The sequence below is a fragment of the Ceratotherium simum genome, chromosome 23 (assembly GCF_057802395.1).
Source record: "Ceratotherium simum simum isolate JZ-2026a chromosome 23, ASM5780239v1, whole genome shotgun sequence".
Taxonomy (NCBI): Eukaryota; Metazoa; Chordata; class Mammalia; order Perissodactyla; family Rhinocerotidae; genus Ceratotherium; species Ceratotherium simum.
In genome coordinates this window covers 2195408-2249382 of record NC_141922.1, presented here as the reverse complement: position 1 = coordinate 2249382, position 53975 = coordinate 2195408, and the positions used below count along the sequence as shown (strand labels likewise).

Below are 53975 nucleotides of genomic sequence, written 5' to 3'. Positions count from 1 at the left end.
ATAGTTGTATGTCACAGTTGCACATCCTTCTAGTTGCTGTATGTGGGACGCGGCCTCGGCATGGCCGGAGAAGCGGTGCGTCGGTGCGCGCCTGGGATCCGAACCCAGGCCGCCAGTAGCAGAGCACGAGCACTTAACCGCTAAGCCACGGGGCCGGCCGTTTGTTTTAATAACGCCTGCCTAATTAAATAACGAGCTGCAAGGAGAGAGGGTGGCCTCATTTTGGAGCCGCAAACGAGAAAGATTCATGGGTGTCCTCGTTAGAGCAGCCGGCGACAGGCACGTCCCTGAGCTGAGAGGAACCCTTGCGCTCAGGGAAAAGCCCCTTGTTAAAGTTTATTGCCCCATAAAACAGCAAAATGACCTATTCAGAGCGGGAAGATGCAGCTGTGGCGGGCCTGGCGGAGGAGCAGGCGGTGAACACGGGGCTGGTGGGCAGAGGCAGCCTGGGGACCAGCCACCTCCCACACCTGTCCCGGCTCTCACCTGCCCTGGTCAGGTCCTCTTTCACGGGAGGATGACCTGGGCTCAGTTCTGGTGCCGCCTCCCACCTGCCACGTGTCCTTGGTGGCCTGGAACAGGCAGGGGACCCCAGCTGTCACAGCCTTGGGCCAGGCCCTGGGGCAGCAGGCTCCCCTCCCCAGGCGCAGAGTCCTGCTGGGGAGGCCAGAGCTTCAGAGAGGCTGCGCGTCTCACCACCTTTGTCTCCCCCAGTGCCCGGCCTGGGCCTGGCACCCCTAAAGCCCAGGACCCCCACCCTTACCATCTGCGGCAGCAGATCTCTGGCCTCTGGGACCTACCTGGAGGGAGAGACAGCTGGCAGAGAGTGGGAAGGCAAAAAGGAAAGTGCCAGCCAACGATGACTAAGGTGAGAGCAGGGCTGGTCCAGGGTGGGGAGAAGGGGCGTCCCATCACAGGGTTCAGGCTGGGAACCCAGAAAGGAAGAGCCAGAGAGGGCGAAGGGAGGGGGGCCCAGTGGGAGCAGACAGGAGGAGCTAACTCCTCTGGGGAGATCCTCCATGGGTGGTGCCCACGCTGCTGGACTCCAGGCCCCCCTCTGCCCTGCACGCTGGGGGCCGGTCCCACTGTCCCTGTCTCTGCTGACCTCAAGCCCAGGCCCAACCCAGAACTGTCTGGGCGACCATAAGGCTGCATGAGGATGGGGGTGGCCCTCCTGTGCAGGCCAATCAGGGCCCTGATGCCCAAGCCATAGAGGGGTGCCCAGCAGAGCTCCCCTCCTCGGGGCACAGGCTGGCCCTCACTCAAGAACCACCACAGGCTCCGGCCCCTCCCGCTCCAGGGTGTCCAGCTGCCCATCGGGGACCTGAGGCCTGGCTCAGTACACATCTGTTAGTGGGAGGACATGCAGGCTGGTGGGAGGACCGACAGGCCACTGGAGCCTCTGCCTCTGCAAGGTCCTATTAATTGGAGTAAAAACCCAATAAACTGCAAGACCTGCAGGGGGCAGCTAGGGGAGGGCAGTGCTTCACAGCCCAGCCTGGAGGCCCTAGAGCCATCATGGGACAGGCCGTGTCCCTGGGACAGCAGGTCAAGGGTCCCTTCATACACACTCACCTCCCACAGCTGCTCCAACCCCACAGCACAGGCGCCCCCATCCCACCCTGGGGTACCCCTTCAGGGCGAGAGCGAGTCTGGACGCACGGGGACCAGGACACAGATGGAGAGACCCAGACAGCGCCCCTCCCACTCCCTGACCCCTCCCTCCCGGCACCTGCTTCTCTCCAGCCTGATCCAGAATCTCCTGCTCCTCATCCCCTGCCGGAGGCTGGACCCTGGGGAGCGAATCACCACCTCGTGGGCCTCTCCTCTCCCAAGGGCCGCACCTGTCCCCGAGGCGGCCTTGAGGGTGTCCCCCTGGCTCAGCCTCACGCAGGGGCTTCCCTGAGTGTTTCCCATCACAGCCGAGGCACTGGGGCAGCTGGGGGTGGGCAGCTGGCCCCACACGCTCACCTCCAGGCTGGACTTGCCTCCTGCCCAGCTGCAGGTTCCCCGCCTTTGTGTGTCGCTTGAAACAGGTCACTACTTTCATCAGCTTCCCCTCCCCAACCACGGCTGCTCCGGCAGCAACTCCCCCACCAGCCTGGGGGCACGGAGGCCCTGGCGCCTCTCACTGGTGGGGGCCCACACTGACTTCAGGGGTCACACCCTGGAAGGTCCTCTGCAGCCACCCTGATGGTGTCTCCCGGCCACTGTGCCCTTCCTGACCCCCTCGCTGTGAACGGTGCTGGCCTCCAGTGCAGCTGATGCCCCCACGGCGACTACGCGCCAGGCTCTCCCAACCCAGCGAGCCCACAGCCAACATTTCACAGTGGATCTCCTGAAGATGGTTCCCAACACACAGGCAGGGCCGAGTGTGGCATCAGATGGCCCCTCTGCTCGACTGGGCGTGGGCATCACGTGAAGTGGGCCTAGCATGGTGACCCGTGGGATGTGCTGTCCAAATCCAGACCCCTGAGAGTGAAGAAGTGCTATCTACGATTGTACCCGGACAACAGGTGCCCACCGAGACTGCCCCAGGCAAACCAGGACGGGGGTCCCCAAGCCAAAGGGCCCAGGCAGACCCAGCAGAGCCAGATGTCCCCAAGGGCGAGAAGAACGGCTCGAGCTGCTGAGACCAGCCAAGCAGTGGGCAGGCCCTGACCTGACAGCTCTGGCCAGACACAGCCACGTCTGGGACAGGCCCCGATTCAGTGGCAGGGAACCGGCCTCAGCCAAAGAGTCTGTTCACAAATTACAACAGGCCACTGCCCCTTCACTTCTTCCCTTTAGCCCCCAGCCTATGACCTGTCCCTACTGGAGGCGTCTGGCAGGCCCGAGCCTCCTCTTCTTAGTTCTGAAAAAGGCTAAGGGCCAGAGAAGGCCACGGAGTCCCAGGCCCCACAGCTCCTGTGGCAGAGCAGGTGCTGAGCCCACTGGTCGAGTCCAGGCTGCAGGCCCCACTGTGGGACTTCCTAGGGTGGGCAGCCTGGCGACCTCTGTGCTCGGGTGGCCGGCCCCAGCAGGTCACATCCACATGGGGGCCCTGCATCAATAGGTGTGAGATCGCCGTGGCTAGTCCCGTGGTCAGAATCCCTGAGGCCCTGGCTCTCTCCTGCCCAGGCCCCCTCTTGTCCATAAAACCCATCCAACTCAGGTCCCCAAGGCAACAGGATATCCAAAATCGCCCCAAAATTCTGCCTCATTGGAGGTTCTCGTTCCTGGTGTCTCCACTTGAAACAGGTGGAGAATAGGCATCGCCCGCTTCCTGGATGGAGCCGCAGCAGCTCCGCAGGGGCCCCCACAACCGCCACGCCATGGGGGGAGGCTGCAAGGAGCCCAGACACCAGGGCAGCCACAGGGGCAGCCCTGAAAACACCCCCACATGCCACCACGACTGCCCCTGGGGGCCCTGAGTGTCCCTTGCCCGTCCCACAGGGCGGCCGCCCTGCCCTGCCCCAGCCTCTCCACAGTCTTCCATCTGCCCAGAAAGCCCTGCCAGAGTTCCCAGTCGGGGAACTCCTACTCATCCTCCCAGCCCCAGCTCCAAAATCACCACCTCCATGAAGCCCTCCCAGTTTTCCAGGTTGCTCTGCCACAGAGCTCTGCACAGGCCTCTCCTGCAGCCATGATCCCTCCACTCAGTGGCTTCAGGGTTACTTGTCTCTTGCCACAGAGGGCTGAGACCTCATCCTGGTCACCTCTGTCCCACCAGCCAGAGAGCCCCCAGGACCTGGAGGCCTTGATAAAGGCCTGATAGATAGATGCCCCCACATCCACAACCACAGGCCCTGAATGGAGCTGGGAGTGTCACTTCAAGCACATGGCACTGTCCTGGGCTTCCACTGGCTCCCAAGTCAGGGCGGCTCAGGCAGGGTGAGGCTGTCCCTGCTTCTCTGACGAGCTCTACCTGGGGCCGTAACTTGCTTCAACTCTTCACTGCGCCCTCAGCGGCCGCTCCTTGGAGCCGGCTCCCTCTCCCTCCTGCCTCCCAAGGCTCCCTGGGACTGAAGGGCTGGGATGACAGCCTTGGCCCCTCTTGGGCGCGCAGAGCCTAGAGGACTGGGTAGCCAGTGCTATGTCCCCATTCCGTGCCGCCCACCCACTGAGGCCCGGCACCTGGGTTTAGCAGATCCTTTTTCCGTTGTAGGAACTGCTGCCCTCACCCTTGCCTTCGGAACATTCCTCTGTGCCCACCCAACGCAGGGCCCAAGCACCCAGAAAGGAAAAGCCCGTCCTGACCTCCCAGAGGGCCCGAGTCCAGATGCACGGTCAGAGGTGTGGACACCAGGGTCCCGGGACTGGGGGGGGGGGTCGTCAGCAAGGGCTGGGGGTGGGGAGGAGGCAAGCCCTCTCTTGGGGTCCTGGAACATCGTGGAGAGCCACTACCCCCACCCGTTAGATGAGGCCCATCGCCTCTGAAGCTCCCTTGCCCCCTGCCGGGGTTCTCCTGAGGACCTGGGGGCCACAGCCTCGTACTTCGCTCCACCTGCCTGGCCACTGGGAGACAGCTGGGGTGGGAAAGCACGCGGGGCGCAGTGCCCCGGGTGGTGTGGGGCCAGCGCCTGGACCTGGGCATAAAGATGGGGTGCTGGGAGCCTGGACGCCCTCTGGGCCCCCCGCTGGCAGAGGGGACGTGAAGAGTGCGTGCTGCCCTTTGTGGGGGCCGCAGGATTGCTGCCTGTTCCGTGCCATCACAGGAAATGTGCTTGAACACCAACACACATAACACGTTCTTCTAAAGCAAGATTACTGAAGAAGGCCGATTTTACAAGAATCAGCATGCCTGAAGGTCCCACACAGCCCAAGATCTCCGCAGCAAGCGCGGGCGTCCGCAGAGGGGCCGGTGCCACCATCCTTCCCAGGCTCCTCAGTCAACCCCAAGCACCGGCTGGCAGCCAGAAGGCGGTGGCTACCAGGAACTTAGCAGGGCTGCACTGTGCACGGATGCCTTAAACTGAGGAGAGGTGACAAGCACAGCGTAAGAACCCGAAGGAGGCCGGAGGATTACGTACTCAGGTGTCCGCTCGACAGACTCAAACTGGGCCCTATTTCTGCAGAGGGCGCTGCGGACCCGTGGGGGCTGCAGCAGGACCTTGGGCTGCGGAGTAAAACAGCTCAGGGACTCTGCAGACGCCCTGCCTCCCTGGGCCTCAATCCCTCATCTGTACAACAGGACGTTTGCCCCACCTCAGCATGGGTCACGGAGGTCAGACAGGGCCCCCGGGGCGTGGCCACCACAGGCCCTCGTGGGTCCTGTCTCGGGTCTTTTTGCTCCTCTACTCCTCGCCTGCTGCTCTCTTTCACATTGTCTTCTAACTAAGTGTCTTCTAACTTAGCATTTCAATTGTTTGGCTACGATCAGGGATGGGGAGCTCCCGGGCCAGAGGCTGCCTGTCTCATCAGACTCTGGCCTCCCTTCCCTGGACCCCAGCGCTGCAGGCGGCGCCCAGGAAACAACGCCCCTCATTCACTGAACAGGCAGCAGCTACAGCACCAGGGACACCTTGACTGCTCAAGCTGTGGGGAAGAGAGGCCGAGCTCCTGCCCTGGCACTGCTGAGGACACCGTGTGGCGTGGGCAGCTTCCTCTCAGCTCTGGGTCTGCCGACTCATTCTGACCACTGAGAAGGGGGAGGGTAAAGGTGGGCAGAGACCTAGGAAGGGGCCCGTTGTGTCCTGAAAGGGGACAACTCTGGGGTCCTGTACAGGTGCTGCTGCTGGGGAGGAAGGCAGGCGTGTGGCACATGTGTCCCCCCTCCCCCGGATGATGGCCACTGAGGGTCACTCACCTGGTGACTGGCCACAGGAGCACACTAGAGGCCCCCAGTGCCCGGGACGTGTGGCCCTCCTCACTCCACAAGGTGAGCGCAGGCAGGGGTGGGAAGAGGCTCTGCTAGCGGGACGGAGAAGCCACTGAGATACCGGTACCCCAGCAGCAGTGACCCCACCAGTGGAAGCGGGGAGGAGACGGAGGGGCTCCGGGCTGGGCCCTCACGGGGGACGGGGAGGTGTTCCTGCGCTCCACTCTGGGGTGCCCCGGGGCTTCCGGAGAGGGGCCTCAGCAGCCACTGGAGAGAGGGAGGGTGGGGACGTGGTCACACCTGGCTCTGATATCCCGGCCAGTCCAGCGGGGCTCCACCTAAGACTCTTTGGGAAAAGATTCTGAAGCTAAAACATTCTGGTCACCTGAGCCTCTCAGAAACCTGACGTAAGAGAAGAGCAGAGCACCCAGGGACGGACGCTGGGGGGACGGACACAGAGGTCTCCGTGAGGATCCCAGGTGGCAGGATGGAGGCCGAGGTGCTCACAGGCACCCGAGCCTCCGTGAGCACTCGCACCTCACCTTGCACCTGAGTTTGCACAAGAACCCCCACTCTGCCTGGGATCAGCAGCGGCATACCCACCTGAGGCGGCCATGCTGGCTCGTGAGGGGAGGAGGAGGCCAGGAAGGCCGAGTTCTGCTCCACCAAAATCCTCCCGAGGAGCCGGAGCCAGGCTCCGCAGCCGGTTCTGGAACAGGAGCACCCTGAGGACAGACACCCTCAGCCGGCCGTGGACAAGCGTTTATTGATCGGCCACAATACAGCCAGGACAGGAGCAGGTCGTGAGGACATGGCAAGTCTGGCCTGGGGTCTACAGTCTGATGGGGACAAACCGTCCACAAGGGACCTGGGAGAGGCAGCCAGGAACCCCTCCCCCAGCTCCACCCACCAGCAAAGTCCTGCTGCTCGAAAGCCGCTGGGCCAGCCGAGGGGCTGACGGTGGGGGGAGAGCTCCTCAGCACGTCCGCCCATCTCTCCACGCTGCCACCACCAAGGGTGGCCTCCCCCGTGACTCCGACATCTCACCTCCTGTGACACCTCCAGCAGCTGCAATTCAACAGCACAGGGAGGCACGAGTCCAGAAGTGGCACAAAAGTACAGGGTGAGAGGTGTCACCCACTGACGGAGACGGATGTGACGGCAGCACAGCACAGACACTACCTGCCCGAAGGATTGGTAACAAGACTTATAAACCAACCCGCGCCTCTTCCACGATCCGCACACGCACACTGACAGCAGGAACACAGCACCCCATGTTGCAGTGCCACGGCAGCCATGACTGTCACCCCAGTGTTTGGAAAGGTGTGGAAACACAAGAGAACCCGGGCTGCAAACCAAACCCAAGTCCCCTCGGCTCTCGCGGGAACAAAGGTCTCTCGGCAGAATAACAGCAAACAGAGAACAAAACTACCACCCATCCAGCTGCCGTGACGTGAACTCAAGGGGGTGGAATTCAAGGTCAAAGCGGTGAAAAGAACAAAGAAAAATACACCCACCTCCGGTATGTTCAGGGAGGGTGACCACACCGACAGGGCTTCCTGTGGTCACAGCTCTAGGTGGAGCGAGAAAGCATCGCGTCTTCCTACAGCCGGCTTTACAACCCCACCAGGACAGCCAGCTTCTCCCTGCAAGTCTCACTAGGGTGTCAACAGCTGCAAACGCAAGTTCAAATACTGCTAGAAATGTAACGGCTTGTTTTCCTGTTTTCACTGTGTATGTGCAAACCTAAGACTAATTTCCAAACGAACGCCTGATTAAGATTTGTTCGTGTCAAGGCAGTAAATGTGAAACTCCAGGGAATGTGAGGAGTGGACTGCACACCGGACTCTGAGCCAAGACTCTGTACATCCTGGCGGTGCCACCCCTGCAGGCTTCACGGGAGGCAATTCTACCACGTCATGCCAGCGTGTGGCCCACCACATCCTGGGGTCCGAGCCTGAAGGGTGGGACCTGCTGGCAACATGGAGAAACCTCCCAGAGAGACTCGTGCTGCTAAGTGAGGTCATGCCTGACGTGGGGATACGTGAACAGATGACAGGTTGCCTGTAAAGCCACGAGCAGGGAGCTACGCTGACTTGAGGTCATAAACTGAGTCCCAGCCCTCACCCTCCAGGACCACCTAACACAGGCAAGGCCGCCAGACTGGCGGACGGAGCCCCGAGGGCAGAAGAGGTGGGACTGGGACATGCCAGCCCTGTAAGTGGTGGCAGGTACTGCCATCGCATCCCCTGGCTTGAGGGCTGGCTTTTCTCCTCTGGGACAGACAGACAGACATCTCTACCCTCGGACACAGCAAGGCTCAGCCAGCAAACACGAGGACAGACTCTGCCCGGCAACAGGAGGCTCTGGTATGTTTTAGGTTTGGATGGGCCGTTCCAGAATATCTCCTCCTGCTCACGAGATGCCAGATAACACAGTAACACCCGGATTAATTGCAACGTTAATGGGGATGGGCTGTCCCAAGGAAGGAGACCGCACACGGCAGCTCCCACCCTCGTAGGAAAGCTGCCACCAGCATGGGCCACATGGCACACTGCACTGTGGAGGGCGCCCAGCCATCAGTCCTCGCCCGCTGTGGATGAGCAGGGCACATCCTGGGGGGCCTCGAGCTTGATCATGGCCCTGAGAGCCGGCCGCCACCGCTTCACCTGCCGCTGCCTCACGAACACGGAGCGCAGCGCGTGCAGCTGCCCGGCCTCCTGCGCCGTGAAGCAGGGCTGCCTCTCCGCGAAGCGCACGAGCGCGTCGAAGGATGCGGCTGCCTGCTCCCAGGCCGCCTCCTCGCTCTCCTTCTCGGCCTGCTCTGGACTCCCCGCGGCAGGAGCTGGGCCTGCAGCAGTGGGGCGCCCCTCTCCAGCTGCCCATCCGGGCCCGCCCTGCTCGGTGGCCACGCCCCAGGGAAGCCTGCTGCCCGGCTCCAGGACGTGCGCAAACGTCTGGGCGTGAGGCTTAGTCCTGAGGTGGTCGGGCTCCTCCTCAGAAGACGAGCCTTCGGTCAACGACCCCGCGGGCCACAGCTTCCCCCAGGCACGGCCAAAAACGTCGCTGGGCACGGCATTCCAGGCACAGGCCACGTTCACGATGGCGTCGTTCACGTTGTAACGGGGGTGGAAGCCCTGCAGCGTGACTGGGGGGTTGATGAAATGCCTCATGAAGTCCCTGCGAATTCCCTGGTCCATGGGTTGAATTAAGGAGGTCACACCGGCGGGCAGAAAGATGGTGAAAATGTTATCAGAAACCAACTCGGACTCCTGCGGGTGGGCCCGGGAGTTGTCGAGCAGGAGGATGGCTTTGCTGTCCTCAGGCAAGCCCAGGGCCCTGAAGTGCTCCTTCACTGACGGCACAAAGATGTGACGGAACCAGTCAGAGAAAATCTCCCTGTCCACCCACGCGTTCCCCTGGGCCTTGTAGGCCACAGGCAGGTGCTGGATGCCTCGGAAAGCCCGGGGGCCGCTGCCCTTCCCGATCACCAGGGGCTTGATCTTATGCGAGCCCGTGGCGTTGGCGCACATGAGGACGGTCAGCCTGTCCTTGCTCTGCTTGGCGCCAGGTGCGGCCCCACCTTCCAGGGTGGGGTTTGGCAAGCACCGCCAGAAGAGGCCAGTCTCGTCAGCGTTGTAAACCTGCTCAGGGGACAGGCCGTGCTCAGCAGTCAAGCTCCGGAAAAACCCACAGAACTGCTCAGCCGCTTGGTGGTCGGCCACCTGCTTCTCGCTGGACGCGTCCAGCTTTTTAATGCCGTGTCTGGCCTTAAAACGCCAAAGCCACCCTCCAGAAAACACGCAGGGCTCGGTCAGCTGCATTTGTTCGTAGAAGTCCTTGGCTTTCTCGATGAGCATGGGGCCGGAGACGGGCACGCCCTCGGCGCGCTTGAGCAGAAACCACTGGTACAGGACCCGGTCGAGATGCTCGAGCTTGGGCGTGTGCAGGGTGCGCCGCTGCTCCAGGGCCTTGTTGCAGTCGGAGTTGGCAAAGAAGCGCAGCAGCTGGGCCTTGTGCGCCCTGATGTCGTAGAGGGTGGACATGCCCACGTTGTACTCCTGCATTAGCGCCTTCCTGCTCTCCCCCTTCTCCAGGCGCGTGCAGATGTCGATCTTCTCCTTCAGGGTCAGCACCACCCTCTTGCGCTTCTCCCCCGGGCTCCTCCCGGCAGCCGGCTTGGAGGCCATGTGCGGGGTGGCTTGTCCCGGCAGCCGGGGGAAGCGCACCTGGGCCGGTCCTGGCGGCCTTCCTGCCTCTCCTTGCCCTTTCCTCCCGCGCCCTCCCCCCGCCTCGGTTTCTCTCTCCACTCTGCCCGCCCCGTTCTGCTGATCCTGGGCCACCAGGAGCCAGAGTTCCTTCTTTGTTCCTCCCTCTAGTTCCAGAAACCTCTTGCCTCAGCTGTCTCTCGTCTTCTGGGCTCCTAGCAACGCGGCCGGCTCCTGGTCCTCTCTGCAAGGGAGGTGACCAGTGTCACACCGCCCCTGGATTCCCCCATACCGTTGGAACCTTCTCTGCAGTGACGGTGACAGCCTCTCCCCTTAAACACACACCAGAGAGCAGAGGGGCCCTGGGAGCTGGTTTCTGAATAACTGAGATTTTACTGTCTGAGCCGTGCGTGCCTCTCTCCAGCACTGTCTCACAGGCATAGTGCTTCAGGAACTAGAAAGCAGAAGAGAAGAAAGAAAAACGTTACAGAGAGTGTGCCCAGGCCACTCATAAGCATGTCTTCATTACTTGGGACACTGGGAAGGTGCAGCTGAAACAAGTGTTGTAGAGACAAGCAACACATGAGCTGGCCAGTAAGTGACGTGGTGCCTGTGGGGCTGCCCAGCTCTCTGTCCAGCCCCCGGGGTGCTAGACACACCGGTTCTTCCCAGCTTCCACCAAGTGACCTGAGTCATCTGGTATGGCCCCAAATTAAAAGTGGCTCTCGCAGGAGCAACCCAGCCTTCCCAGAGAAAATGCTAAGGAAGAGGCCAGTGAACAAAGCCAGGAGGTCGCAGGTGCCAGGCTACCTACAAGCCACTTCCCACTTGAACTACCAGCTTCACAAATCCCTTGTTCCTTCTAGAACAGCAGAGGAAAGGATGAAGGTGCTGCGGGGAGCATGCATTCCCTCAAAACCTTCCAGGGCTAGGGAGCCTACAAGCCTCTTCTGAAACGAGGCTCCTCAAACCACCCTTCAACAGCAGGCCCCAAACTGCTTCTGGGGCCTCAGGCTCCTCCCAGAGCTGGGAGGGGCTGCCAGTCTCCCAACAGCCAACTGGCCTCCAGAGCCAGGTGCTCAGATGTCTAAGCTGTCTCTGGACACACTCACTCACACGTGCACTCTCACCCATGAGTGTGCACACAACACTCACGCCCACACTCACACATGTGCTCACACACTCAGAGAACACAGGAAATGACCAGGTCAGAGTAGGGGCTTCCTAAGTACTTGTTAATCTGGAATGCTCTATGAATAAATCACTAATCCATGCTGGAAACAAAAAGACTAGAATTGTCTTATGGCCCCCCTGGGAGCAGGGCACTCTTCCTGAATCAACTATGCACCTTTCAAGTAATAAACTCTGTGTTTAAGCTTACACAGACATCTTTGGTTACAGTTAGTAAGATCATATAGAGGAAAGTGACTTCACATAAGGCCGTCAGCTCTAATTAATTGTGTCTTTCCGCTGGTGTTTCCGTTACGTTCTCATCCTTCATCTACAGAAAGATCAAGGTTGTTACGGTTCCTTCCAGCTGGACAATTCCATCCTTTTGTAACAACTTCCCCAGACGTCCAGCCCTCCCTGTCCATGGGCAGACCTGCAGGGCGTAGCGGATGCAACCTCCCTGGCTTGACCTGATAAGACACTGAGGAACCCCCGCCTGGGAGGAGTGAAGAGCTGCTGCCCAGACCCGGCAGGCCCTGGCTGGTGCGCTAGGTGCACTGTGCTTGCTATGACGGTCCTGCCTCCTCCCTCACAGCCAGCTGGGACCCTCCCTTCCTTCGTGGCTGGGCCTTCATGACTCTCTCCTCTCTCACCCGGGAGGGACTGCAGATCACGGAGCCAACAGCTCCGGCCAGCGCACGGCACCCATCACCGCAGCAGGGCGAAAAGGCTCCAGAGCTCACAGAGGCACCCCCAGCAGGACCTCCCCGCTTCACCTCCCTCCCAAATCCTTACTGGGGCTACTTCTTCCCACTTGGTGCAGTTGGGGAGGCCACGGGACTACTCGTACGTGGAGCATAAAAAGGCAGCCCTTTGAGACCACAACTCAAGAGAAATGAAAAGTTCATTCAAATGTAGCAAGAGTCCCCAAGACAAACTCCAGGCCTGTCACAGCCAGCTCTGGGCGTCCTTCTGCCCGCCCGAGTCGGTCTCCCGGTCTGCTTTAGGGTCCCTATTTTCACCCTATTTACTGGGACTATCAGGGAGAAACACCCGAGAAACAGGTCTTCTGGGGACGGAGGAGGAGAGGGATCAAGTCTTGACGGAAGAGGACGGGGGTCCTTGAGCAGGGACGGACACTCGGGGTGTGTCCCTGCGGGGAGGGCCTTGGAGGGCGTTCCCGGGGCGTGGGCGGCGGCCCTGCAGAGACGCGTCCTCCGCGGGGCCCGGCGCCCAGGGGATCCCGGGCCACCGGAGAGGCCCGTCCGGAAGGGGCGTCCGCCGGGCCGCGCCTGGGGTGGACGCTCGGGGGCACGGGGGCCACTGCAGAGGGAAAACGAGGCCGAGGCTCGGCCGGCTCCCCGGGGGCCGCGCGGCGCCGAGCCCCTCTGCCGGTGGAGCCGGGGTCCCGGCGGGCTCGCGGCGCGGGGGCGGGAGGAGGCGCGACTTCGGGGGCGCCTGGCGGGCCGGGCGGGGTGCGAGCCGAGGAGAAGCCGCCCACCGCCGCCGCGGGCAGCAGGTACCGCGCAGCGCCCAGACCCCACTCACCTGCGCCCCGAGCCGCCGCCGCCGCCGCCGCCGCCGCCGGAAGTGCTCCGCTCCGCCCTCCGCGCCTCGCCCCTTCCCCAGCCGCTTCCGGGGCGCTCTAGGCAGCCGGAGGACTCGCCTCTCGGTGGCTCTGCGGGAGGCTTGGGGACGCGGGGCGGGGGAGCAGCGGGGGCATGGTGGCGGCCCGGGGTCGTCTGCCCTCGACGTGGCCCTCTGCAGGGTGGGAGTCTCGGGTTGTGTGATGAGTGGAGCCCCTGGGCCGAAGGAGTGGGGGCAAGGAGCGAAGCCTGCAAGGCCAGCGAGGATGCATCTGCTACGCCCTGCAGGTCTGCGCAAGGCACAGGGAGGGCTGGACGTTTGGGGAAATTGTCATAAAAGATGGAATTGTTTGGGAGTCCTGGGCACGGCTGGGCAGGAGGCCTACTGGGCTTGGTGCCCCGGACAGGACGGCCTTCCAGGTGGGGGTTCCTGACGGGGGATGGGCAGTGACTTAGCCCCTTCCCGTGGCGAAAGCCAGTGGCCACCGCTCTTATCTGCCTGCCCGGCCTGTTACTTCGTTGGAGCCTCGTCCATCCCTAATGTAGATGATTTCGATGACGAGATTCGGAACTTTTGAGCTGGTGAGACCTGGACTGGAGTTGAAGCTGTAGTGAGTGGAGACTTTGGGGTACTGTAAGTGACAGGCAATAGGACCTAGTGGAGGATATGAGAAAGCCATTTGGTGTAAAACTAATTAGGCCTGAACTTGTTTTTCCAAAAGGGCTTGACATGGCTGCGTTGTATATCTGCTTTAAGTAGTTACTATGTTTCAAAGACAAAAACAAAACCCTTAAAGATAAGGATATAACTTCCCCCACATGGGCATTTAAGGATAATCATCTCTCCCTAGGCTAGGGATTGATTGCTGACCTGCTGTGGCCACGCACCTTGAGACCACAGACCTGCCACATTCATGGAAATGCTGTGCCAGCAAAGCAATCTCATGACTGTTGTAAAAGAGACATTCCAGTCGTATGTGACACATGCTCTTTGACAGTATATAATCATCCTGTACACCCCACTTCTTTGGAGGGCTCCATTCCTTTGTGAAGGGACTCTCGGGCTATATAGTCCTCAGATCTGTCTCATAATAAACTCACCCCAATTTTGATTTATAGATTGGTTATGGATTATTTGCGTCGACAGTACCTTGGGGTGGGGTGAATGTATTTTGCATGTGGGACAAATGTGAATCTTTGGGGACCAGAGGGTGGACTGTGGTGAACTGAAAAATGCTCCCCCCAAGGATGTCTACACCCTAAACCCCAGAACCTGTGAATACGTTACCTCACATGGCAAAGGGACTTTGCAGATGTGATTAAGTGGAGATTCTTGAGATGGGGAGATGATGCTGATTATCAGGGTGGGCCCAATGTAATCACAAGGGCCTCATAAGAGGGAGGAGGAGAGTCAGAGTCAGAGAAGACAATGTGATGATGGAAGCAGAGGGAGAAAAGGAGAAATGACAACAGGCACAGATCAGAGCATGTGCTTTGTAGGTGGAGGAAGAGGCCGCACGCCAAGGAAAGCAGGAGCCTCTAGAAGCTGGGAGAGGCAAGGAAACAGATTCTTTCCTGGAGGCTACAGAAGGAGCCAGCCCTGCTGACACATTGGTTTTAGCTCCATAAGACATCTCAGACTTCTGACCTCCAGAACTGTAAGATAATAAATGTGTGCTGTTTTAAGCCACCAAGTTCATGGTCATTTGTTACAGCAGCAAGAGGGAACCAAGACGGATTTTGATAGCTCCCTCCTCCTTCATTCACTTTCTTCCTGTGGCTCCCAGGAAGCCACCACCCCCTGGTCCTCCTTCCTCACCCTCCTCTGCTGGTTCCTACCTGGCTGGTTCACTCCTTGGCTCTCTACTCTCCATCCACACCCACTCCCTGGGTGATCTCCACCAGTCTCACAGCTTTACATACCAGCAAAGGCAGGCAACTCCCAAAATCATGTCTCCTCCCATGCACTCTCGACTCCTATGCCCTACCCAGCGTCCCCACATAGCCCTCTCCCAGGCACCTCAAACCTAGCATTTCTAAACCTGAGCTGGTGATCCTCCCGCCCAGCCTTGCCCTGTCTACGCACTCCCCATCTCAGTGAGTGGCAACTCCACCTTTCGCTTCACTCAGGCCAAAAAACTCAGAGTCATCCTTACACTCACACCCAGTGGACCAGGAGCTCTGCCTGGCTCTGCCCTCACATCCATGCAACTTTGGACCTCCTGTCACTCCCGCCCGCTCTATCCCCGTGGTCCAAGCCACCTGATCCTGCAGTTGCTCTGTCCCTGGTCTTTGCTTCTGCCCCTGCCCCCACCCAGCCATCTGCTGCTGCATGGCAAAGCGCCCCAAAACTGAGAGGCTCGGAGCGGCAGCCATTTCCTCACGCGCGGACCGTGGCTCGGGACTTGGGCATGCTCGTGTCGGATGTGTTTGATGGAGGGGAGATGGGAGCACCGAGCACAACATGCACGTGGGTGGGACCGGAACCCAGGACTCCGGAACTTGCAGTCCTTTAGCAGAGTCTCCTGGGACAGCAAGGTGGCGCCTAGGATGCTGGCTCCATCCCTGTGTGTGACACTCTGCTGCCACCTTGTGGACACGGGATGCTGCTGGCAGGGGGCTGGGGCTCAGCATGGAACTGGGGTTCAACCCTCAAGATCCATGGGGCTCCCCCAGATGCTCCCACCATCACTCTGGGACCCTCGGGCCTCCTCCCAAGGACTGAATCCACTCTGGCAGAGAGGAAGGCGTCAGAAAGAGAAGAGAAGGAAGAACATCCACTGGTGTCTCCTGGGGCCTGGCACTGAGGGCTCCTCTCCCCCAGTGTACAAGGTCGAGTCCCCAGACCACGCTTGGACCACCACCACAGCCTCCTTCCCCACTGGCCTCCCCATCCACCTGTCCAGCCAGAGTAGCCTTTGAGAGGGTCAGTCTGCATGGATCCCTCCCCTGCCCACCCCTGGTCTCCCAGGGCACGCCAGGAAGGGTCCTCACTGGGCCACCAGGCCACGCCGGGTCTGGCTCTCACCGTCCTCCTCCAAGCCCACAAGAGTTCCACTGAGTATGTTGTCCCTTCACCTGGAGGTGGCTCTGGACCCAGCGGAGCCCCTCACCCAGGTTCTGGGGGCCTTGAGTGGGAAGACATCTCTAGCCAGGCCCCAGAGGGAAGGTCTTGGGGTGATGAGTCTGTGGGAGATCAAAATTTGGCCACCCTGAAATATGTCTCTTTACCTTGATTATTTTCTCTGGTGGACATTTGACCTCCCCCACTAACTGCCTAAAGGAATTTAACTCTGGGTATGGACAGACTGGCAGGGTCCTCACTAAGCCCATTCTTTTCAAAGTTCTGTTTACCAAATATTTATATGTGTAAAGGTATCTCCCTCTGTGTAGTGGGAAGAGAGGGGGGATGACCTTATCTGTGAAAACTCTCATCAGGACGGAAGAAGAAGACTTAAATCTACATACTCTTGGTTACTATAATTCCTGTCTCTCCAGCCACATTCTCTATAGGTGGCCCTGCAAAGCATTGTCTGACAAACATTTACATTTCCCTCTTCATGTAAATTGTCTTCTTCCCCTCTGAAATCCCAAAACACCCCCCACCCCCAACATCCTCCTTTGTCTTTAGCTGAAGATGGTATTTAAGACGAGAATCTCTGCCATTGTGTTGAAAAACTCAGTGTCCCTGGTTTCTCCCATGTATACATGTTATTAAACTTGGTATTATTTTCTCCTGCTAACCTGTCTTGTTAATTATTTGGCCAGCCATAAGAACCTTAAAGGAAAAGGCAGAGAAGGATTCTCCCTCTTCCCCCACAAATCTCTCACAGCAAAGAGGGGGGCTTTGCCTCCCGGCTGAGGTGTCTGTGAAGCCCACACCCAGCTAGCAGAGGGGACTGCCTGAGGTGGGCTCAGGTCTCCTGGGCATGCTGACTTTACTCCAGGAGGGAGGAGTGGGCATGAGGAGAGGTGGGCAGAGAGAGGGATAGCTCTGAGAGGCACCAGAGGCAGAAGGGCCCAGCGAGGGGCTGGGGCTGAGGGTCGGGGGCAGGAGGAGGGGGTGGGCCCATCGCCACCTTGGTTCTGGGGCCAGAGGGGAGCAGGTTTGGGGCAGAGCCACTGATGACCCATAGGACGCCTTTATGAGAACCAGGAAGAGACACCTCCTCTGGGACACAGGGCCCTTTGGGGACTTAGAGACAGGCTGGCACCTGGGACAGGGCCCGTGGGAGCTCGGCCACGGTGGACTGGAGGTGGGAAGCAGACTCCTGGGGCCCTCATGGGACTCAGTTTCCCCAACACACACACACACACAGAGCTTGCAGGACATGAGCTTAATATCGAGAACTCAAAATGGGGGCTGGCACTGAGGATGCCCTCCCCGGTCTATCAGTGACCTGGCAGCACACAGCTTACCCCTGATTTCTGACTGCGTTCTTCTAAAGGAAAAGACGTACAGAGGTGGGAGGTGACATCAGTTGTGGTTTTGCAATTGACACGCTATCTTTATTTTTTAAAGTTAACTCTGCATAAAATAAAGAACTCATCCAAAAATGATGTCTTTTCCAGTGTGGGACTGTGTGGCAGCCCCAGGAGGCCGTGGTGGTCTGTTGGCAAGGACCTCTTGTGAGGTGGGGGTCTGCTTCCAGCCGCCCTGCTGCCCCCCTGCTGGTCCTTCCAGCCCCAGCTTCACACCCTCCCAAGAGTGGGGACACTCCCAGGCTTTGTGAATAGGCAGGATCTCCAGGGAACCCAACTGGTTTGGGCCCTTGGGGGCTGGGCGGGTAGGTGGAAGGTCAAGAGAAAACAGGAAAATCTGGAGTCCCAAGAGGTGACTTCGGAGCAGAGGAAAGGAAGAAGGGTGAGGGTGAGTCACGTCAAAGCTACACCCAGACCCTGTCCACTCCCTGGAGGGGTGGCAGGGAGCCCTGCCCTTTGTGACAGACCTTCCCAGAAAGTGAGACCACCGGAGGATCCAGGCTCAGTTTAGGCTGAGGAGCTGTATTCAGTGTGTGTCCAAAGCATGAGTGACAGAGATGAAGCTCAGTGTGTGACCAGGGTCAAGCGTCAGAGTGTGACGAGTGTCAGGGATCAGCATGTGACCAGGATCAGGGCTCAGAGTGTGACCAGGATCGGGGCTCAGTGTGTGACCAGGATCGGGGCTCAGTGTGTGACCAGGATCGGGGCTCAGTGTGTGACCAGGTCAGGGCTCAGTGTGTTACCAGGATCAGGGCTCAGTGTGTGACCAGGGTCAGGGCTCAGTGTGTGACCAGGATCGGGGCTCAGTGTGTGACCAGGTCAGGGCTCAGTGTGTTACCAGGATCGGGGTTCAGAGTGTGACCAGGGTCAAGACTCAGCATGTGATCAGGATCAGGGCTTATTTGATGACCAGAGTCAGAGTTCACACTGTGACCCTAGCGAGGGCTCAGTTTGGGACTGAGGTCAGAGCTCAGTCTGTGGTCAGAAGGAGCTTCATACCTGTTTCTTGGGGCGTCACAGCCATGGTCTTTAATATTTGAGCTGTGGCCATCAGGCCATTTGTCTCAGTCTGCTTGGGCTGCCATAACAAAATCCCACAGCCCAAGTGACATAAATGGCAGAAATGTGTCTTCGCACAGCTCTGGAGGCAGGGAGTCTGAGATCAGGCTCCAGCACGGTCGGGCCCTGGTGTGGATGCTGGTGACTCACTTCCTGGTTTACAGACAGCCCTTTCTCTCTGTGTTCTCAGGTGGCCGAGAGTGAGCTGTGGTGTCTCTTCTTATAAGGGCACTAATCCCATCATGGGCCCCACCCTCACGACCTCATCTAACCCTAATCACCTCCCAGAGGCCCCACCTCTAAACACCCTCACATGGGGGTCAGGGCTTCAAAATATTAATTATGGGGGACACAATTCAGTCATAGCATTCTGCCTGTGGGCCCCCAAATTCATGTCTTCTCACATGCAAAGTAAATTCATTCCATCCCAACATCCAGACCCAAGGTCGTAACTCATTCCCGAGTCAGCTCTAACGTCTCGAGTCCAGTCCATCTGAACGTCACATAGATCCCACAGGGTGAGACTGAGGGTATGATTCATCCTGAGGCAGAATTCCCCTCCAGCCCTGCACCCTGCACCTTGTCTGGAAACCGGACAAGTTATGTTCTTTCAAAATACAAAGGTGGGAGGGCCAGGCCCAGAATAGACACCCCCATTCCAAAAGGGAGAAATGAGAAGGAAGAAAGGGGTGGCGGGTCCCACACCAGCCTAGCAAGGCAGAGTTCACGAGACCTGGAGGCTCGAGAGCAGCCTTGCTGCTTTAATACTCCGCCCTCCACGCCCACCGGGCAGCGGTGTCTTCAGCACGGCTCTGGGCGGGGCTCCCGCCCCTGCGGTTCCAGTTCCGCCTGACACCGGTGGGGGACTCTCTGTCGTAGGGGAAGTCCTGTGCACCGCAGGACGGTGAGCAGCGTTCTGGCCTGCACCCACTGAAAGCCAGTGGCAACCCCCGGTTGGGACACCTGAAAAGGTCTTCAGGTGTTGTGAAATGTCCCCTGTGGCACAGAGGCACCCCCGTTTGAGAAACACTGCCTTAGACTAATCACTTCATATCAAATCAGATCAACACACATCTAGGCATCTGTCACTATTTGAGGAATGAATGTTCCAGGCTGGTGCTAGGTGCCAGGCACCTTGAATACAAAGACAGATAAGGAAGGCTCCAGTCCAGGGCACCCCCAGTCCCACTGAGCTGCGGGGGGCAGACAGGAAGGCACCCACACAAGAAACAGTGAGGTCACAGACGTTTTACTTACTGCATGAGGTACCTGAGCTTATGGGACTATGGGCTGGAGGGGTGTTCAGAGAGAAAGTTCCGGGTGGGCAGAGCGGGTAAGGAAGGCACGCTGGCAGAGGGGCCACACTCACCTCTGTGTGACCTTGAGCAAGTTCCTGCCCCTCTCTGGGCCCTGGGCTCCTCACCTCCAAAGGAGAGACAATCGCCATGGGAAAGAGCCCAACCTAAAGGGTGCCAGGGGGTGGGCAGAGGAGACCCCAGAGGTGCTGCAAGTCCCAGGGAGGGCTGGGTCTCAGGTCACCCCTGGCCCATATGGCGAATCATCTTGATCCAGAGCTCAAGGTGAGAAGGTCCTTCTCCCATTGCCCAGGTGCCCTCATGGCCCCTGACATCCCCAGGGCCCTTTTCTAGGGGAAAATCAAGGAGCAGGGAGTAAGATGCAGGTCAGAGATGCTGTCCACTGGGCCAGGAGGGCATCAGGAAATGAAAGGCACTCTCCCCCCACCCTGGTGGGAGGAGTCTGTGGTCCCTCAGACACACTCAGGCCTGCAGGCAGTGGGCGTGGCTAGACACTCCAAGGGGTCCCAGGGAGACTTTTTCAAAGGGAGGGTCAGGTTGAGAGGGTGAACAGGGACCACTAATGGGCCCAGGCCAACAGTAGCAGGATGAGGCCCCTGGGCTTGGGGGGATGAGGAGAAGGAACAGGTACTGATACCCGCTCAAGACAAGGTTGACACGAGGGAAGCCATGTAGTAGAAAAGAAACCCTATTGTAACTTTGAGTGACCTCTGACTAACTAGCCCAGCTGGATATGCACCCTCCAGGAGATCTAACTGCTCTGTAGATTTTACGACCCCTGCTTGTGCATGTACCTCCCAGCTGTGATAAGATGATGACTTTGTTCTTTTGAGTTCCTTAGGAATGTGATGACCCTCGAACAGAGAGTCTATACTGATAGCCATCATCAATGAGAACTGAAAAATCTGGTGTGGCGACTCCCAGTGTGTAACACCAGAAGGTCAACCTTCCTAACCCCCTCCCCTATAACCCAATGGCCTATATAACTACTGTAAGACTTTGTGCCCCTTAAGATTTTTTTTTCAGACATGAGACGGCCATCTTCCCTCTTGCTAGCAAGCTGTAATAAAAAAAGTCCTTTTTCTCCCACCACCTTGCCTCTTGTCTATTGGCATGTCTTGCGGTGAGCAGAAGACCCCACGTTGGGCAGTAACAATTTGGCGACCCAGATGGGCCGTTAAGTCCTGCTCGTGGCCAGCCAACCTCGGATGGGCAACCTGTTGGGTAAGTCCCTAGCGGCTGCCGAGCCTCTCTTTGTCTTGGGGAATTGCCCTACCTGCTTTCCCGTACTGATGCCGGCTGCCTCCTAACGCTCTGATGTGGTAGGAAGAGAAACAGCTACTTCTGGTGAGTCAACAGGTTTAATCTGGAGTAGCGTAAGTTACTTGAGGACGCTCATGAACTCTCTTCCCCTCCATCCGGGGTCCTTCCACTTACGGCAGGGCCATCTGGGGTCCAATAGGACTGTCTGGGTGTGCACTTGGAGTGGGAACAATTGTAGGACTTTATACCCTAAATCTGGGAACTAGTTCACCGGAGTCTGGTTTTTCTGTGTCTGTGTCCGTGTCTGTGTTGGTAAGTAGCTTAAAATTGGTTGTTTGCGGACTGAGTTTCTCGGTGATCATAACAAACTCTCTTTAGAAATTACCCTGTTTGTTGTGGCCACCTCGGGAAAAGCCCCCTTAAATGGACATAACTGTAAACAGCTGGCAAGATAACCTGGGATAATTTAAATTTTACAGTGGCCACTTTGGGCACCTTTTGAGCTTTCAAATCGAGAAAGAAATCTTTAAAGAGTCAAGGCTCCACCCCTGGGAGCTCTCCTCTGGCTTCTGCTTTCGGAGAGTCCGAGCTCCACTCCTGGGAGCTCTCCTCTGGTTTGGGGGCACCGGGAGTGATTCCAGGTTGGCCCTGTGTCATTTGACTGAAATCTGGAACCCTGTTTTGTCCCCTATCGGGAACACGTTGAGTATTTTAGGCGCCTACTGAGTCAGCTATGGGGACAGGATATCTGTAATTTATTCTGTAAACTGTCCTGCCAGGGTTGTGTGCCCCAGCATGGGAACTGTTGTTTGTGTGACACTTATCTTGATAACTCTTGGGAAGAGGCCATGAGGGCGAGGCCTGATCACCTCTTTCCCTTCTTTTTCTGTTTTGTTCCTCACCTCCTCTGTTGTCACCAAGTTGAGGTTAAGTTCAGGCTGGACCTGAGCAGAACCTGCACCTTCTGTAAACTTGAAAACTTTTGCCAGGGACTTAACTCTCAACCCTGGCATTGGGAGCCCCAGCCCCCAGCCCGCTCCAGGCCTTTGCTTCTTGCCTCCCTTGCTTGCTTTCTGCTGGCTCAGGGACTAAGTGCCCGGGCTGAGTGGGACTTGACTAAATCTTATAGCTATATTGACGCCCGCAGTGGGGCTCTGCACCCTTCTTCAGGTCTCTATCAGTGGGGCGCAGGTTTTACGCCATGGGGAACGCCCCAAGCTATCCCCGGAGACTCACCCCTCGGGTGCACTTTAACTGATTGGAAACAATTTCTATTGGATGGATTATGCCCCAGAAACTTTATCTTGGGGAAAGCTTGAGTGGTTTCTCTGTGCCTTTGTGATGTGGTTAGACAGGCAGATCAACCTATAATGTCATTTCAGTTACAACCCAATTTCTGAGAAATCAAGAGCAATTGTCCTTAAAAAAAATCCTTGTAAGACTGGAGATACAACTGTAGGGGCAGTCCAGAGTCCAGCCAGTTCCTTCATCTCAGAAAGGGTATCGCCTCGCCTCTCTGGGAAGTGTTATCTAGCTCATCAGCAATTCCTAAGACTGAAGAGAAAAAAATATTAGTAAAAAGGCTTAAAACAAAAATTTGGATTCATAACTGGGGAGCCTTGTACCTGATTCATGGCAGTAATAGCTGTGCAGTCTCTGTGTATGTGTGTCTGTTACCTATGTGTGATAGTTTACCTCCGGATGGTATGGTCAAAATTAAGAGCTCTGTTCAATTTGCTTACAAAAATTATTTCTAAATGCAGTTAACCCAAATGTCTTTCAAGTTAACATGATATAAATTAATCTTTGGTAAATAAAAGCTGGTTTAAGTTTCTTGGTTTGATTGACAATCGTTGGAAACAAATGATTTAGATGGATGAAAATAAGAGTTTTTGGGTACAATAATTATGTTTCACGGTCTGTATACCTGGAAAAAAAAAACAGCTTTCAAATTCCTTTTGCTAACTTAAAACTTTAGAGTTTTTGATAAAAGTTCGTGGAGTATCTGGGTCACTTTCAAATAAGATAAAATACTGAAACATTATTGCTAAACATATCTAAGTTTATCTAATTCTGGCTTCTTACTACAGAAAAAGTAAAAGGTGTTTTGGGTCTATTAGTAAACATGTCTTATATTTTATTAAAAGATTGTACTATGAAGTAACATGTTTTTTAGAAATTATGAAAGGTATTTATAAATTTGCCAAGCCAAAAAATGCGAATATAAAAGACAGTTCATAATTGCTTACTTTTTAGTTTTCACTAAGGTCTGTAAGGGTTAAAAAATTCTAATTAATATATGTGATTGAAGTTATTAAAAATTAATAAGGAAAACAGCTCTGTATACAAGGAAAGGAAGATATATATAGTAAAGAAGTCACAAAGAAGAGAAATATTTTGTTTGGTTGGTTAAGAAAGATAAATTTGTCCCAAAGTACTAGAAGGGACGAAAGGAAGGCATGGGACAAATTTTGACGGTAAAAAGAAAGTTATAGAAAGTTTGTGGAAGAGGAATTCTAAAAAAAGAGTTTTATGCGGGCTGGCCCCGTGGCTTAGCGGTTAAGTGCGCCCACTCCGTTACTGGCGGCCCGGGTTCGGATCCCAGGCGCGCACCGATGCACCGCTTCTCCCGCCATGCTGAGGCCGCATCCCACATACAGCAACTAGAAGGATGTGCAAACATGATGGACAACTATCTACTGGGGCTTTGGAGGAAGAAAAAAAAAAAAGGAGGAGGATTGCATGGATGTTAGCTCAGGGCTGATCTTCCTCACACACACACAAAAAAAGAGTTTTATGCATGGTCAAGTTGGCTGTGATTAAAGTAAATTCAATTAAGTAAATGAGTTTTAATGTCAAAAAGTAAGCTAGTGCAAAATTAAAATTTGGTTTTTCTCTTAAAGAAGTAATTTTCTTAAGTTTACCTAAAAGACAGAGATCTATGTTTTGTTAAGGTAATTTCCTGTGTTCAAAAGACTGAGGTCTCTCTATTAAGGCTTTTTGGACTGTATATGCTCTGTTTGCCCTTGACTGTTTATATTTTTGACAATATCTTAAATTCATATCTTAAATAAAATCTTACTTTTGACTTCTTTTCTTTGAGAATTTTCAAAGGGCCCTGGGACTTCTCAAAGAAATTTGCTCTCTTCCTATAAGGAGGAAGATACTAAACTTATTAGGCTTATTTGGTATGTTAAATTACATGAGAAGCATTGTCAAATAAGTGATGATAAGCCTTCTTAGGTGGTATTGTGTGGGTGAAGGTTATTGATATAGACATTTTGAAACTGTATAACATTACTGGAATTCTGATCTCTCCTGGTTATCAGTCTGGTTCTGGTTATTATTTTAAAGTGTTGTATGTCACAAAATTAACCAAATTTCCCTGTCAATTGCCACTTTGGGGTCTTGTTGTTTACAGACAGTTATGGTTTGATGCTTTTGCAAAATATGTTTCATCTTCAGAGAAATTCATGGAAAGGACTCTGGCACTTACTCTAGAATACAGGTTTCTGATAAACTTTCAGATCATAACGCTGAACTGGGTAAGAAATTACAGAATTCTAACTGAGAAACTGATGACTTTGTGAAACTGCTAACAAGATTAAGATCAAGAATTGATTACAGGGCCAGCCCCGTGGCTTAGCGGTTAAGTGCGCGCGCTCCGCTACTGGCGGCCCAGGTTCGGATCCCGGGCGCGCACCGACGCACCGCTTCTCCGGCCATGCTGAGGCCGCGTCCCACATACAGCAACTAGAAGGATGTGCAACTATGACATACAACTATCTACTCGGGCTTTAGGGGAATAAAAAAAAAAGCAGGAGGATTGGCAATAGATGTTAGCTCAGAGCTGGTCTTCCTCAGCAAAAAGAGGAGGATTAGCATGGATGTTAGCTCAGGGCTGATCTTCCTCACAAAAATAATAATAATAATAATTGATTACACAGGACTGAATGAACTGACAAGGATGATTATAATTTTTATGACTTTTCTTTGAAATATTGCTGATTTTTTTAATGTTTTAGTTTTTCAGATATAAGGAAAACTTTTTCTCTTTTCTCCTGAGCTAGCTATGACTTATGGTAATTTGGTAAATTATACCATTGTAAGCAAAACTGAGACATCTACCTTTTTCTTCCCTAGCTGATCCCTCCAGGATTTGGAAACTCTTAGTGTAGGAGTATTGTTGTTTTCATGGCAATATAGTTAATTGCATAAGTTCAATAAGAATCTGTTCTCCTGGCACCGCCCCGGGGGCATAGTGGTTAAGTGTGTGCGCTCCCCTGCGGCAGCCTGGGGTTCGGATCCCGGGCGCACACCAAGGCACCGCTTGTCAAGCCATGCTGTGGCAGCGTCCCATATAAAGTGGAGGAGGATGGGCACGGATGTTAGCCCAGGGCAGTCTTCTTCAGCAAAAAGAGGAGGATTGGCATTGGATGTTAGCTCAGGGCTGACCTTCCTCACACACACACACAAAAGAATCTGTTCTCCTTATGACAGGACACAATTGGAAACATTGGTTAGATTAAGAAAGCTTTGACTGGAATGTGACCAGACAGCTTTTGAGAGACAAAGATTGGACTTTATGGAATAAAGCCATAGGGAAATATTGGCCTGGTACCTTATGTACAGAGTTCCAAGCAATGCTTACCAGGATGAGTAAGGAAGGTCACTTATCTGGCATGTGCAAGGAACCTTGAAATATTTTGGGGAACCTCAAAAAGACAGGAATTCCCCCAATCTGTAGGTATTGCAGGAAAAGTCTGATGATAAAATCCTTGGCTTGACTTTCCTGGCCTTGAGAGGGCTTTGAAGTTCAATCTGACATCCCTTATAAAGAGTTCCAGCAAAGCAGATTTAAAAGAGCCTATATGATCAATGGCTATTCTTGCTGTACTTATGTAAATAATCTGGCCAAGTTTATTGAAACTAAACCTGTTTTGCAAACCAGTTAGCTTTAATTTGGCTATCTTTTACAAAGAATGAGGGTGATTTTAGAGGGAAAAATACATGTTTCAATAGAAAATATAGTACATATTCATGAATATTAGGTTTCGGTTCTGATAATTATCTCTGAGGTTTTTTATTTTATATCTGTTAACTGGACTGGATCCTGAATTCTTCTAGTTTCCTGAAATATCTGGCTACAAATCTCCAAACAGACGTTTTTTATTTTTTTTCTGTCATTTTCATTTGGAATCATTGAGAACTGAACCTGCCCTTTTTCCTGAAGCCTTGCAAACTGAAGCTAGTGGACTTGATATAAACTTAAGAGAGATTCATGTCTGTTACTGTGTAAGCCACTCAGAAAGGTACCTGAATACTCGATGACATCATCAGAGACATTTCAAACTGCAAAAGATGCTTTGACTCTGACATCTAGAAATCTTCTTGACTGGCTGTCCCGTGGACTCAGAAACTGGTTTATAATTTGCTCCCACCATTAACTTTGTTTTTCTTTTTGTCTTATTAATTACCCGGTTACTTGCTTATGCAATATAGCCCTAACTTTGGGAGCCTACCTGCACCACCGTCTTACTAAGAGACTGGTTCAATAAGATGGAACAACAGGATGTCCCTCAAGATTGAGGGATTAAACAGCAAAGGGGTGGAATTGATACCAGCTCAACACAAGGCTGACACGAGGGAAGCCATGTTGTAGAAAAGAAACCCTATTGTAACTTTGAGTGACCTCTGACTAACTAGCCCAGCTGGATATGCACCCTCCAGGAGATCTAACTGCTCTGTAGATTTTACGACCCCTGCTTGTGCATGTACCTCCCAGCTGTGATAAGATGATGACTTTGTTCTTTTGAGTTCCTTAGGAATGTGATGACCCCTGAACAGAGAGTCTATGCTGATAGCCATCATCAATGAGAACTGAAAGATCTGGCGTGGCACTCCCAGTCTGTAAGACCAGAGTGTCAACATTCCTAACTCCCTCCCCTGTAACCCAATGGCCTATATAACTACTGTAAGACTTTGTGCCCCTTAAGATGTTTTTTTTCAGACATGAGACGGCCATCTTCCCTCTTGCTAGCAAGCTGTAATAAAAAGTCGTTTTTCTCCTACTACCTTGCCTCTTGACTATTGGCATGTCTTGCAGTGGGCAGACGAACCCCCTTTTGGGCAGTAACAGTACCCGAGGCTGGCCATAGCTGGCACAATGGGAGAAGGCTGGCCAGCAGGGACACAGCCACTGCCACCAGGGTCCAACAGTCAGGGTGTGGCAGAAGAGATGGCCTAGCTCTGAACCTCCCACCCTCAGGTCTCTGGCCCATGGAAGCCCTTATGGGATCCTTATGGGATCCCAGGACACAAAGCAGAATGGAGAGTGGGTCTGGGGTCCAGACAGAGAGTGTCTAGGCTGTTGCCACTCCCATCCACCTCCTCCTACAGCAGAGGCTGCTAAGCCTGCGTCTCCCCACCTCCTTTGCAGCTAACGTCCCACATGGCGTGAGGCTCAAGTAAGGTCATGAGGGCAGGGCCTGCAGCCCCAGCCTGCACACACTCAAGGCTCTAGGCCTGTGTGCACTGGTCGTACCAGCCCCCTGCCAGCCTCCAGGGCTGCCCTAGAATGGCTCCCAAGGCACCCTCTCTGCAGCCTGCACCTCTCGTTGGCAGAGGTTCGTGCTAATATGTCTGTGGTTGATCAAGGCCTGTCATGCCCACAGGACTGTGAGCCCCAGGAGGGAAGCACTCGTCCTGCACAGAGCATGGGGGGCCCGAGGGAGGTGCCTCTTATCCTTGGCTAAAAGACTGAAGGAGTGAATGAGTCTCCAGAAAGGGGTCTCCCTTCTCTGCCCTGGCTGCCCGCTCTGAGACGGTAGAGGCATAGCCTGGGGCCTTGTCCTGGGGGTGGCTGAGAAATGGCTGCGGGTGAGGAAATTGAGTCAGGCTCTGCCTTCCAGAAGCAGAAAGAAGGACAAAGGAGCGGGAGGGTGTAGCTTGGTGGGGCAGCTGGAGATTGGGATCTGCCCCACCCTCAGGTACGCACCGGCCCGGGGAACCTGTCTGTGCTGGGCGCAGGCAGCAGAGCCTCCGCCTGGGTGGCTGAAGCTATATAAAGGCGCCCTGAGGTCCACTCTACCACTGTCTGCCTGTGACCATGAAGGCCGTCCTTCTTGCCCTGCTGGCCACTGGCTGGGCCCTGCAGTCAGGTCAGACCTCGGCCGGCCACGGGGCAGGGCTGGGGGAGCAGGGCTGGGGGTGGGGGCAATCGAGGGAAGCCAGAGGGGCCCCCCGGAGAGAGGACCCAGCCCAGAGGGGCAGAGAGAGGAGGAAGTGGAGGAGGGGGACAGGGAGGAGGGAGGTCAGGTGGAAGGAAAGAGAGACAGCTGCAGGAAAGAGGGGCTTTCGTCACCGTGTCCTCTCTGGGGCAGCTCTTAGTGCAGCCAGGAGGCAGCACGCCTCACCTGCGGTCGGTCGGCCCCCGATGGTCTCCTGAGGCAGACACAGGCGGGCAGCACATGGTAGCTCTCCCTTTGTGGGGAGGCCCTGGCTCCTGGAGGGCAGACAGACAGGCAGATGCTCAGAGAGCCTGTGGGGGTGGGAGGCACAGGGGCGAAAAGCCCTAAGTTAAGGAGCACCACAGAGGAAAGGAGGGAAGACTGGAATGGGGCGGGGCTGGGGTTGTCCCAAGAGGACCTGGATCCTGCTCCCCAGGCCTGTCGAGTGGGGAGGGGTGGGCTTGTGCTGCTCTGGTCTGGACTCCAGGCCTGCCTTGGGCTCTCCTGGCCCAGGGTCCCTGGGTAATCACTGAACCTCTCGGAGACTCAGCTTCTTCTTCTGGAAAGTGGGAATCATGACAGTGGCCCCCAGTGTCCCTGGGAGCCCCCAGTGTGTGTAGTGATGAGCACAGGGCTGGTGGCATCGATTCTGTTCGCACCGGGGTGACTTGGATCCAGCTGAATCATTGTTTTGACCAGCGGGAGACCCAATTGTCGTGACAGCTGGGGCCACTACTCCCAGGGACAAAGCAGGACATGGCCAGGGGCCCACCCACGGTCTCACAGCACAGGCTGTTGGGGACGAGGATGGGAGGGCCTCGATGCCCAGCACGGGCAATTCCAGGAAAGGTCCTGTCCACCCTGCCCTCACCTGCCCACGCCCAGCTGAGCCAGCTGCCAGGTGGCGTCAGCTGTCCCCATGCCGGGGCTTGGCACTACCTTCCTCTCAGAAGCATGGGCATTTCAACAGAGCTTTAAAACCCTCAGGGGTGGGCTGGGGCACTAATGGTGGATTCCAGGTGCCACGACAGGAAGTGGGCAGAGAAACTGTCCTCGGTGGCCTTTGATGAGTGCAGTGCCCCCCCGGTGAGGGGTGTCCCAGTTTGTGGCGGGTTCTTGTGCTCCTTCATGTTCGCAGCAGCCTGGAAGGGGCCAGAGAGCACTCCCCCAGCCCGTAGGCGGGCAACTTGGGCAGCCTCTGAGCGCCCCCTCCCACAGGCACCGCCCTGCAGTGCTACTCCTGCAAAGCCAAGGTAAGCAACCAGGACTGCCAGCACGTGCAGAACTGCACCAGCTCCGAGACCCAGTGCCGGACCGAGCGCTTCAGTGAGTGGCCCTGCTGTTCCCCCAGTCCTCCCTGTGACCCTGCCCGGGGTCCTCCCTGGGCTGGGAGTGGCCCTGCCCTGCCCCCTGCACTATCCCCTTAGACTCCCTGCACCTTCCTTCCATTGGTAGGGACTCAGAGAACCTGGGTTTAGTCTCTGCCACTGAACTGTTCATCCGTCTGTCCACCTGCCCACTTGTTCATCTATCCACACACAGACAGAGGTGCTCAGCTTCCCATCCATCCATCCCCCATCCCTTGTCCATCCATCTATCCATCCCCCCATTCATCACTCATCCATCCATTCATCCCTCTATCCATCACTCATCCATTCATCCATCCCTCCATCCATCCATCCCCACCCATCACTCATCCATCCATCTATCCCCCATCCATCCCCCACCCATCACTCATCCATCCATCTATCCCCATCCATTCCCCCATCCATCACTCATCCATCCATCTATCCATTCATCCATCCTTCCATCCATCCATCCATCCCCCACCCCTCACTCATCCATCCATCCGTCCCCCATCCATCCCCCACCCATCACTCATCCATCCATCTATCCCCCATCCATTCCCCCATCCGTCACTCATCCATCCATCCATCCCCCCATCCGCCACTCGCCCATCCAGTGCTGCATTCACTCATTCGTTATATATTTCTAGTGAGCAGCAGAAGGTCTGGCTGCCCTGGGCATGTGGATACGAATGAGACCAGGCCCCTGCCCTCACACTGCTCACAGTCTTGAGGCTGACCCAGGGTGACTCTAGAGTTTTGGTTAGAGTGGGGACAGGAGGGAGCATGGGAGCTGAGGCAAGGCCAGGTGGGTGAGTATCCAGGACCCGGCCTAGCCCGGTGGTCCATTGTCCCCTCCAGGTGCTGTCGGCCTCCTGACCGTCATCAGCAAGGGCTGCAGCTCGGACTGTGCGGGTGACTCGCAGAACTACTACCTGGGCAAGCAGAACATCACGTGCTGCTCCACGGACCTGTGCAACGCCAGCAGGGCCCCTGCCCTGCGGCCAGCCACTGCTAGCCTGGCGCTGCTTACTGCTCTTGGCGGCTTGCTGCTCTGGGCTCCTGGCCAGCTGTAGGACCAGGAGGACCCTGCTGTGTCCCAAGTTGGGCAGTGGGCGTTCAGGGTCCCTGGGGCAATCCTCACACATGCCCGGCCCAGTCGAGGCCCCTCCTGGCCCCTTACTCAGGTCAGGTCATGCCCCTCTGCCCTTTCCAGCCCTCCCTGGCTCCCTGTAGCTCCCACCACCAGGCACGCTGGGCCCTAGTGATGCGGAACAGCCTGCTCACGGCCCATCCCTCCCATGGGCCTAGGGCTGCTCCTGTTTCCACTGCCCAATATTCTGACCTAGCCCTTAACCCTTGCTCAGGCACCTCCTCCTCCAGGAAGCCTTCTCTGCCTGCCCGCCTCCACAAGCTGAGCTAGGTCCCGCTCACAGTATCCCTGGCACCCAGCATGGAGCAGACACTCAGGAGGGCCCCATAAAGGCTGAGATGAAACGTACCGAGGAGCATTGGGGGCAGGGGCTGTGAGGTACCAGGAGCCCCAAGACATGAGGCCTGGAGGGGGGACAGTTCCCCATGTTCGTGGGGGTGTAGGGGCAGCACCGCAGCACACAGTAGGCCCTTAATAAAGGCCCGTTGTCTTAGTTGCAGACAGTCTCCATCCTCGCGTGCTCCCAGGTTGAGGTCAGAGTTGGGGTCCAGGGCTCTGTCGAGCCACCACCTGGCCCATGTCTGTGGCTGTGGCCATGCTCTCGGCCATGTGGGGCAGGGCTCTGGCATGGGCAGAAGCAAATGTGTGACACCTGGAAGGGAGGACATCTCTGCAGAAGGCAAGGCAGTGCCCCCAGGGACTCCTGGCTCCTGCTGTGTGGCCTCGAACAGCTGGCTCAACCTCTCTGAGCCTCAGATGCTCATCTGTGACCCCTCTCTGCTGTGAGGATTGACCCAGAGACTTCATGGGATGGAGAAGTTTCCCGGTGGGAGGGGATTGCTACCATGTGAGCCCCCACAGTGTCCCCACCCAGTCCTCTCCCTATACCCTGAGGAGAGCCCCTCTGTTCATTTCTTAGATTTTTTATTTTGTTTGTTGTAAGTGCTCCACACCCACAGTAAAAAATTCCAACTATACAAAAGGGTCCCCAGTGACAGGCCACCTCCCCCCACTCCCTGACCTCAGGCCCCTCCGCCTCTCTAGGGGGACCCCATCACACCTCCTAGCGCTCCTTCCAGGCTAATGGTGTGCTGGGCTGGCACCCCGTGCACATGGAGTCCTGGGGTCCTACCGGGAGGACCCAGCCCACTCACGTCTTTTTCATACCTGGGAAAGCCCCTTTGAAAACACAGCCTGCCTCCCCACCCCTAGGGGCGCCAGGGCTGAGGGACAGGCAGTCTGAGCCACCAGGGCAACGTGAGTGGCGAGCCGGGGTGGGGACCAGGGCAGGACGGCATTTTTGGCCCATGTCACGTATCAAGTGGTGAGTGAGGCAGGATTAGAACCCGGGCCCTGGAGCTCTGAGGTGGGGGTGGGAGCACAGCAGCGATGGGGGAGGGGGTCACACTGATGAACGGGTCCAGGCCAGAGGCCCAGGGATCCCCACCCAGACCAGTGTCCCTCCGTGTGTGTCCCCAGGGGGGTTGCCACCCCCTTTTGCACACTGGGTCTCGGGGTGGTGACGTCAGAAGGGCAGAGATCCCCATGCCAGCGCCCAAGTGACCCTGCATGCTGACTATCCCCCTTGTCCCCTCACCTCCAGGGCCCGGCCCACCCTGCCCGGCTTGTGTTGGGGAGCTCTGGCCCCGCCCTCTTCCACACCCACCCCTCTGGGGCCCAAGGCACATTCACCACACAGACCTGGCTTGGCCCTGGTCCAGGGTCCAAGGTCCAGGCCTGGGCCTTTGTTTTCTGGGAGGTCGCTGCAGAACTGGGGGCCTTCGGACAGCTTCAGCCCCATCGGGGTTGGGCGCAGGACCTGGGGCCCGAGGCTGGAGCCTGGGCCAACAGTGCAGTAAGGCCTGGTGGGCACTCGGGATGGGGCTTCTGGTGGCACTTCTTCCCGAAGCTGCTGGCCCAGGCCTGCTGACCCTGCCCAGGCAACTGTAGGGGACACTGAGTGCTCCATCCGCTCAGCAAACAGTATGGAGCGCTGCTATCCGCGCCGTGCAGGCGCTGCAGGAACAGTGGTCACCCAGGCCTGGCTGGACTCTCCCTGGCCCCTCCTGACACCCTGGAGCCACCCCCAGGTCACAGAGCTGACAAGATAGTGGAGTCAGAGGAGCAGGATAAATATGGACACGTATAGTAGTTACTGATAAGAGCTGTGAGAGGGCCAGCCCTGTGGCTTGGTGGTTAAGCGCGCGCGCTGCGATGCTGGTGGCCCGGGTTCGGATCCCGGGTGCGCATCGAGGCACCGCTTCTCCGTTCATCCTGAGGCTGAGTCCCACATACAGCAACTAGAAGGATGTGCAGCTACGACATACAACTATCCACTGGGGCTTTGGGGGGAAAAAATAAAAAATAAATAAAATCTTTAAAAAAAAAAAAGAGCTGTGAGAAAACACAAAGCGAGGGGAGAGGATCCAAAATGCTGGTGTGGCCGGGAGGCCTGGCAGGACCTGGAGGTCCAGTGACGAGAATGGCCACAGCCACTGAGCAGGTCCCACGGCGGCCCACACATTAGCCCACCCTCGGGGAGGTGAGGCGGGCCCCAAGGCCCCCCACCCTCCCCGGGCTCCGGGGGTTCGAATTACTCAGGCCAGGGTGAGGGGAGAGGGAGGGCAGGCCCTAGCAGGGAGAGGCCCAGCTGGGCTCTCCACGCCCCCTGACCTGGGGCCTCCTCTGACATCCTGAGCAGTCCCCACGGTGCAGAGGGCCTGGGGGGCCAGCCCTGCCCCTCTTGCACTCCACGGAGTGAGGCCCAGGAGTTCGCTCCCCACATACAGCACCGCAGAGGCCGAGGCCCTCCCTGTCCTGCTGCCTGACAGAGGGCTGACGGGGTCTCTGCCTCTCCAAGGGTGGGGACAGCAGGGAGGCCACCCTCAGGAACAGCCCACTTGCCCAGGGTCCCACAGGGTCTGGACTGGGACCCCCACCTTCCTCTCCTCACACCGTGACATCTTTAGGACTATGGAAAGGCAGGAAAGAAGGAGAAAGCGTGGAACTCACATCCCCAAACCCTAGGATAGTATCTGTCACCATTTTCACCATCTTTGTGATGTTTCCTATGCAAAGGCATGCAGGTGTGACTGTGAATTTACACACCTGCGTCGTGATACACACTCTCCTTGGCAAACTGCTTCTTTTACTGAGGAGGAGACCCCTTGTGGTTTTATCTGTGGCTGAGGCATTGCCCTGGACGATGGATGTGTTTTTGTTTTTAAGATGCCATTTCCTGAGCCTGTCCCATGTGCGGAATGCTGTCCTGGTCCTTCGGCATCTGTCATAATATGTGACAATGTGAGCCAACACTGGCGTAGCCCTTGCCACATGCTGGGCACTCTTGCACGGGTTTTCCAGGGAATCACTCCCTCATTCCTCACCAGCACCCCACGAGGTAGGGCTGTACAGAGAAGGAAACTGAGGCACAGAGAGGTGAAGGAACTGACCTGAGGTCACACAGCTGGCTGCTAGCCACCCTCCCTGCGTGCCCATCCACTCCAAACCAGACCTCCAGGGCATCCCTGAGGGGGCGTCTCCCACCCCTGCCCCAGCCCCTGGCCCTGCACCCAGCCCCAGGCTGGCGGTAGTCTGGTCTATCCTACCCCTGAGGACTTCGGCTCAGCAGACCCTCTGTCCCCAAGCCTGGATGTCTGGGCACTCCAGGGCTGGGATTGGTGGGCTGCCCCCAGGCTGGTGACTGGCCCGGCTCCCTGGGGATGTCTCCACCCTTGACCACTCCCACTTGGGCGTCTGTCAAGAGCTCCCTGCCCCCCGACACTGCCACTGCGCTGGGTGAACGGGTCACAGTGTTTGTCATCTGCCTGGGCCCTGATCTGTAAGTGCTGGGGGTGCAGGAGGGAGGGCCGCTGGAGTGGGGACAGGGCAGCCACCTGAGGGGTGATGTGTCCGACCCTCTGGAGGCAAGGAAGTGGAGGGACATCTGGAAAGAGAGGTTCAATTTTCCTCTGCCTCTGGAGGCTCCATCAGCTCTCAGCCCCTCCTCCCTCTGCCCTTTCTCTACTCCCCTAACTCTCCCTGACTCCTCTCTTCCCTGTCCCCAGACCCCACCCTGGGGTGGGATCCCACCTTCCTCTTTGGGGCGTCCCTCCTGCCTCCTACCTCTTCCAAGCCACAGTGGACCCAGTTGCAGCAAGAAGGAAGCAAGATAGACGGGAAGGAGTTGTGGGACTCTGGGTGGGGTGGGCGGGGTCCTGGGGGATAGCCCCTAGGGGGCCCTTCCTGGGCCAGGCGACGACAGGAGTCCTGGGAGAGCCTCAGAGCGCTTGCTCAAGTCCCTACAGTGGCATGACGCAGAGCTGGGACCCCATCCACCCGCCCCACAAGGGCTGTGGTGTGGGAGTGGCCCCCAGGTGAGTGGCCCTCCTGTGCCCAGGCCTGGCTCTGTACTACTGGAGCCCCGGCCCACCAAGTGGCCTGCTGTCTGAATGTCACCATGTGTCCACGGCGCACATGGGCTGCCTCACCGTGGAGCTCTTGTGGGACGCCCTGTCCCCAGCCCTGGCCTGGGCAGACAGCACCCAGAAAACAGCCCCAGCTGGTGACCCTTCAGGGAGCTTTCGGCTCAGTCTCCCCCAGAATGCACTGGGGAAACTGAGGCGCCACCAGGTTCCCGCCGCTTAGCTGCGGCAGAGCCACCATCTGCAGGGCGACCACCCCCTTTTTATGGATCTGACACTCAGGTCCGCTATGGGCCGGCCCTTCAGCTCCCACTGCGGACAAACGCGCCTGCGCCCTCGCGACCCCGCTCTGCCCCGCCCGCAGGCTACCGCTTCATGGGCAACGTGACAGTGACCGAGGCGCGAGCGGCCGGGTGCTAGCCCTCGAACCGGGACGGGCTGGGCCAGAAGTGCCCGCAGAGCCGCTGCCACCAAGATCTGTGCGGTGTGCGCCGCGCTGCGGGGGGCGGGGGCGGAGCTAGGTGGCGTGGAACCGGGTCGGAGCCCGCGGCGGATCCGGGGGACAGGGGCGGAGTGGGGCGGGTGCCAGGCGGGGGACGACACCAAGGATGAGGCCGAGGCTGGGAGTGGGGCGGGGACCGGGGCGGGGCTGGGGCTGGGTCCGGGGTGGGGCCGGGGGCGGATCTAGGGAGCAGGCAGCGGCCGGGGTTGGGATGGGCCCGGGGCGCGACCGGGGGCAGAGTCCCGCGCCCGCCGCGCTCCAGCTGCTCGCACCTCCGCTCCTTATTCCGCTGGGCGGCGCTCTGAGCCCGCGCTCCCGTTTGCCCTGGAGCCTCGAACCCAGGAGGCGGCCGTTAGAACTCAGGCTGCGGGCCTGCCTCTGGCGGCGACGCCCAGCGCTACTCAGACAAGAGAATCCTTGAGGAACCAAGGGGACACCGGAGTACCCCTCCTAAGCTCCTCCACTCGGCACAGTTCCGCAGGCTCCGATACTCCAAGCCAGGGCGGAGGGAGGGGCTTCCCCGATGGGACCCGGACTCTTTCCAGTCCCCCAGTAAACTGCGCATGACCCACCCCAAGATGCCCGCGTCCATTGCGTGGGACCGATGCAGCCGGATGGTGGGGGGCGGAGAAGGAGCTGGCCCCTCCAGCTTTCGCGCATTTTGAGCGCCCACTCTGTGCCGGACGTCGCGCTGGTCCTGGGATTTGGCGGTCAACGAGGCAGACCAGGCCCTGGCCTCCTGGCCTCAGGGTCCAGCCGGGAGACCGCACCCCTCTTATGTAGACGCACCTGTGTACAAGCTCGGTGAGACCAGGGCTCTGGGAATCTGGCTCTGGGAGTCAGGCAAGGGGAAGATGGGAGGGGAGTGTCCCCTGGCAGAGGGAACAGCATGTGTGGTGTGTTTGTGTGTGTTGGGGGACAGCCTGGATAGCAGAAGCTGAGAAGGAAGCAGGATGGACGCCCACCCCGGGGAAAGACGCCCATCCCGGGGACAGACATCTCAGATCCCAGGGCAGGGTGAGCATTACAGGGACAAGTGTGAGCAATGTGTCCGGAAGGCCCATTTTCCCACCGGGGCTTCCTAGGGCAGTTGGACCTGCCCTGATAGGGATGAGCTCCCTGTCCCTGGGAGGGTTGTGGGGGATCAGAATTGGCCACCTCCAGATGTGTCTCTTTGCCTTGATTATTTTTAAGAACAAAAGACTCTGAAAGAAACTTTGACCTTCCTCTTAACTGCCTAAAAGAATTTAAGATAAAAGGCCTGTCACCAGGACAGGCCATCACCACAGATAACTCTGGGTATCGGTAGACTGTGACGGTCCTTGCTAAGCTCATTCTTATCTTATAGGCAACATTCACCAGTCCTGGCAGAGCCTCAGAGTTCCTGCTCAACTCAACATTTGCATTATCATTTCCATGTGAATTGCCTCCCTCCCCTTTGAAGCCCCAAACCACTACCGCCAACATCCTCCTTTGTCTTTAGCTGAAAGTGGTATTTAAGGTGGCAGTTCTGCCATTCTGGCTGAGTTGCTCAGTTTTTCTGGGTTTCTCCCATGGATGCATGGTATAAAGATTCCCCTTCAGTGTCCAAGCAGATTCCAGGGAGTCAGGAAAACCCAGATCCTACTCTGCCCAGCTGCTGGCCCCAGAAGCCAAGCCAGAAAAGCAAAGAACCCAGCCTCTGGCCCGGACGGTGATGGAGGCATGCGAGGCCGCCCAGCCCCAGCGTTGGACTGTGGAGGGAAGCTCCCGGGGGAGCTCCTCCTCTGAGAGGGCGGTCAAGAACCCGGCAACCGGAGCCCAGGCCCAGTGTGGACAGAACTAAAGCCCGGCTGCCTCTCAGCCCCGCTGCTGCCGGATGCGTCCTCGGAGCCGCCCGGACCCGCGGCAACCGCTCAGGAGCTCCTTACGCCCGGCATTCCAGGACTCCAGCGTGCACCTGCGGAGGCGGGCCCCCGGCTCACAGCAAACGCTGTCGTGTGAGAGCCCTGGGGGCCGGCTGGGAGAGCTGGCCGGGCCGTATCTGGGCCTTCTCTCCCCGGCCTCACAGAAGAGAGGAACAGGACACCCGAATGTGTGCGACAGCCCGCTGGCCCGGCGTCCGAGTGCCTAAGGCAAGACACTTTGAATCCATTGCTGAGTCATTTACATTTACCTCGACTCCATTCTGGACGCTATTTGCTCCTGTTTCTAAAGGGACAAAGGGTGGGGATGCTGCTTGGGAATGAGGTTCAGGTTATCAGGCTCTTTGGGGGTGAGGGTGAATGTGGGGGGGAGGGGTAATGAGGTTACAGGCTGGGACTGAAAAGGTGTATTGGGGCCAGACTGTGATGCGCCCTGAATCCGCCGCATACGCATTGGGGCTGTCGCCCTGCGGAAGTGGGGGAGTCCCTGGAGGTTCTGGAGCAGAGGAAGGTCGGTGTCCAGTAGGCTCTAAGCAGCACGGCTGGGGACCGGCTGTGTCCATTTCTCTTGCAAAGTCCCACAGCCTGAGCCGGGGAAGTGCTGGAGCCTGTGACCCTGCTCAGATCAGGAGCCAAATCTCCAGCGCCAGTCCGAGTCTTCAAGGGCCCAGGAGAGACGCGGGTGTCGTGCGCTCCGGGCGAGGGGCGGGCGCCGCGGACGACTCCGGACGCTCCTGCGCCTGCAGCGCGGGGCGCGGCCGCCAGATGCCGCTGTGCCCCGCCCGCCCCGGGGAGCGCGAGAGCGGCGCGGGCGGGGCGCACCACTGAGGGCGCGGGGGGGCCCGGGGCGGGAGGCGGGGCTCCAGCCTGCGGCGCCAGCGGCCTCCGCCGCGTCCCCCCCTCAGCCGGCCTTGCGAGGTGGTTCGCTCCGGCCGCGCAGCGCTCGCGGGTTCCCCGGCCCGCGGGACCGGCGCGGGCAGCGGCGCACCGGCCGGCACCAGCGCCGAGGGCTCTGCCGCCGCGATGTTGGGGCTGCTCATGGCGTTGCTGGCCCTGGCCCTCGCCTACTTCGCGCTGCTGGACGGCTGGTACCTGGTGCGTGTGCCGTGCGCCGTGCTGCGCGCGCGCCTGCTGCAGCCGCGCGTCCGCGACCTGCTGGCCGAGCAGCGGTACGCGGGCCGCGTGCTGCCCTCAGACCTGGACTTGCTGCTGCACATGAACAACGCGCGCTACCTGCGCGAGGCAGACGTGGCGCGCGCCGCGCATCTGGCCCGCTGTGGCGTGCTCGGGGCGCTGCGCGCGCTCGGGGCGCGCGCGGTGCTGGCCGCCTCGTGCGCGCGCTACCGCCGCTCGCTGCGCCTGCTGGAGCCTTTCGAGGTGCGCACCCGCCTGCTGGGCTGGGACGACCGCGCTTTCTACCTGGAGGCGCGTTTCATCAGCCTACGCGACGGTTTCGTGTGCGCGCTGCTGCGCTCCCGCCAGCACGTGCTGGGCGCCTCGCCGGAGCGCGTCGTGCAACACCTGTGCAAGCGCAGGGTGAGCGCCCCCGCCCCGGCTGCACGTCCCCCGCAGGGCCTTGAGGGCTCTTGGTCCTTGCCCCTCCCCTGGGAAAGGCCCGCTGCCTAAACCTCCTTGGGGTGCCCCTGTCCCGCCGCATGCCGCTCCAGCCCTTTGCTTTGGACCCAGGGCCTCCTTCGCTGATGCGGTTCTTCCTAGGAGCTCCCAGGGCTCCGGAATCAACTCTCCATAGCTGGACTTAGCATACTCCCCTCCTGCCGCTTCTTAACCTGGCCTCTCGGGGCTCCGTGCCCTACCCTCCGCCCTTTCTAGAACAGGGAAGCCCCGACCAGGCCTCTCCCGGTAGTCTAAGTCCTCGGGCCGCTGTGTGGCTCGCAGTGCGCAGCCACCCTTTCTGCTCCGTGGTTCTGAACAGAGGATGGGGGGTGTCAGTGAGAGGAGGTTGCTGGGAGTTCTCAAGGACCCCACCTTTCACACACAGAGAGATGAGGGGCTGGGACCCCATCGCCTGGGGTTGGGGTTGGGGGATTGAGCCCCAGACAGCTGCAAGCTTTCTGCCTTTTGCTGTTGGAGGGAAGAGGGCCTCAGTGCCTGCCTGGGGCTCAAGGCCTCTCCCCAGGGCCTGCTCCTCCCAGCCCAGCCCACTACTGCAGCATGGCAACCAGGCCCTGGGGAGGGCCAGGGTGCTGCTGCTTGCGATGGTTGCTAGGGCAGGCTCCCGCCGCAGGCTGGTTCCTGAAAACTTGCCTGCAGCTTCCATGCCAAAGCCAGGGCTTGCCTTTCTGGCCTCGGACAGGCGCCTCCTGGGCAGAGGAGGGACACAGCTCTGGCACATGAGAGATCAGCCTTTCCTCCATATCAGAGGTGGGGAAACAGGCTCAGAGAGGCAGTGGGCACTGCCCAAGGCTGCACAGCAGGCCACAGGCACAGCGCCCTGATTTTCTGTCTCTGTTGAGTCAGGAACACCCCCAAGGGGCCTGAATCTCCCCCCCCCCCCACCCCATAGGCACACAGATGCTCTGCATGTCCCTTCATGTGTCAGGAGACCCAGAGGGGGTGGCCATCGAGGCCTTAAATCCATGGGCTGAGAGCTGGGACCAAAAAGCAGCTTTCCTGCAAGGGAGGGTGCGACGTGGTCAGGCGTGGGCTGCAAGGGTCTCGGGCTCATGGGGAGGTCCACGTGAGAGGAGGGCCGATACCACAGCTTGGCAGGGACACCCCAAGGACGCCCAGCCACAGATGGGAGGGCCTGGACACAGGCCAGGAGTCGCTCAGGTTTCCAGCCTGAGCCCCTGGGTGGGGAGGGTCCCAGGTGGAGATGCAGGTTTAGTGTGGGGCGGGCCAAGTCCAGTGCCTGGGGGTTTGCATGCTGAAAGGCTGTGTGGGGCGGTGTGCCCTTGAGGGGAGAGCCGGGCTGGAGCTGAGTCTGGGATCTACTCATTGCAGCCGGGCTGGGAGGAGGGTGCTCCCAAGAGCCAGGCCTCACATTGAGCAGAGCCCGGGCCCAGACTTGCCGTGTCAGACTTGTCCAGCTCTGAGCACCTCTGCCCAGCCTCCCTGATGCCATGAGGGGCTCAGACATTTGCCCAGGCCTCTCCCCTCATCTCTGGGAACTCCCAAAGGAGTCTGCAAGGCCTCGGACCCCTCAGGCCTGGCCCCGCGTGTCACCTGCCTCCCCATCACGAAATGGTGGCGGAGTATGCAGCGAGGTGGCTGCTGGAGCTGCGCGGGCAGGCGTGGCAACACAGTGGTCAGGCCCAGAGCTGACCTGCAGGTCAAGTCCAGCTCCTCTTGGTGCATTCGAGAGAGAGACAGACAGAGAGAGAGACTCTAGGCCAGCCCGTGTCCAGCGCTTTCCCGGCATCCACCCCTGCCCCCTGCCCCATCCCCACTCTGCAGCCTCTGGTTCTTCGGGGTCTCCCATCTCCCGGCACCCTTCTCCAGCGGGCTGGCCTCAGAGGTTTTTGCCTGGGTTCTGGGGACACACAGAGGGCTCAGGCATGGCCCTGTGGGGGAGACAGGCCTCATACAGGGGGGTGGCATCTTGAGAGCTAGGATGGGGGAAGCGCAAGCTGAGGGGCCCGGGCGGGCGGCAGGAGGGGGCACCCAGAAGGGGAGGAGGGGACGTGTGGGGCTGGGAATAGCCTTCGGGCTGAGGGAACAGCCTGAGCAGAGGCCCAGATGTGTGAAGGCAGCAGCCTAGCTGGGCGCCCCCTTCCTGTGCCGCCTGCTTGTCCCCGTGGCAGCAGGTGGCCCGAGGGTCTCACCCTCCTCCCCTACAGGTGGAGCCCCCTGAGCTGCCGGAAGACCTGCAGCACTGGATTGCCTACAACCAGGCCAGCAGCCAGCTGCTCCGGGCCGAGAGTGGGCTCAGCGATGCCGTCAAGGACCAGTGACCACCGTGCCCTGGCCACCAGCTTCCACCTGGGGGCGGTTGCCCAGCCATCCCCGCCTGCCCCGGGACAAAGCGTGCAGAGTGGGCTGGCCGGGCTGGGCTCTCTCTGAGCTGGAGTGGCCTTGTGACCAGCCCAGCCCCCTTTACCCGCTCGGCCTCCCTCCCCCCACCCCCATTACTGATGCCCCTCTGTGCCTTGCCCCACACTGGGCACAAGATGGGGTGACACAGGCGTTCTGACCCAGCTCAGCCTTCAGAGTGGAGACGGTGGGCAAAGTGGGAGACCCAGGGCCCTTGATGTACGGGCTGGGGGTGGGGTGGGGTGGGGTGGGAGGCCCCATCCCCACCCTGCAGGGGAAGCCAGACTTCCACGGGCCCCAGTCGCGAGAGTGCTTGGAGCAGAGGAGCCAGCTAGGGCCGCCCCGAGCCTCAGAGCCCAGAGTCCGAGCTGATGGGGCAGGGGGGTGAGGCCAGAGCTGTCCTGGGGGCGGGGCCTGATCAGGGCATAGCAAGGAGCTGGCGAGGCACTGCGAAGGGTAGTGGCAGCACTTCAAGGCAGATCCCTCTGGCTGCGGGTGGGGCGGGGCAGGCCCAGGGCGAACTCTGAGAGGTCAGGGGCCAGGCCGACTGACCTAGGGGCACTCAGGAGGGAGGCCTGGCCACCCGGGCTCCCCTGGGGTGGGGGCAGGGCCTGCCGCCATGACTTGCAGCCAGCGAGTGTGCCGGGCCAGTGCAGGTCAGAGGCACAGGGGCTCCTGTGGAGGCGGTAAGCTTCCCGTCGCTGGGATGTCCTAGTCGGGGCCTGCCGTGAGGGGGAACAGAGCAGGGAGTGGGATTCTGCTTGGGTGCCCTCTGCATCCTGGCCTCGCCTGTCCGCACCCCATAGGGTCTTGCTGTGTGACCGTGGGTGGGGCCCTGCCCTCTCTGCGCTTCCAGCACCTCAGTTGTCTGTCCTCCCGCTGGGGCTGTCCTTGCCCGGCATCCTGCCTGCTGTGGAGTTTTTCCTTCTTATTCTGAGGGGGCCAACCTGGCAGCTGCTCTTGGGGCTCCCTGATGGGGTCACCAGGATGCTGGGATGCCAGCTGAGGCCGCCCACTCCCTCCAGCTGGGGAAGGGGAGACCCGGAGAGAAGCGGGGCCCGGCCCAGAGCCTCTGAGAGCACCAAGGGCAGAGCCGGGGCAGGCCGCAGCCTGGCCTCAGCTCCCTGGCTGGCTGGGGACAGGGGCGTCAAGGCCCTGGGTGTGAGGTCACTGCTTGCCCGTGTGTGTGGCTGCTCCGGGCGGGATGCCCGCCTGCCTCAGCCGCTGCCCACCACCCATGGGGCAGGCCAGAGCTGGAGCCCGGAACTCCTTGCTGCCCCATCCAGGAACCCCACTGCCAGCGGGAGCCGGGAGCACAGCCACACCCCGATTCCTCGCCTGCCCCCATGCTGTCACCTGCCTTACAGTCGCCATGGGAAAGCTGCAATGTTTGTTTTATTTAAAGAAAGCCCAAGATTAAAGGGTCTTCAATGTGAGTGTGCTGGGGGAGGCCCTCATTTCTGAAGCCCTGTCCCCCCAGGGAAGCTGTGGGCCGCTTGTGGGGGCTGTCCAGGCTTGTTGGGCTCCTGTGAACTTAGGGACCAGGCTGGCAGGGCTGGACTTGTCCCTGTTCCACAGAACATGGGACCAAGGCCAGAAAGGGGTCGCCTGAACCCCCATCTGGCTCCTGGACCTCTCCTCCCCAGCCCTTGAGCCTTGCCATCCTCATTCGTGGTCACCCGGGCCAGGTGTCCAGTTTGTTCCCAGGATTGAGCCCCACGGTCCTCCAGGGGGTCTTAGGAGGTCGTGCCCTGGGATCACTGGGGCAGGGTTGGGGGTAGCAGGTGGGGGCAGAGGGCAATGGACCTTATTGGGTCAGGGTGAGCTGTTCTGCAGGCCCCTTGAAGAGGGCAGGGAAGTGGGACCCCCAGGACATAAAGCAGGTGAGTGATGGGGTTGTGGACCGTGTCCATGCTCTGACCACCTGTCCAGGAATGCCCAGCTCTTTGGGCCTGGGAAAGAATGGGCCATTGGAAACAGTTGGATTTGCAACAGGCATTCAGCAATGGGGAGGTGGGGCTGGAGAGGCAATGTGGCCTGGGCACGGTTGGATGGCAGGTCAGTGGTTTGCAGCCAGGGTGGTCGGCTGAAGCCTCAGCTTTCCAACTCCCCTGGCAGGTCTGAGGGCCCTGGGGCTGGCCAGGCCGGGCTTCACCCCTGCCCTGAGCTAGTTGGCACGCGGGAGGCTCTTGGGCATCCATGTGGAAAGTCTGCTTTTCTTCATCTAAGAAGTGTTCCTGAAGGTCCCATGGGGCCTGGGAGGGACGGGACCACCCAGAGTGGAGGGGCTGGCTGGGAGTGGAGGGAGGGAGGTCTCAGCAGGTGTCTGAGCTGAGTGTTGCCAGACAAGGGCAAGTTCCCCGAAGGGACTGCAGAGGGGAAATGGTGCGCACACAGGTAGTCCAGGTCCTGCCGGGGCCAGCCAGTGGTCCAGAGGGGCTGGCGGGGACCCAGGGGCAGGGTGGAGGCTGAGGAGGCAGGATGGGGCGCCCGGGCCTGGGCTGCCCTGCTCGGCACCCGGTGGAGATGCTGCCGTGACCCCTGGCTCACCAGCTGTCTTCTGGGGTTGTGGGCACTGGTGCTGCCTGCGACTGAGGCTCCCCCTGGTCCTCATGCTGTGGGCGTGGGGGAAAGGCGTCCAATGCCCCCATGTGTAGTCACCTGACACCCTTGGTTGTGCTGAGGCCTCAGTGGTTGGACTAGGCATGAGTGTAGTGGCATGCATGCATGTGCATGCTCGTGTGCATGTCGGGAGGTGTTCAAGATGGTCGAGGGCATCTGGGCTGAACCTGGCTGTGCCCCAGGGCATCAGGGCTTCTCTGTCCACTGAAAGGAGATGCACCCTAGCTGGGTGGGGGAAGAAGCGGCTTTCTCTGGGTCTTTATGTTTGGAGGACGGGCCGGCCACAGAGGAGAAGAGTGTCTGCTGTCTAGGGGACACAGTTGCTGGGGCAGGGCTGACCCCTCTGGTAGTGAGTTGGGGCTGGGGCTGGGCTTTGGAAGTGTCTATGCCTGGTTCTTCTGGCGGGACCTGCTCTGATCCCAGGGACTGACTGCTGTTGTTGAGAAGTTCAGGTGACTGCTTTGTCCCACACTTGGCCAGACGCTGGTTCTCCTCTCTAGACCATCCTGAGTCTCCCCCAGGCGGACAGCCACAGGAATGTGCTCCAGCCCCGCCCCCATGGTGTTTGTGAGGTGTCCCGGTGCCAGGCCCAGGAGGCCCTCAGTGGGTGCTGGCTAAGCAGACTTACGAGGCAGGCACACCGTGTCCCTGTCTCGGTCCTGGGGAGGTGCAAGATGGGGCCAGGGAGCTGGAGGAGGGGATGGAGAGGCCCTGGTGGCCGATCTCTGGCTGTCAGGGACGGAGGAAGATGAGGGAGGTGGAGGAGTCCCACAGGACGCCCCGTGAACGGTGGGCCGTCTATGAGATGGGCGCACGGCAGGGGCGCTCTGGGGGGGCGGAGGAGCCTAGGTTGGGGCAGGGGCTTGCGGCCCCCGGGGCACGACGGGCCGACTCCAGGGGCTGGCGAGTCCCAGGCGAAGCAGACGTCCCCACGGCCTTCCCCGCCTGCCGCCTGCGGGTGGGGACAGCGTCGGGGAGGCCGGGGCTCCTGGGGGACAGTGGAGGTGTTCCACGCACGTGTTTCTCCTTTAGGCGATTTTAGCGGAACGGAAGCGCGCCACCCCTCCTTCCACCTGCCAGTGGGGCTTTGAGCAGCCGCCCGCCCGCCCGCCGGGGCCAGGTAACCCTTGGCGGGCATCTCCCCTCCCTCCGCATTTCTTCGCGGCCCGCCGGCTGCCCCAGGTGCGGGGGGCGCGGTCGCGCTCCAGCTCCTTCTCCTGCGGCCCCGCGTGCCCCCAGGTGGTGAGCAGCTGCCGCCACCCCACCCCCCCCCAGGCCGCACCTGCAGCCTCCCCAGCTCCGAGGGGCCGGCGGGCGTTCTCAGGCCCACGGACCGGGCAGGGGCTTCGCGGTCCCCGTGAGGTCAGGCCGCCTTGCCGAGCTGGTGGTGGAGGGGCCGGGCAGGGGAGGGTCGCGCGGCCCTGTGCTCGGGCGGTGACGGGGCGCGCCCAGGGAAGGAGTCGCCGGGGAGTGGGGCGAGCGCCCTCTGCTGGCCACGCCGGCGCAGTGCGGAGACCCCGCAGGTGCGCGCCGCCACGCACCTGCCTTCCCCTGGGATGGGGACACCAAGCCTCTCCTGCCCGCTCACCCCTCTGCACCCCCGAAGAGCCCGCAGCCATTCTCCCTGTTGCTCCGCTGGCGAAGCCGAGGCTGTGAGCCATGATATCACCTTGTGCAGTCCCCAGGGTGAGGAGAGGGCCCCGCCCCTTGCCTCCAAATCCAGGGCCCAGTAGGGGCTCTCTGGAGGTCTGGCCATAATGCAGAACATGGAAAGTGCCCAGCCCAGAGGGCACTGATGGGTACTTGGGCCTGGAGAGGGTCAGTGACACCCTGGGGTCACTCAGGCCCCGCAGCTGCCAATGTGCTGGGCACTGCTTCTGCCTCCACCTCCTGACAGTGGGGCTGGAGCAAGTCATGACCAGGGACAGCTAGCTGGGGGCCCACTTGACGGGCAAGCAGGAGCCTGAGGCAGAGTCTCCCGGATCCTAAGAACCCTGGGCTCCTGGGGGGAGTCAGCCCCTGAGGACACTCAGCTGCCCGTCCTCCGGCCGACAGAGGCTGGCCGGGTGGAGTGCTGCAGGTCCAGTGTGGCATGGCGCCCAGCACCGGCTCTGCGTGTCCGGGACTAGCTGGCATGACCTTAGTGTTCCGTGCGCACAGTCTCACCTAATCTCAGCTGTCCGAGGACAGTCTCAGGGCTGAGGCCCATCGTCAGAGGAGGTGACTGAGGCCTGGGGAGGTGTGTGGGTGGCAGCAGGCCCAGATGCACCCCACCCCACATGCACTCAGGCACCGGAGGCTGGGCGGGCAGGCTGCCTGTGCTTCCACATGACCTCTTCCCCGCCTCTCCTTGCTGCTTTGGGAGCCCAGGGCTGGACAGGCAGAGCGGGACATACCTGCCCTGAGGAAACTGGATTCCAACCCCAGCTTCCTCCCCACCCAGGGGGTGGGTGCCACGCCTCCAGGGTCTGAGGAGAGATTCTGGGATGGGGCAGATTTTCCTTGGACTAAGGAATGGATCCTGCTGTGGGACAGGTTTGCAGGAAGGCTGGCCCAGGATACATTTCTCCTCCTACACCTGTTTCCCCATCTGTGAAATGGGTCAACACGGCCCTGGATGAGCATGAGGGCCAGGTGCCCCGCACATGCCTGGTTCAGCCCAGCTCTCCTGAAGGCCAGCTCTGTGGCTCTCAGTGCCCAGGAAAAGAGGTTGTCTCCACCCCTGCTTATTTATTTTCTACAAGTTTTGGGAACCGAGGGCAGAGAGTGCCCCTGGCCAGGCTCTCTCCCCTTGGGTCTCATGGGTAAGCTGAGGCCCAGTGAGCTAGGGCCATGGAGGCATGTAAGCAGAGGTGACGGCTGGCAGTGCCAGGCCCTACAAGGAAGAAGGTGGCCAAGGAGTGTGGCCGCCAGCGTGGCCAGGGCCCTGCCAATGAGCCCGGTGGGCCCCGCAGAACTGTGGCAGTAGATGGGGTGGGTGGTCCTGATGCTGTCAGGGTCTGTGGTCTTGCAGGACCTGGGGCAGGAATGGGTCCCCATGGGGCTCGGGTTGAACGGGCACTCTGCCAGGGGTGGGCAGGCGACAGAGCCCGCTCCCCCACTGCCCAGCGCCCTCCCCAGCTGTCCCAACCTCTGTGCATTTGACCTTGCCCTTCCTGCCTCCTCTGGCGCTACTCTGCCACCCCCAGACTAACGAGTTTGTCCCACATGAAGTCGAGCTCTAGAACCCAGGGGGAGGTGTGTGGGTGGCAGCAGGCCCAGATGCACCCCACCCCACATGCACTCAGGCACCGGAGGCTGGGCGGGCAGGCTGCCCCGCCCAGGGGGCTCATTTAGGGCAAGGCAGATGAACCCCATGGGGGCCTAAGGAGCCCTTCTGATCAAAGCCCCCCAAACCGGCCCACTGGGGAGGTGGGTCAAGTAAGGCCCAGAGACAGGGCCCCTCGCCAGCACCCCCTTCTGCTCCCTCCCCCCACTCACCAGAGCACACGCAAGGCTGCAATGAGCAGCAGCCCCACGGCCTGGCCGTGAGAGACCGTTCCCCAGTGCTCAGGAGCTGGAGAGGCAGCCGGCCTCCTGTGGGGATCTATATCCAGCCCTTGGGCACCCGCCCCTTGGCTACAGTGGAAGCCATTTGTGAGTCAGGGTGGCACAGGCTGGAAGTGGGAGGCAGCAGGCGGGACGATGGGTGGGCGGGCCCTCGGGGAGTGGGACCCCTCTGCACGGCCTTCCCTGGGAGCCCCCATCAGAGGACCATGCCCTGCCTCTGCTTGCACACCTCCAGCACTGGGAAACTCACCCCTCCCCACACGTTCTTGTCATCCTGGGGCAGCTCTGACGGAGAAGGCCCTTCTTCCCCCTGAGCTCAGACCTACCCTCTGCTGAGCCCCTTGAGCCTTGGTTCTGCTCTTGGGGGTCATATAGGCCATGGCAGCCCCCATCTTGGGGACCCTGGAGACCCAGGACCAGGGTGGCTTTGGCCCTTTGTTACTGGAGCCCGCCAGGTGCCCCTCTCTGCATCCTAGTCCAGCCTAGCAGGGAGGTCATACAGGGACTGCAGCCCCATTTGGCAGGCCATGGCCTGGACCCAGGTCTGTCTCAAACCCAGGCAGGGCCAAGGCTGGTCTCCTCCACACCCAGATGCCCTCCACCTGGTGTATGCCTGACAGGTGCGCACCAGCACAGAGGCCAGGTGCAGAGGAGGGTGAGTGCCCGGGGAGGCGTGGGGTGGAGTGGGCCCGCTTCTTGGCCTGATGGGTGTGGGGCCCGGAACTGGCCCCCTCATCACTGCCCTTCGCCACAAATGGCCTTTAGATCAAGCCAGAGCTTCCTGGTTTCAGGCCCCAGGCAAAAGGGCTCTGCCTACCCCTAGTCTCCTGGCCTGACAGTCTCCTCTGGCCTTCTTCACTACCTGCCTTCTCCCGTACTCTGTCTCATACTCATACCTTTGCCTGTGCTCCTCCTCTCAGTGGGCACCCTCTGTGGTCTCCCATCCTAGCCTCAAATCTCCCCCATGCTGTAGGGCCCAGTCCAGGTGCTCCTTATCCAGAGTCCTTCCTGGTATTCCAGCCTCTCTGGTTTCTCTGTCCTCTGAGGGCCTAATAGGTGGTTGTATGGATGGACAGGTGGGTGGATTAGTGGATGGATGGGTGGAGGAGAGGATGAATGGATGGACGGATGGACAGATGGACTGATGGACCGATGGATGAATTGTTGGATTGGTTGGTGAGTGGATGGATGGGTGGATGGAAGGATGGATGGTTGAAAAGACAGATGGGTAGGAGACTGGATGAGTGGATAGATGGATAGATGGGTGGTTGAAAAGAGATAGATGAGTTGATGGGTGCATAGATGACGTTTGAGAGAGTGGAGGGGTGGAGAGAGGAGTGAATGGATGGAGAATGCATGAATGGAGGGATGGGTGGTTGGAAAGGTGGGGAAGACTGTGGTTGAGTGGATGGAAGAATAGTGGATGGGTAGGTGATGGATGAGAGGGTGTGAGTGTGTGGCAGGCTGGGTGTGTGCTCTGCTGTGTGGAGGGTCATGACTGGGCCCTGCTTTAGGGCAGGGGCCACACCTCAGTCTTGGCGCAGGATGACACACTGGGAGGAGCTCGGGGCTGGCACCCAGAAGGTGTGGGTTTTAATCTTGGCTTTGCTGCTGTCTCTAAGAGAGAGACTCCCTTGTTCCTCCAGACTTTGATTTCCTGTTTGTAGGATGGGACCAGGAACCCAGGGCAATTGTGAGGGCAGAAGTGACCTGGCCTTGTGGGCTGAGGCAAATTGTATGGGACTGAGGGAGGGTTCCGAGGAAACAAAGGGAGGACGTCATTTACAGATGGAGAGACCGCGGTTACTGCAAATCAAACAGGCCACACATGGCAGCTGCGGGCACAGACAGCAGCAGGGAAGGCCCTCCTCCGGGGCTTGGTCCACAAATGCACCCAGGACATTTCGAGAGGAGCCAGGGAGTGTCCGATCTGGAGCCTGATCGACTGAGTGGGTCCTGGCTCCACTGACCTGTGTGACTGGGTCCACTCTCAAGCCACGCTGACCTCCCTTTCCTTCATCCGTAAAGCAGGAAGAGGACCGTCTACCTCAGAGAGCAGCTGTGAGAACTAGCGAGTGAAGGTCACAGTAGAGGCGGACGTGGAGCGGCGGGGGGTGGGTGTGCCAAGAAGCAGGTCTGGGCGCGAAGATGGGAGACCGTGTGCCGTTGGGGGGCTGCCTAGAAAGGGCTCTTGCCTTGGCTTTGAAGGAGCGGAAGACCTCAGAGGTGGAGGATGGCAGGGAGGGTGCTCCAGGTGGAGTGGCGGCCAGTTGCGGGGCACACGGCCTTCCCCTGTTTGTCTCTTGGGCTGTGTGTGTGTGTGTGTCTCAACCCAGGCTCTAAGGCCAAGTGACCCCACCGTGCTCCTCACTTTCGTGGGAGACATGAGGAGAGCCCGGTGAGGTGTGACGGATGGCCAAGGACAGCGTCTCCCCCTTGACCAAGTCAAAGGTCTGAGTCGCGGCCCCAGAGGGCGGCATCTAGGATGGCTCTTGAACGTTCCTGGCCTACCAGCCACCTGCCTTTCCCGGAGTCTGCCCTTGGTCTGCCTCAGGGAGCTGTCTGGGTGGAGGGTGGCCATGCTGTGCAGTCAGCCTGTGCTGGACACACGCGTGTGCTTAAGGGCCAGCGGTGGGGTCGTTGGGCTGTGGGGTCCTGCCCCCTGGATGCTGGCTCAGGACCACAGAGCCCCTTGGCCTGCAGGTCTTGCCCACAGGGAGCAGAGGTGTGGAGTTTCCGGGGTCCCAGGGACAGGGAGCCTTCTAGGCCATCGGTCTCTTCTTCCCTCACAGGCATGGGGTGTCCCTCAATGGTGCCTGACCATGAGTCCCTCGCCCCAGGACAGACCTGCTTCAGGTCCTGGCTGCTGCCTCCCTCCATCCAGGAGCAGGAAATCCATGAAGGTGGTGATGGCTGAGGGGTAGGGGGCTCTCTGGACTCAGGGTTGTGTCCTGGGGGGCACCCTGCTGTGGTAGAAGGCAGGCTCTCCAGCCCCATTTCAGCTTGGCTGCAGATCCTGGACACTGTGCCCCCCTCCCAGGACCTGGAGGCTGACTCACCCAGGGGCCCAGGAGAGACTGCAGGGGCAGGAAGGGGCGGAGAGGAGGGGCAGGTCCCAGAGGGAATGAGGGGCCCCTGCCAGGTGATCTCATCCTCTTCTGGTCAGGCTGGGGCCTACCTCGCAACCCACCCCCTCCAGCTCTCCTCTCAGGTGGCCCTGGGGAGGAGCCAGCGCTGGGTGGGAGGGCTGGGTCACGTCTTTCCTCAAGTGCCCAGGCTCCCTTGCTGTGTGTTTATAGGACCATGTGTGCGTGTGCTTGTGTGTGCGTGTGTGTGTGCGTGCGCGCATGCACGGGCTGAGTCTCACCCCAGACCGAGGCTCAGGCAGCCCTCTGGAGATGAGAGGCCTGTCTAGCACTTGACTCTCTGGGGAGATGGCCTGGAGGGTTTGGTGCTGGCCCAAGAACAAGGCGAAGTGAAGGTCTCCTCTGCTCTGGGCACAGGGAGTGGGGCTTGGTGAGAGCAGGGCCCAGGTGGACTTTCCAGGGTGGGCCTGGAGGAAGCAGGTGGTGGATGTTCAGGGGCTGCTGCCTGCCAGCCTCCTCGCAGCAGCAGCCTTCGCCACATGACGCAGGGGGACCACGTCACCACAGGCCTGACCACGGGGTGAGACCCTGCCCAGGGCCCGGCTGAGTGGGCCATGGGGTGCTTCATGAAGCCATCTCAGATCCCGGCCCACTCTTGGCCCTCCTGGACCTTCTTTCCGTCTGGCCTGGCCAGCCCTCCTCTACCCAGCCAATCTCTCCTTCATTCAAGGCCTGGCCCTAACGCCCCTCCTCCGAGAAGCCACCCCTGCCCTGCCCCAGTCAGGTCCCTGCAGCCCCTGAGGGCCCGGAGGGCAGAGACCTGCGTGGTTTGGGTGTGTGTCCCAGGCCTAGGGACCCCTCTCCGTTACCATGTCACCAGGAGATGGAGGGGAGACCACTGGAGGGGACAGTGATGTGAGCGAGGAGAGAGCCCAGGAGGACACGGGCGGGGCAGAGGCAGACCTGGAGATGGAGGGGCTGAGAAAGGGGCCGAGGGGGCCACAGGCCTAGGCTGACTGGGCCAGAGACACAGCAGGAGCCCCCCCACCCGCGCAGGGGGCAGGTGCCTGCCCAGAAAGAAGATGCAGGAGGCCTGGTGCAGGTGGCCGGGCAGTGCTTCTTCAGGGGCTGCGGGGCCGGGCTTCGCAGGGCAGGGGCTCTAGAATCCGAGGCTCAAGAAGGGGATAAGCACGAGGGCAAAGGCCAGGCGGGGGCTGCCCAGGGCGGGCGCCCCGTCCACATTGCACAGGTCACTGTTGCAGCAGGACACGGGCCGGGTCACGCCGATGCCGTCCACAGCCGAGGGCACACACTTGCTGTCGCAGGACCTGGTCACCGTGGAGTCCCCCAGGAAGGGGTACACTGCGGGGCACGGGAGTACCAGTCAGGGCTGGCCGGGCGGTCCGTCCTTCAGCCCTCGAGCACCTGCCCTGGCAGCCACCTCACACAGGACTTCTGGGGTCGCCACCCTGTCTCATCCCTCCGTGACCCAGCCCCTTCTCTTGCTTCCACCACCGTCGGCTGAGCGCCTACCATGCCCAGGGACACACGGCGCCTTGCACAGGGATTTCTTGCCAGAGGGGGCTGAATTGACCAGTGGTGACTGGGATGGGGACAACTCTGACCCTGGGACCCAGTCCTGCCCCGCCCGTGCCTGCTGACCTAACTCCAGGGAGTAGAGTGTCGTCTTGCACATGGTTTCGTTGGCCTTGCAGGTGACGATGGTGACACAGCTGGCCACGGCGGTGGGCTCGAGACAGGTGTAGCATCGCAGGGCCACCGCTGGGCAAGAAGGGACGATAGACGGGTCAGGCAGGCCCTGCCCCTGCCAAGCCTTCTGTCCTGGAGGCCCAGGTCTGAGGGGGACACCACCACCCAGGGTCCAGTTGCCCACCGACTAAACCTCCGGGAAGATTCAGGAGCTGCGAACAGGGGTCCCTGAGTCCCGAGGCAGATGCGCCCCTGGGGGAGGTGGCTCAACCTGCCGGGCCAAGCAGCTTTGGAAACATTGAGGAGGCGCAGGGAGATGGACCCCCTGGCGTCCCTGCAGTAAAAGGCGTTGCAGGGGTGGGGGGGGCCTCGGGGTGGCAGGTCACCTGCTCAGTGTCTTCATCAGCAAAGTGCAGGACCCAAAGGGCTGCAGTGCAGGTTATGGGTCAGGTGGGGAGGCATGTGGGGTGCAGGGTCGGCTGGGCGTGCCCATGGGAGCCAGCCTAACAGGGGAGGTGAGAGGAGCCGCGGTCTGGCGGGACCCAGGTGGGTCGGGTGGGTTGCAGGCTGCTCCTCTTCCCTCCTGCCCCAGTGCCCCACCCCGGCCACGGGAGCCCAAGCAGGCCTGGCTGGCTCCAACTGGCCCAAGCAGCCCACGCGCACAGTAAGGCCACAGGCGCCTCCACCCCCTGAGTGTCACGGTGTCTCTCGGGTTGACCTCAGTTTCCCCCTCTGGGAAATGGGCAGAACCATCTGGCTGGAGCCCATTCCACCCAGCACCTTTTCTGGTTGAGTGTGGGGGCCCCGAAGGGCTGGGATGTCTCCCCCAGTTGTTCTCTCAGACCCCAGGTCGGGTCCCCCAATATGTCTGGGTTTGCTTCGCTCGTCTCCATCCCCCTGCCCCCAGTGCCTCCCTGGTTGCCCCAAGGCACCTCTGGGACCTGCCCTCACACCCTGTCCCCGCACCATGGCAGAGAACCAGGAGCAGGGTTCCGACCTTGCCCTCCCCAGGTGCCCACGGCCCCCGATGAAATGCATTTCCCCAACTGGCACCCAGGGCCTTTGCCGTGGACTCCAGCCCACCCAGCCAGTCTCAGCCCTGGGTGGGGGGGCACCCCTTCATGCCATACCCCTCCTGAGCCTTGGTTGGGCCGTGGGCGCAGTGCCCCCACGCCTGTCCCACCCCACTCTCCATCTCTTCCCTTCTGTCTTTGCACCAGGTGGACCACCCCATCTCTCCAACGTCCCTGCTCTCCTCCACTCCCTCTGTCCCACTGGGGCACTGTCCCCTCCACCCACCCTGCACCCCTCACCGAGCTCTCCGCAGGTGGTCACCACCAGCACCAGCAGCGCCAGCTGCCTCTGCCACATGGTCCAGTCCCCGCACCGTGAACTCTGCGCTTGCCCTTGGCTGGACAGCAGACACCCAGTGCGGCCGCCCCACCAGTCAGCCAGCAGATTAGCGTGAGGACTGGGTTTCCAGCTGGCAGCAGAAGTGCAGAGACCCGCCCCGCCCTCTGGGGCTCCTCCCACCTCCACCTGGATGCCCCATCCCTCTGTGGGTTCCCCTCCC

General features: G+C 59.4%; 4 protein-coding genes across 4 annotated transcripts; 2 read left to right on the top strand and 2 right to left on the bottom strand.

Annotated features, from left to right (window-relative positions):
• Positions 1-1728: 1728 nt before the first annotated feature.
• On the bottom strand, positions 1729-12787 carry JRK (Jrk helix-turn-helix protein). Its single transcript, XM_087447372.1, has 2 exons — positions 12727-12787; positions 1729-10462 (listed from the first exon to the last, which is right to left on the bottom strand). Exon 2 carries the CDS (start codon positions 9988-9990, stop codon positions 8380-8382), a length of 1611 nt encoding a protein of 536 aa, XP_087303498.1. The 5' UTR covers positions 9991-10462; positions 12727-12787; the 3' UTR covers positions 1729-8379.
• A 15205-nt stretch (positions 12788-27992) lies between these two features.
• Positions 27993-31678, top strand: PSCA (prostate stem cell antigen). The gene is made up of 3 exons (XM_004431032.3): positions 27993-28044; positions 29332-29439; positions 30321-31678. The coding sequence occupies exons 1-3, from the start codon at positions 27993-27995 to the stop codon at positions 30533-30535; spliced, it is 375 nt and encodes a 124-aa protein (XP_004431089.1). The 3' UTR covers positions 30536-31678.
• Positions 31679-37845: 6167 nt separating this feature from the next.
• Positions 37846-41672, top strand: THEM6 (thioesterase superfamily member 6). Its single transcript, XM_004431031.3, has 2 exons — positions 37846-38978; positions 41243-41672. Exons 1-2 carry the CDS (start codon positions 38466-38468, stop codon positions 41354-41356), a joined length of 627 nt encoding a protein of 208 aa, XP_004431088.1. The 5' UTR covers positions 37846-38465; the 3' UTR covers positions 41357-41672.
• A 10113-nt stretch (positions 41673-51785) lies between these two features.
• Positions 51786-53773, bottom strand: LOC101407518 (ly6/PLAUR domain-containing protein 2). Its single transcript, XM_004431128.3, has 3 exons — positions 53716-53773; positions 52355-52474; positions 51786-52054 (listed from the first exon to the last, which is right to left on the bottom strand). The coding sequence occupies exons 1-3, from the start codon at positions 53771-53773 to the stop codon at positions 51852-51854; spliced, it is 381 nt and encodes a 126-aa protein (XP_004431185.1). The 3' UTR covers positions 51786-51851.
• Positions 53774-53975: the final 202 nt, after the last annotated feature.

Coding starts and splice junctions, on each gene's coding strand:
- JRK (XM_087447372.1), bottom strand. CDS start 9,990: ATGGCCTCCAAGCCGGCTGCCGGGAGGAGCCCGGGGGAGAAGCGCAAG.
- PSCA (XM_004431032.3), top strand. CDS start 27,993: ATGAAGGCCGTCCTTCTTGCCCTGCTGGCCACTGGCTGGGCCCTGCAG. Junction 28,045..29,331: donor TGGCTGGGCCCTGCAGTCAG/GTCAGACCTCGG, acceptor CCCCTCCCACAG/GCACCGCCCTGCAGTGCTAC. Junction 29,440..30,320: donor GTGCCGGACCGAGCGCTTCA/GTGAGTGGCCCT, acceptor TGTCCCCTCCAG/GTGCTGTCGGCCTCCTGACC.
- LOC101407518 (XM_004431128.3), bottom strand. CDS start 53,773: ATGTGGCAGAGGCAGCTGGCGCTGCTGGTGCTGGTGGTGACCACCTGC. Junction 52,475..53,715: donor GACCACCTGCGGAGAGCTCG/GTGAGGGGTGCA, acceptor CTTCTTGCCCAG/CGGTGGCCCTGCGATGCTAC. Junction 52,055..52,354: donor ACTCTACTCCCTGGAGTTAG/GTCAGCAGGCAC, acceptor CGTGCCCCGCAG/TGTACCCCTTCCTGGGGGAC.
- THEM6 (XM_004431031.3), top strand. CDS start 38,466: ATGTTGGGGCTGCTCATGGCGTTGCTGGCCCTGGCCCTCGCCTACTTC. Junction 38,979..41,242: donor AACACCTGTGCAAGCGCAGG/GTGAGCGCCCCC, acceptor CCTCCCCTACAG/GTGGAGCCCCCTGAGCTGCC.